Genomic DNA, 60,476 nt, shown 5'->3' on the forward strand with positions numbered 1-60,476 from the left:
TTTCACTATTCACTCAATTAACACACCTATTTCCCTATTCACTAAAAAACAAGCGCCCCCACCTTTTTTTTTTCTTTTCAATCCCCTGCCCTCCCTTGCCCCCTCACTAAATTAACACACCTATTTCACAAAAAAAAAAAAAAAAAAACCCTTATCTCCATCTACTGTTCATTCTCACTCTTTCTCCCAATCATAATCAAACCCAAAAGGTTGGAGTTCTTAGATCCTTATCTTTGGATTTTTTCTTTTCTTTTTTGTTAATGTATTGTAGTTTAGTAAATTTATTTGCTTGTTTATTTCATTTATCTAAATTTTGGGTTTGGTTTAGATATACCTCTTTCATAATATATCATCTAGTATTGTAGGCAAAGTTCTTGATAGTTTGGTAATAGCCCATAGTGTAATGTTTGTGTGTATTGGTGGCCTCAACCGATCTATTTCACTATTCACTAAAAAACACCTATTTCACTATTCACTAAAAAACAAGCGCCCCCACCTTTTTTTTTCTTTTCAATCCCCTGCCCTCCCTTGCCCCCTCACTAAATTAACACACCTATTTCACTAAAAAAAAAAAAAAAAAAAAAAACCCTTATCTCCATCTACTGTTCATTCTCACTCTTTCTCCCAATCATAATCAAACCCAAATGGTTGGTCTTCTTAGATCCTTATCTTTGGATTTTTTTTTTCTTTTTTGTTAATGTATTGTGGTTTAGTAAATTTATTTGCTTGTTTATTTCATTTATCTAAATTTTGGGTTTGGTTTAGATATACCTCTTTCATAATATATCATCTAGTATTGTAGGCAAAGTTCTTGATAGTTTGGTACTAGCTCATAGTGTAATGTTTGTGTGTATTGGTGGCCTCAACCAATCTATTTCACTATTCACTTAAAAACACCTATTTCACTATTCACTAAAAAACAAGCGCCCCCACCTTTTTTTTTTTCTTTTCAATCCCCTGCCCTCCCTTGCCCCCTCACTAAATTAACACACCTATTTCACTTAAAAAAAAAAAAAAAAAAACCTTTATCTCCATCTATTGTTCATTCTCACTCTTTCTCCCAATCATAATCAAACCCAAAAGGTTGGTCTTCTTAGATCCTTATCTTTGGATTTTTCTTTTTCTTTTTTGTTAATGTATTGTGGTTTAGTAAATTTATTTGCTTGTTTATTTCATTTATCTAAATTTTGGGTTTGGTTTAGATATACCTCTTTCATAATATATCATCTAGTATTGTCGGCAAAGTTCTTGATAGTTTGGTACTAGCCCATAGTGTAATGTTTGTGTGTATTGGTGGCCTCAACCAATCTGTTGATTCATGGGAAGCGTTTTTCACTTGATAATAGTGCTTTGTTCAATTTGTGTTTTAACCTTTTAGAGTTTTCCTTGTTTGAGTTTGCCTCTTCTTTGTTAGTAAAGTTCCAAGTAAAGACAAAAGTAGCTTATAGTTATATAATAGGATTGGTGATTATATTATTCTTTTATTATTTATATTCAATATATATTGATAGATCATATTAGACTAAAGAATAAATGTATTTCAAACACACACACGTGTATATATAACAATCTCTAAAGTTATATTATTTTATTTATATTTATATTAAAAATGAAAAATACCAAAGTTCTAAATTTTTTTTTCCAATATTTTCTATAAATTAACTTATGATATGATAAGTGGTTATTGGAGGGAACAATCAGTCAATTGAAAGAGGTGATAGCTTTTATTATAGAAAATGTTTTGAAATCGATGGGCTTTAATTATATGCAAGAAACTACTACACATAAATATTTTCTCAGTATAATCAACATTAAATTTTTTTTGCTATTTTATTTAGGTTGTCGAAATAAGTGATAAATTTGCTCATTATAATTTTCAATTAATTGTTGTTGTTGGTACATATGTGATTTCATGTGACTTGTTGTGGTGATGGATATATTGTTAAGGGTGATGGAGATGTACTATTAATATGGTTATTGGTGGTAGATGTATTCTTTTAAGTTCTCATTAACTAGAACACTACAATGTTCTTATATATTTATTCAGTTTAATTTAAAATATTGCAGACCAATGCCAGAGGAGGAGATCACAATGTAAATAATGACACAAGATGACTATGAGGAGGAAGATGACTCTTAGATGGAGGACTACACTGACTCAGATGATAATTGATCTTCCAATATTTATGCTTTCAAGTTTAGTGAAGGATATAATATAGCCTTCGTGTATTATTGAACAACATGCTATTTTGTGGACCTTTTAATATTTTCATTTTTAATGCACTTATTAGTTTTGAACAATTATGGATTTGTGTTTGTTATTTGAATGGAGAAACTTTTATGAACAATTATGGATTTGTGTTTGTAATTTATATATTAATTATTCCATATACAGAAATATTTGATATTATCAAATAAAATGAAAATATCATAAATTTTTTTTCGACGGAGCTATTTTTTTGCAAATAATGTATGAGTGACGAGATAAATGGTTTTTCATAACGGCTAAAGTTCGTCAAAAAAAAGTAATTGGTTGCATTGATGTTATATTTTCGATGAAAAACTAGGTATTTATGATGACTTTTAGTCGTCGAAAAAATACAATAATGATGGTCATTGTTCATCGCAAAAGGTATTTGGTCAACCAACTTCCTCGTTTGAAGTTCTATTTTTGACGACAAGGCAAGTATTTATAATGACTTTTAGTTGTCGAAAAAAATACATTAACGACAGCCTTAGTTCGTCGCAAACTCTATTTGGTCGTCCAACTTCCTCGTATGAAGTTGAATTTGCGACGGCAATTATTAAGTACTTACGACGGAGTTTTGCTGTCGAAAATAAGTGTTAGCGATGGCCTTGTCGGCAATATAGTATTACCGACAAGGCTTTTGCCGACGGACGTCGACGGCTTTTTGCCGTCAGTAATACGAATTTGCGACGGCTTTTTGTGCTTTTATGATGAACTTTGACCATCGCAAATAAGCTTATTTTTTGTAGTGGGCTTCCATCCCTTTTGTACGTTCATAATGTATGTCCCTATCACTGAAACTTCTTGGAATGTCACCTTGAACATTATGATATACATTTGACTTGTGCTTGGCTTATTCAAGGAGATATTCCTCCTTGGCCGACCTTCGCATTTTAACCTACTCATGAAACTCTGAGCTTAACCCACCCACTACTATTCATTCGTCCTCGGATCACCCAACGTTCTCGGCCAAGGCCCATTATATAATTTGGGCCCTTATCCCTACAGTTAACTATGTTTTTTTTTTTTTTTTTTTAATTTTTTATATTATTTTTTAAATATAATATACTCTTTGCAATTGTTGTGCATCTTATTAATATGTTATTATATTTGCAATTGTTGAAGGGTGTAAAATTTTTTAATTTCTCAAAAATTTTATTTTTCAATTTTCTCTATCAAAATTTCTTTTGTTTTTAGGTAAATGCTAATTATTTTATTTTATATTATTTTATCAGAATGGAAAGACAAAATCAAAGATTTAATCTCTTGGATGAAATCAACATTGAAAAAGACGACTGGAATATTAGAGTTAGAGTCACAAGAATGTGGGAAGTTCTTAATATTAAAACAGCACCACGTGGCTAGTGGCGACGCCACGTACAACTCAGGGTGTTCCCAGGAACACCCTGACCTAAAAAAAAACTTGAATTTTTAATATTTGCTCTGTATTAGGAACACCCTCAATCATAAAATTAGGAACACCCTCAAATTAATATATATATATATATATATATATATTTGTTCTACTTTCAAGCAAAAAAAAAAAAAAAAAAAAAAAAAAAAAAGAAGAGGAAGAACAATGCCTCAGTCCCTAAAGGTCTAAATCAGAAATCACAAAGGCTTTGTCAAAAAAAAAAAAAAAAAAAATCACTAAAGGGCCTAAAGCAAACCTAAAGACAGCAACGCCTCAATCCCTCACTCTTAGAGCAACGCCTTAGTTGTCGGAGATCGGCCCAGTCCCTCACTCTCAGAGCAACGCCTCAGTCTCAGAGCAATGCCTCAACGACGCTAACCCTCATCGGAGGACGCAAATTGGCAGATTGCTCGTCGCCTCGTCACTATCTCAGTGGCCTCAACCTTCAGGCCTCCCTACTCGGCTGCTTCAGTGCTCCCTCCTTCAAGGTATTTCATTTTACTAAGCTAACTTCTCTCTCTCTTTCTCTCTGACTCTCTCACACTCTCTCTCTCTCTATTTGAACTGAAATGAAAATTATGAAATGAGTGAAACTCTCTCTCTCTCTCTCTCCCTCTCTCTCTCTCTCTCTCTCTCTTTATTCTTTAATAAGACTAACTCTCTCTCTTTTGATTTTTGAACTGTAAGTCTGTGATTGGCCGAACTTTAGCTTTATTAATATCTTGTCTGTTTTTGACTTTTTGAATTTGGCTTTATCAGTTTATCTTATCCGTTGGTATTGGTGTTGGTGAGATATTAATTGTCTTTTAGTGTAATGTATGATTGTGAAATTTTCTGATTGGCAAGGGGCATGAGGTGTGCTTGTGCTTGTGACTATTTTTTTTTTTATAATGTAGTGTATTGACTTAGACTTAGACTTATTGACTATTTTTTTGTCTTTTGAAATCTCTCTTTTTCTTTGCTTTGACTTAGACTTAGACTTAGGCTTTCCTCTAGTTCTCTTTTGGCTAAATTGGCCTTTTGTGTAAGTGTATATATATGGAAATATGTAATTGTGTATTTGTGTTGACTGTTGATTGGCTATTGTCTCTTGAGTGGGGGATGGGGGTGGGACTGTGGCATTGGATTAAGGTAGTGGTCCTGGTCCACTTAAAAGCAACACCCAGAACAACACATTATTAAAAGACAAAAATAAAAAAGTAAAAAATAAATTATGTTAGGCATTGGATTGAGTTAGGTGGATGATGTAGTGTATTTATATTCTTTACATTGTGCAAAGCCAACTAAACAGTGAGATGTATGCTAGATTGCTAGTAGTTAGTAAAGAAAAATAATGAAACAATTAAGCAAAAATAATTAATAATTTTATTAATATTTCAAATGAGCTTATAATTTATTGTTTATTCTTTTGCTAGTTATTATTGACAAATATTTGATAAAGGAATCACATACCTAAGATTAATTTTTTGTGTAAGATTCATCTTCATCTTCTAAGCAGATTTGTGTTAACTTTAACTTAGAAAATCTTCGTTCAGATATGAATTTGCGTGTTTTTTGGTTGTTGGGGTCAATATATGAATTTTTTTATTAGGGATAATTACACATAACCCACCTGTGGTTTGGGCGAAAATCACTTTGCCTACTAGTGGTTTGAAAAGTATCACTTAACCCACCTGAGGTGTGTTTCCGTCACTCTCCGTAACCCACCTTAGTCTCTGCCGTTACAAAAACACCTTTTAACCCCAAAACAAAACATAACGCGAATCAAAACCCCCAAAACTCAAACACTTTTCGAGAGAGAGACCCAGGGTGCGATCAGCTTGTTCTTCGTGGTTTGGAGCGTGTGGAGAGGGAGAAAACACTTGTTTTGCATCATCGAACCTAGGCAAGGTATGTGTGACTGCTGTTCATCTGCATTTGGGTCTGTTCCTGATTTAGGGTTTCAGATTTTGTTCAAGTGTGAACTTACTGTGTGAAAGTCTAAATTTGTACTTCCCAGGAATCGTGTTATGTTGAGATGTCTTCATCAAGTGGTAATTTCTCGGGTTCATGTGGACATATGTGCAATGAGCAGACTTGTGTTTTGAGAACAAGTTTGAGTTTGCACAATTTTGGGAGGAGGTTCTTGGGTTGTAGCCGTTATAAGGTTGGTCCTAAGTGTCTGATAACCCAACCTGTCCTCGTGGGAATGAAACTGCACCTTTTGTTCTAGAGAAAATGTCTAGGCTTCAGACTGCTCTCCGACTTGCAAATGAGAGGGAAAGGACAGCTCTGGAAACGGCAGAAGAAGCTAGGCAAATGGCAGAAAAGGCTCTTGAAGAGGAAGCCAAAGCCAAGGAGAGGGAGAGAAAGGCTCGAGCTGTCTGTGCAAAAGCTAAGGAAAAAGCCATTCTTGCTGAAGAGAAGCAAAGAATGTGGAAGTCTGCATGCATTTTGTCATGGATCTTTTTTGTTATTGTTATGTTGTTGTGTTTTGGCTCAATTGAGTTCTCTGGAGTGAAGAGACCTAGATTGTTGCCCCTGAAGTAGTTAATTGGTTAGTAGAGATAGTTATGGCAATGGTGTTAATGAATTTGCATTGTAATAGCACTAGCCTACTGATGTAATGTTTTGATGTGTCAATGAATGAAGAATTGGTCAATTATTGAGTATTTTGTGCATATCATAACAACCATTCAATGGAAGAAGTAATTGTCAATTATCAATTTGGCTGTGCATACTATAACAACCATTCCACAATAAAAACTTCCATACACTATATTAGAAAAATATACTTGGACACAATTTGTAGTAGTAATAAATAAACTTCCATATAATTTGGCTGTGCATACCATAACAACCATTCCACAATAAAAACTTCCATACACTCTATTAGAAAAATATACTTGGACACAATTTGTAGTAGCCATAAATAAACTTCCATATAATTTGGTTGTACATACCATAACAACCATTCCACAATAAAAACAATATACTTGGACACAATTTGTAGTAGTAATAAATAAACTTCCATATAATCTAGTTTGGACAAATATTATTCCATACAAACTATAATATCACAACTTCCATATAACAACCTGGAGTGTATTGTACCTTAATTACAAAAAAGCACATTCCAAGGCCAACAGTGATTGTTTTTTACACTAATTAGTAATTACAAAAAAGCACATTCCAAGGCCAGCAGTGATTGTTTTTTACATTAATTGATAATTACAAAAGGCCAACAGTGGTCTTCACAAAAAAAAAACCAAAAAGGCCCACATGTTCCCACTAGCTTTACTCCCAATGCTGGCATGCGTACCCACTAGTTTCATTCATTTCTTGCCTTTACTCTTTCCTTTTTCCACCCACTGGATTCATTTTTGGTGGCCTTTGTGCAGCAAGCTGTCCTCTAGTCCTCACACCACCAGTGCTCCCACTTGCATTTGAAGACTACAAAATAAAAAATAGATCCACTTGTTAAAAAATATCCCAAGCTACACAACCATCCAGGACTAAGTTACCTGTGAAGAACTTGGTAAGGTATCCCAGGTCTCCCTAGGTGTGTGAAACTCTGGTTGTGAGGAAGAGAACCATCCTGCTCTCTTGTGAGATGGCCTAGGTTGATTTCCTTGCTGTGAGGATGAAGGCTGAGTGGCAGACATCATGTTGTAGGTCTGGGTAGGCTTCTGGGATGGTGGCTGAGGTGCAGGCTGAGGTGCAGATCTAGGTGCAGGCACCCCTTCCCTTACTTGCAACAAAACCCAGTTTCAATATAGTGTCTATTGTAAGTTTAAAAACAAGTTTTTTTTTTTTGCCATTTAAATCCTAATTACTTACAGCTTTTTCTCTTTGAAGTCTCTGTCTCCTCTGCCATGGTGTCTCCCCAGTGATGCCAGCCTTGCACCCTCTTGAGTTATGCCCTTCCTTTTTGCATTTCCCACATCTTACAGGTCTGTTCTGTCTACTTGCTTTGTAAGGGTTCCTAGGCTCATCAGAAGCCCTCTTTCTTTGCTTGGGTGGTCTGCCTGGTGGTTTGTATATGTGAGGTGCCAGGGGAGCAGGCTGTCCAGTCTCAGCCCATTCTGACTGGCCAGGCATGGGAGGAAGTACCTCCTTGTATATCTCCATGTAAGTTTCTTTGAAGTAGTATGGGTGGGTATAGTCTTCTGGTGTCTCAATGTTTGTATAAATGGCTGTTATGACATGTTTGCAGGGAATGCCATTTAAATCCCAAGACCTACAGCTACATGTCTTCTTCACCAAATCAACTACATGCCTCTCATACTGACTGCCTACCTCATAAAGAAAACTACCAGCTGGGGTAGCACTAAATGCCTTACTTTCAACCTTCAATTTCTCCAACCTATCTTGTATGCTTGGACACAACTTTCTAGCATACTTCTGTATCCCTTCCCCTTTTGTGTAAAGCCTAGTCATAAGTCTAACCCTAATCCACTCCAACATTGCCAAGATAGGCTTGTCCCTAGACTTCAATATCATTGCATTAAAAGACTCACTCAAATTATTTACCAAACAATCTGTTAAGGCCCTAGGAGTGAAGCGTGACCTTGTCCACTGTGCAAGTGCAATGTTTACAAGATACTCATATGCCTTTTCATCCAAATCCCTTATGTACTGCATGCATCTCTCAAACTCCCTTACTGTTGTGGCAGCAGCACACCTCCACAATGCATCCTTCAGCTCCAATCCCTTGTGATCAACTTTGAAATTGTTGTAGATGTGTTTCACACAGTATCTATGCTCCACGGTAGGGAATAGTGTCTCTATTGCAGGTATAAGCCCCTGTAAATAAGCAAACAAACAAACAAAACAAGTTAGTTCAGTAAACAAAGTCAACTATTCAAGTGTAACTGAACAAAACAAAACTTGCATACCTTTTGCCTATCAGAAATGAAGACCAACTGAAACTCCTCTGGCCTCCCTATATCATCAGCAAAAATTTCCAAAAACCATATCCAAGACTCCTTGGTTTCTTGTTCCACAACAGCCATGGCTACTGGAAAAATGTTGTCATTTGCATCCTTGGCAGTGGCAGATAAGATTTACCCACAAAATCTGTGCTTTATGTGACAACCATCTAAATCTATAAATGGCCTGCATCCACCTAAAAATCCTACTTTCTGAGCATTGAACCTAACATACATCCTCTTAAATTTTGGCTAGGAAGTCTCCTCAGCCATTTCTGTCTGCAGTATAACCCTACTCCCCTTGTCTACAGTGGTTATCATTTGTGCATAGTCCCTAAGGACACCATATTGCAGTTGCTCATCTCCATTTATCAAATCCTTTGCCTTTCTCTTTGACCTATACACTTGGTTTACACTTAGGTCAACAGATAAATTTTGCATCACATGGTTGTGTACACCACTCACCTCCCAATTTGGATTTTTGCTAAAATCCTCAATGAACCTCTTAGCAACATAAGCTGATGTTGCTTGGCTGTTTTTAAAAGACTTGGGACAAGTACAGTCATCAGTCAAGGTCTTAATTTGAAATGTTAGCTCTCCACTTATTTGAGATGCATAACATCTCCACCCACACCCATTCTTGCAGTGAACTGATATCTTGGTCTTCTCATTAAGCTTGAATTTGATGTCAATAGGTTTTTTGATTGCATACTCCCTCAAAGCAGCTCTGAACACCTTTGCATTAAGGAACTTCATCTCCTTCTTCAGTACAACATTTCTCATGTCACTCTTAGCATTAAACTCTACTTGCTCAGGTACATGCTTATCATCAGACCCATCCATGCTTACCAGGTCATCCTCAAGGGCTGGCTCAGCCCACTCAGGGTCTGTGTGGGGTGCATTGCTTGATTCTGGGGCTGTGTGGGGTGCATTGTTTGATTCTGGGTTTGTATTGGGAGCAGAACCTTGTGGAGCTGAGTTTTGAGCAGTAAATACATCATCACCAAAGCCATCCCCCTCTAGGCCTTCATTTAGCCAATCATCATCATCTCCTTCAACATTCTGTTCTTCATCTCTTGCATCAATGTCAACATCCTCAACATCTTCTTCATCATCACTCTCATCATTATTCTCATCATCATTCTCATCATCTTCATCATCATCACTATCCAATTCTATTTCAACCCTTGCTGCATCACCACTTACATCACCACCTGCATGACCACCTACACCATCTGCCACTCCCCCTGCATCACCACCTACACCACCATCTGCCACTCCCCCTGCATCAGGATACTCAACTGCCAATGGCTCCACATCTATGTCAGTATAGATTATGATTTTTTCAGCATACCATGCCTTAGGAAGGTTAGTTATGTTTACGACATCTGTATCTGTTTCTATGTCTTTTAAATCATGCTATAGATCACCATCAGGAATTAAATACTTATATCTATTGTGTTCCTTAGGAGCACCAACTAGATGGCATAAATCCCGAATTTCAAAGTAACTCAACTTGTCAGGGTCAATCTCTGTCAGTAAATGTACAGATCCACCCACATATTGTATGGTTGGCTCCTCCACAAAACATCCCCCAACATGAATTTCAAGGTCAAATGTGAAGTCAACCATCTGCAATTAAAATAAGTATTTTGTTTACACACACTGACATGCAGAAAGTGACAAGAAGCCAAAAGAGACAAGAAGCCAAAAGAGACAACAAGCCAACAAATTGACAACAACACACGGACAAAGGACCACATAAAGCACATGCAAAACCAGATTCCCAACAAATTCATAGGGACCACACTACCCACACTTCACAAATAAGTGCAATCATTGACAAATAAACTTGATTCCTTCAGGTATATGCATTATAGAAACAACCATAGGAAAATGCATATCCTAAGCGATTTTACACATAAATAGCAAAATGCTAATTTAACATACAAAAAAATTTTATTGTGCAGATGAACAGCAAAACCTAACTACGTGGGTGGGTCACCATAAAAAAATGACATCAAGAACCCAAATGCAGATGAAAAACAATCACACATACCTTGCCTAGGTTCGATGATGCAAAACAAGTGTTTTCTCCCTCTCCACACGCTCCAAACCACGAAGAACAAGCCTAATTGCACCTTGGGTCTCTCTCTCTCGAAAAGTGTTTGAGTTTTGGGGGTTTTGATTCGCGTTATGTTTTGTTTTGGGGTTAAAAGGTATTTTTGTAACGGCAGAGACCGAGGTGGGTTATGGAGAGTGATGGAAACACACCTTAGGTGGGTTAAGTGATACTTTTCAAACCACGGGTAGGCAAAGTGATTTTCTCCCAAACCACAGGTGGGTTATGTGTAATTATCCCTTTTTATTATTAGATTGTGTAAATTATCATTCTTAAAGAACACCCTAGGAGAAATTCCTGAAGTCGCCATTGCACGTGGCTTCACAAAATTGTAGAAATTTTATTAAATTTTTATATTTTTAAAGAACTAAAAAAGAATAGTGTTTGTTTTTAGACTCCTTAAAACACAATTGGATTAACCTAGTTAACAAGCCAAGTTATTACTTAGTCCAAATTCCAGATCTAGGTTAACACAATCATATAATCATATCAATGTAAAGTGCGGAAAATAAAGAATACAAAGATATGATGACCTAGGAAACCAAACCGGTAAAAACTTAGAGAGGATTTAACCTAGTTATCCTCAAGATAAACTTGAATCCATTATGAAAGAATCGAAGTTTAACAATAGCAACTTATACCACTAACATCCTATTGCTACCCACCAGTAGAAAACTTACTGACACGACCACGTGACAGCTCCGAGACCACGGACTCCTTCTTTCTTGGTTTCTCCAACAAGTACAAGCACTCCTACTTGTGTATCTTTAAGTTTTTATTGCAACAACTGAATGATCATCAAGTTCTTGAATCGAATTCTCCTTCTTGATAATCCTAAGCATGTGTGAAGGCAAATACCTCTAGATCTCACAAAAGATTCACACACACAGCAAAAGGAGCAACCTAAAACGTGGCTAGGGTTTACCCTTTTATATTTAGGGCAAAACATAAAACCTTACACGTCATATGGGCTTAGGGCTAAGTTGGAAAATTCTACAGAAAAACGTTCTGCCCGAATTTCGATCGGTCGAGTCTAATTCTCGATCGATCGAGCCAGGCAGAATCATTCTATAACTTCTGCAGCAACTCAATTCCAACTTTACATAAAACGCATACACTTTGAGCAAGTCTAAACAAGACTATAAAACCTGTTTTGATCATGGTTTGCCAACAATACAAATTAGAGTTCTAATACATTAGTTCCTAAGCACTTAGAACCTAACAAATAGTATATTACCAAGACTCTAATTTATTCCTATCATTAAATAAAATTAGATTAACATTATTTTATATTTGTTAGGATATATTTCTTAAATTAAGGGATAATATTTAACATACAAAAATTTAATTTAGATAATATTTATCATCTAATTAACATTATTATTTTTATTTGTTAGGATATATTTCTTAAATTAGGGGATAATATTTAACATACAAAAATTTAATTTAGATAATATTTATCATTTAAATTTTCAAAATTTTAATATTATTAAATTAATATTATTTTATCAGAATATCAAGCTACAAAACTTGATTATTAAGGGATAAGCACAATCCAAATTCTTCAAGAGGTGATTAATATAAATCTATCCCAAGAAACAATATATATCTCCAATAATTTGATAATCTCCATCTATCCCAAAAAACATTATATATCTCCATTAATTTGATAATTTCTGTGTTGATGACATTCAATATATATATATATATATATATATGTATAAAAATTCCTTTTAGCTATAAACCATGTTCTCTTTCTCTTTTTTTTTTTTTTTTTTATAATTTTTTTATATGTTACATTATGTTGAATCAACTCTTTTATTTATTTATTTTATAATCTATTCATATGACCTTTTTTTAATTCCAATTTTTATGGGATAAAAACAAACACATTGATTAGATATCTTTAATTTCAATAAGATTTAAATGAATTATATTTCAAATGGAACTCTACCAATATATATAACCCTATATATCCTTTTTGGAGTGAAGCTTATTTCAATATGTGAATGCCTAAATCCCATGACAATGTAGGTATGCATTCTTTCTTCTTTTATTATTATTTTTTTTATTTTTTTTTTTTTATTATTGGTTTTTTTTTTTTTTTTTTGTCTTCATGTGATTTTAATTTATGAATTCAAAACATTCAAAAACATTGTCAAGTTTCTAAAGGCTCCTTCTTTGTTTTTGTATTTTGTTTTTATTAAATTGATTAGGTTTTGTGTATTGGTTGCCTTTTGTTTAAACTAATTTTCTTAGCTTTGATCTAATTTATATGCTTAGGGTTAGGGTCTTAAAATTAATGATTAAATATGGTTACAATTAATATATTAATTTTAACAATTTTCTTATTTGATTTTTATGTTACATCAAATTATCAAGATATTCTACACGTATATTCTTGAATTACCAACTTTAATTTTAATTTATAATATTATCAAGATTATATCAATTGTTTAGTACGTTTTTATTAAATAATTATCAATTTAAAATTCAATTTGGAATTATCAATTTAATTTAGTTTTAGGAAGAAATCTTACCCCTTATTTTAGTGAGATAATTATTTACACTTGATAATTTTTTCTTTTATCTTTATTGAATCTATTAAAATATGTAATTGTAGGGACACGTTTTCTCAGGCCAGGTCCAAGATGCCCGGAACCTTAGACTAGTGAGCAGAACACAATAAATTTGTAGAGAGTGGGCCAAAGAGCTGGGCTTAGGTGGGTGAATGACGACCACTAAGGTATTACTCATGGGCCGAGTTTAACAGAGAAAATTTGGTTCTCGGCAAGATCCGATGAGCTTTTTCTGGTGCCTCTCGTGTGTTGGGGCGTCCCCCCATTTTGTTTCTCTTTATTCCCCTTTTATAGTCGTTTTCTTCTTCCTAAATGGGATCCCCTGCGTAGGTACTTGTCCCATCCGCCCCTACCTCCAGTTGTTGGGAGTGGTTGTAAGGACAGAATAGTATGACTGTGTCAGGTACAAGACACTGAATACAATAAAGGCTGTCTTCCCTTGCACGCTTTCATTCTATCTGTAGTCTTTCTCTACTTTCGTGCTTTCCCTGCCCTGTGGAACGGTCTGGAGTTTCACCATTGGTCTATTACCTCTTTTGCCCTCGACTATATCCATCCGAGGAGGATTTTTCCCCTGGCTGAGGAGGGTTTTTCCGTAGACTGGGTCCCTGGCCCAGTATAGATATTCAAACGGGCCTATTAGTCTTTTTCTCCCCACAGTAATCATTTATACATTTATTTTATAAGCTTTTTCATAAAACCATGCAACGCACGGGCCTATAACTAGTCTATATATATATATATATATAACCGAAACTTTTGAAGCTCTCACAATTTTCCACGTCAGCATAATATATATAAATAAATAAATAAACCTAATAAAACTTTTTTAAAACCCGACTCTGCCTTTCCCTTTCACGGAGCTATGCCAAAGGCCAAACCAGCTCCCCAAATCCCAGATCTCCACTTTTGACAAACAAAATGCAGACCCTTTCTCTTTCCTCCACCGTTTCCCTTCTCCTTCCTCCAAAACCAAAAAAAAAAAATCCCGACTATTAGCGAACTGAAAACCAGCGTAAGAAACCTCCTTCTCTCCCATTCCGGTCTCTATCTCGAATGATCCAAAAAACCCAATCATTGCTTTCAGGTACGCTTCTTTTCATCTTTTTTTTCATCTTCTTAATTGTTTCTCCCTCAGCCTCAGGCCTTAAATCTCTCTCTCAATTGAAGTTTTCTGTTTTCAACTTTTCCGGTCCTAACTCCACCAAACCCGTTTCCCATTTTTCAACTTTCAAAGCATTTGATAGAAGAAGAAGAGAAAAAGGCAGTGGATCTTGTGGGCAAAAGAAAATAAAAATAAAGAGAAGATGAAAGAGATGACAGAGAGATACGGAGGGCACTGTGAGAGGAAAAAAAAATTGCTTTGGAGTTATGGAATTTTATATTTGTAGCTTTGAGTGATACCAACGATGGCAGAAAGAGATTTCAATCTCAGTTTCTATAACTAGAAGAGAAGTTACAGTGAAGAAAAGAAAGAGGAGAAAAAAGAAGAAGAAAGAGATGAAAAAGAGTTACAGTGAGGGGAGATAATAATAATGTAGGGAGGGGTAGATTTTAGCAAAACTAAAAAAGGAAGCTTCCTAGAAGGTGTGTGATATATAAACTTCCAATTTGCTTTTAAGATATCCTTTTACTGTTTTACGTGCATTAGATTAATAATAATAATAATAATAATAATAATAATATATCATATCATTATTATAGAACTAACTTATGTATATTAGCAATAACCCAAAATAAGTTAGCGCTGAAATATTATATAGAAAATGTTAAGGACACAACTTTTGTGTTGTGACGTTGTGGGATTTTTAGTATCTTTAGCATTGATATTCTATTCTAATAGACAAACTGAAATGGGCATCGAAATTGCATTCATAACATTAAAATGAAACTTTTTAAAAGGTACATATTATATAAATGACTTACTTATTTAAAAAAGAAAAAAAATATATACTAAATGTGTTACATTTAGTATTAATATTATTAATATTTTATCTTTCACATATATTTTCTGTTCCTTTCTAACTATCTGCCATTAGTCTTATTAAAATAATTGGTATGGAACTGACAATAAAGAACAAAAATTAATGCTAAGGCAAATATAAATTTTTGCTAGATTTTGCTAATAAATCATTACTCTCAAAAAATTAAAAATAATAATTCAAAGGTTTATGTATTATGTTTTCTTTTTAAGAAAATATACTATAAAAAATGCAATTATCTATGAATAATTCGAAGGTTTATGTATTATGTTTTCTTTTTAAGAAAATATACTATAAAAAATGCAATTATCTATGAATATATGATTTAATTTGTAAGTCATTTTATTATGTTAAATTTTTTTTTTTTTTTTAGTTATACGGTGTTATTATGATTTGTTTCTTTAAAAAAAATATATGGGTATTGCGACCACAATATAGAGAAAGAGAAGAATATATATATATATATATATATTTTTTTTTTTTTGTTTTTTTTTTTTTTTTTGAGAAGCAAGAGAACAAAATATAAAAGAGCAAGGGAAAGGACAAATAAATAACTTACAGTAATGTTTAGCAAAAAAAAATAACTTACAGTAATCAGACCCCTTTACAAAAATTAGCGGATTAGCCCGACTAGATATTTACAAAAAATAAAAAGATGGGCCAGCCACCCACTTTAATCTATATATATATATATATATATATAACCGAAACTTTTGAAGTTCTCACAATTTTTCACGTCAGAATATTTAAATAAAATTACTACACGATATTTTGCTACTATTAAAACATAAAAACCCTAGAACTCTTCCCATCCTCTAAAAACCTACGCAAGGCATCTATTTCAACCCGGTGGAGAAACCTTCGCAGAATATGCAAGGAACAACTATTCGCCAACAAGACACTTGATGCTAACCAAGCTATAAGGCACAAGAAAGTGCAAGACCCCCTAGCTGATACTCATCAAAGCAGTGAGGCAGTAGATATTGGGAGAGCTACTTTCAAGACCACACTTAATCTATTATCAAACACCATTTTTTCGGTGGATTTGGCTAACCCCAATTCTGACACAGCTATTAATGGACTTTGACGCATGTTTGAAGTACTCACCATCCATTGAATAAAAAATTGTTTATTTGATGGTTCTTCATGTTGTTGTTGTTGTTGTTGTTGTTGTTGTTTTTTTTTTTTTTTTTTTTTTTTTTTTTTTTTGTGGATTTTGTAGGTTTCCTTAGGAACACAACCTAGCAAGTAAGAGAATTAGTATTATTATTATTTTTTATCTAATTTTTCTTTTAGGTGCAATAATGTTTTACGGTATTCCTCACTTAATGTCACATATAATAGAGTACATAATCTCTGTTTTCTAATTCTTTAGTTTGATCTCAAAAGCATGTTCACTTAATGATAAATTTTTATTTGGTATGTTATATATAAATTTGTTGAATTTGGTTTGGTTTTGAAGTAGAATTTGGGGATTCTATAAATTTTGAAGTTTTAAATCTTGGGGTTTTTGGTATTTGCATCTCAGGTTGATCTTGATTTTTCCCCTAAAATGCTTTTTATTTAGGTTCATGTGATTTTTTTTTAGGTAATATAATTTTGATATTGTTCCATGATTTGAATTGTCTATATTGTTATTATTATGTGTGTATATATAATTATTGGAAGTTTTGTTTTATTAATTTAAGAATTTTAAATTACTTTGTAGGTTTTGGTAACTTTGCACTTGCAACTCAATAACATTCAATGTTAGACAACACTTCTAAACTATGGAAAAATATAGAAGTTAAATATTTCTTCCTCTTTTTTTTAAAATACTAACTAGCAAAATGTCTGATTACTAATTGTTGGATTTTTTTTTTTCAAAATCAATAGCTTTTCCGTGCATCGCACTGGTTAGCGACTAGTATATATATAAAACCGAAACCTCTAAAATTTCCACAATTTTTCACGTTAGCACAGTATTTAAATAAAATTATTTTTGTTTAGTTTGAACTTAATAAGGAATGAAACTCTATCTCTATAACAAGTCCAACTTAAACTCAAACTCATCATTATTATTTTATTTAAATAAAATTATTTTTTCCCTGGAACTCTTTCCTACACAAGTCATCTTTGTTTTCCCATTCCCAATTTGCAGGCTAACCTACACAAGCCATCTTTGTTTTCCTATTTGACTTTGAAGACCTTTGCTTTATTCCTCTAATCTTTGTTTTCCTATTTGACTTTGCAAATCTTTGCTTTATTCCCCTGAGCTAAGGATGAGGAGCAAAAGAAGAAGATTAATGCCGAAGCATAACACCCAAATAAATGTACCTATTGCCAAGCAAACTTGATGGGAGACATAGGACAAGTATCTGAAATTCCATCTAAACACAGTGCCAAAGATTGTGTTTTACAACCATTGATCTTTGTACGTCTCTTTTTATTTTTTTAATCTGGGTTTTCTAATTCTTTTGCTTTATAAATATATAACAATTAACAATATATCCTACACCTATGATTGTTTATGATTATTTTTTGTTTATTGTTTAAAGTTTAGACCCATTAAAAAATTTTGTTAATGGTTTTCCATGGATTTTTTCCCTTTCCCTTTTGTTTTTGTAGGGTTGCTAGGAAGCACAAAGTAACCGGTGAGAAAAAAAAAATATATATATATATATATATATTATAGTTTTTCATGTATTTTTTTAAAAAGTGATCTTGGTACGACCTTTTATACAACTATGAATCATCAAACCCAATACCTATAATTATTTATGATTCCATTTTTTTCATTGTTTAAAGTTTAGACCCATTAAAACTTATTTTCTTTTTATGGGAACATGTATTTCTCTTTTGAATAGTCACACACATATATATATATATATATATATATATATATATATTTGAATTGTTTCAATAACTTCTAGGCTCTAAATCTTCTAATTCTTTAATTGTGTGTGTGTGTGGCATTTTAGAAGTTGTAGCCTCTGAATTTTGCTTTAGTTTTTGCAATATTTGAACATGATTGGTAGATTTCGACAATCAATTTTTCTCTTATACTTCTCTATTATGTAGTTATATATATATATATATATATATATATTTAATTATTTCAATAATCTATAAGAAGTGAATCTTATTATTCTTTGGCCTTTCAAAAGTTTTAACATCTGGATTTTTTTAGTTATTTTTTTGCAATATCTAAAATTAGTTGACAAATTTCAATAATTATAGCCTTGAATTATTCTTTTAAGGATAGCACATCTTTTTCTTATATTTTCCTATTGTGTAGTCACATAATACTTTTTTTTTTTTTGGGTCTAGAATTTGTAAGCTCTAAATTTTTTGATTTTTTTATAAAAAATTTATACCTTTTGGAATTTTTTAACATCTATATTTTTCAAATTCATATTTTTGCAATATTTGAAACTATCCGGTAGATTTCAATAGTTATAGTCATGGATTATTTTTTTGAATTGAACCATTCTTTCTCTTATATTTCTTTATCGCGTAATCATATATATTTTGTTTTGTTTAAATAATTTCTAAGATGTTATTTCAGAAGTTTTAATATTTGAATTTTTGAGTTATTTTTTGTAAGTCATTACATGTTCAAGCAATGACTTCCTCATCAAATTATAACACAAATTGAAGTCAGATAAGTCTACCACACAAACAAGTAGGTTTCTGTGCATAACACGGGTTTGCGACTAGTGTATAATATATATTAGAGCATTCCCATTGGCAATTGTAAATGGTATATGTAGGGAAAATTTAGCATAAAGGTACACAAAGAGCCTAACAGCTGGACTTGTAAAATCTTACAATTGCAAATTTTTTTACAATCTATTCTAAATGTAGGATGGCACTGTAGCACTTTAGTAAAATTTATAAAATATTTTAGTTGATAAAGTGGAAGAGAGATGGGAAAGAAGAAAGAGAGAGAGTTGTATGAGAATATATTATATTAGTTTAGTGTGTAATATATATTATTTTAATGAGTAGAATATGAAAATAAAAGTTGGGATGTTGGTTGTGTTGTAAAATAGTATGGTATAATTGATAAAATAACTTTTTGAGATGGTAAAATAGAATAGGATGGAAGTTGCGGATGCGAATGCTCTACCACCACTTGATAATTATGATTTAGCTTTTGATATTCACAGAATTTAGTTTTTTTTTTCTTCTTATGATAATTATGATTAGAAAAAAATAGTAGTTTTAATTAATTAAGTGAATAAACTTAAAAAGTACTTAATTTTTCTCTAACATTGATTCATTAATACACACTCACATACAAATAAATAATAAACTTTTATTTTTAAGATTGCATGTGATGGCCCATTTTGAAGAAAAATAATTAAATCTAAATGAAAAGTATCACTAAATGTTATGTTTTTACATTTTACTATTTTTATTTTCTAAGTATAAGATGTAAAAACTCACATAAATTTTTACCAACATATTATTAGTAATAAACTTATTATATTTTTATTTTTATAATTATAAAATAATTATTTATGATGTCATCGGTCGGACCATTAGTTTGACCCCGATTGAACCAAAAAACCGGTATCCAGTCACTTTTTTGGTTCTTTGACCATACCGGTTTTTAAAATCAAGTACTAGCTCTCCTATTAATCCACGTCTTCAAAATAAACTTATCCAAAATTAAAATAAAATAAAAGACACTAGACCAACAAAAAAAGCCTTATGAGGAATCTGCTAATTCAACACGTGAAATTTGTTGTTGAGATGGTCGTGTGTGTAGCATTACTCCATAATTTCACTAATTGTAGAAAAGGGGACATAAAAATCAAGTACTTTATTTGTCATTTTAAAAAAGATTCAATTTTTCAAATTACTTTTTAGATAGAAATTCTATTCTAGCCTAATATTAGTGTATATGCATGTGAAGCTCTTTATTAAAGACTTGAACCCCATTTCTTGCCTTTCACACCTCACGAGCACTTATATTTGTGGAGTGACCATCGTATCAGGGGTATGTGGTAGTTTTTCCAATTATTGTAAAACATGTAGCACGTCGCAAGTCAATAGCTCAATGAACACTAACAAGGAACTCAATTAAGTTATGTACTTATTGGGACCAAGCTAAATATATAATTTTTTTTTACCAAAAATACAAAAGGAAGGGAGGATTTTTGAAAGTTAGGCCATGACCCTCCTAACCTCTCCCCGTCCTCTGCCCCTGATTGGTGCATTGCAATTTTATGATAATGGATTCAATTTCTCAAAATTGGTGACATATTATGTTCTGTCTAACCGATAACCATGAACACTTCTATACTCAATTTAGTTGTATTGGAGGGCATGGCAATTTTATCATAGTGGATTCTTAAAATTATTACTTTTATGAGAAGCTATGCGGGGCATATAGAAATGTCACTTTTTCACATAACAAAAGCCGATCACCATTAAGGGTTGGATAAGTTTATTTTTATTTCAAAAGAAAATTTACAACTTAAAAAAAAAAAATACATCTGTGCTTTTACATAATAAGCAAAATAAACTGGTAATAATAGGCTTAGTGAAAGGAAAGCTTACTATTTTTACTAAAAACAAAAAAAAGAAAAAGAAAAAAAGAAGACTCACTTTTTGCCAATCTTTATGCAAAGATAATTTACATGACTTATATATATTGGCTAAAACAGTCAACGCAATATCTATCCATAGTAGTCTTGAAAATGTGACAACGACAAGGTCTATGTTCCAGACACAAAAAATTTCATTATTATTATTTTTTTCAAATTTTATGAGGTGACATGCTATAATATGTGCATAATTACTTTACATGCAACTATTATTAACATTATGTTCATTGTAAATTAATCACAACTTATCACTTTAGTAATTATGAAATTTGTTATGTTTTAGACTTATTGTTACGAGAACATTAATATCTATGAACATGCATAATGCTTTGTGTCATACTATATCAATCCATTTAACTATCTTCCACACTCAACTCTGAAATCAATCCTTCTAATAAATAGATTAAAAAAAAAAAAAAACTCTGAAATTACTGCCAAATATTTAAATGATTTATTCTTAAGTAGTAAAGTATAATAAAAATTAGCAATTATTAGTTAATATATATTATTTACTTTACTGTTGTAAGGTTTTAAATCAAAATAATGTTTCCACATGTATATATATATTAACATCTCGGACATATTATTGACAAATATTACTATTGTAAGGACTTAATTTGTAACGATCCCCAAGGAGTATTGGATTCGAACGTTAAAGGCACAAACAATAAAATTTGTAGAGATTGGGCTAAAAGGCTAGGTCTTGGTGAACGGACAGTCGTTAGTCATGGTGATTAAGATGATCGCACAGAGGTGAACTGTGCTTACCCAAGAAGACTTTCTCCTCGGCACAACCTGGATGGATCTGGTCCTTGGCCCTCCTTTTGAACTGCTTCCTCTTCCTTTTATACTAGTTTTTCCCCTCTCTTGAACGTCCACGTGTAGGTTCAGATTTATGGAGTTGATACTTGTCCCATCAGCCCATACCCAAAGTGGTTAGGGGTGGTTGTAAAAGCCGAAAAGCATGGCTCAGTCTGGCGCTGAGTACTTAATTGCAGTAAGGGCTGCCTTTCCCTGGCTCTTTTGTCGCCACACTGTTTAGGGGTCCTTTCCCCATTAAAGCTGCCAGGACGTTTGTTGGCGCATTCAATGCGAAGGTGACAGCTTTTCCTTGAACCGCTCCTACACTGTACCCCCGTGCGTGTCCTACTGTACTCGCCCTTTCTTCTAGGAGCGCTTTGAGATGCCGAGGACAAGATCGTCCTCGGCTATATCTCTAGGCCATTTGGACTTTCGTTGCATGTTCTCGGCAAAGTCTCTCCTCTGCGCGGGTCTTGGACCCTAATGTAAAGTGGGTCGGGACCACAAATTCTTTGGCCCCACAACTATAAAATTAATTTGTTTTCTATTTTCATTTAAGAGAGTAAGACGAGTAAAACAATAATTGATTCTAAAAAAAAATGCAAAGCAATGCTCTCTCTCTCTCTCTCTCTCTCTCTCTCTCTCTCTCTCTCTCTCTCTCTCTCTCTCTCTCTCTCTCTCTCTCTCTCTCTCTCTCTCTCTCTCTCTCTCTCTCTCTCTCTCTCTCTCTCTCTGTGACAAACTTGCCAGAGGCAAAGATCCTTTTAAAAAAAAAATTATTTTAAGGGTAGAAGAAAAATAAAAAATCATTAACCCAGCTTTTCTAAATACACTCCTTTGTCATATCATATTACTCTTCCGGATATAGGATATGTTATGTTCTAAATATCATATAAACTTAAAAAAGTTGTCTTACTTCAAGTGATTATCTTTATCAATAAGAAATAGACAAATTCTATCTGCGTTAATTAAAATTTTGAATAAATGGTTTCAATTAACCATTAATTTTAAAATTCCCAGTTAAAACTTAAAAGCATGAACTTATAATGTTTTTTTCAATTTTTTTGAGAACAAAATTTTCAATTTGTGCATTGCCTGTTTAGTAAGAGTATTTAAACATAGTTTTTTGTTTTGTAATCCAAAAAATGGTGAGTCCCACACTTGAATTTATTGTTTGGGTAATATTTTGTAAATACAGTTTTCAAAAAACTGTATTCTATTTTCTTGATTTAGAATAGGATTTTGAAAACAGCCAATGGGGTGTTTTCAGAATACAGAAAATGTTTTTAATGACATAGTTGTAAATAAATTGAAAACAATGGACCTCACATATTTATCCACAGTCTTTTATCTCTTAAATTAAGGGGTTTATCTTTATCACAAAAATAATTCTCACCCTTCAAATTTGAAACTTATCATTTTTTTTAAAAAGTCTATGATGAGCTCTATTCCCTTATCATTATTCACAAAAAAGTAATCTATAGATTCTATACGTTACTTTTTGTAATTTTTTTTAAAATCTCAAAAATAGAAATGGTCTCTCAAACAATTATTTTTGTTTTAGGAATTTGAAAATTGTTCTTAACAGTGAGAGCCAAACACGTAAAATATAAAAAATATTATTTGAAAACTAGTTTCAAGTTCAGTTTTTTGAAAATTGTTTTTATATTGTTTTGAAAACAAAAGCAAAAATCCTCCTACCAATTAGACTAAATAAAATTAAATAAACAAGCTTGGTGAAATTTTAATTTTTAGCTCGACTCGACTCTTTTATAAGCTCGTCTATTTGGTATAACTTATAAATTGTTTTATTGTTTAAGTCAACTTATGTACAATATATATATGTAAGGACTAGAAAAGTGGCCCAAGTCCACTTAGAATAGTGGAACCCACTACTTTAAGTCCAACACAATAAATTTGTAAGAGAATAGGTTTTCCAAGTCAATTGCAATGCTAAGTAATTACAAGCTTGAGAATAATAGGACTAACACAGTTAATATGAATGCAAGAGACACAAATTCAGCGTAAATTGTTCCTCAGGCAAGCCTGAGGAGAGGTTGTTCGTTAATAGTCAAAACTGATATTTTTACAATAGGGTCTTTATTTCTCTCTCTCTCTCTCTCCTTTCTTTGTAAAATTTTCTCATCCTCTTTTCTAGAGGGGTTCCTTTCCTTATATAGTCCTTTTCATTGCTTGTCTCAGCCCTCCATCTGTATGTCTCAAGAGAATAATTTGGATGCTTGTCCCATCAAGACCCTTCTGGAGGTGGTAGAGAGAGTTGTGAGCTGTGGAGTCACTGTTTAGGTGTCTTTTTCTCATAAATGCGGCCAATTTAGTTGGTGTAGTGCATTAAATGTGGAGGTGATAGCCACCTTCCCAGATATTTCTCCTTTCCATTGCTCGTAGACTCTGGTGTCTTCCATAATGCTTTACTTTCTGGTGCAGGGAGCTACATAAGGTACTCCCGAGGTGCATTTGCTCCTTGGATGATGGACTAGTTGGCCTCCTTTCCTTGGACCTCTTATTCTAAGTTTTAGTCCGGTTTTAAATGGTCTTGATGCTTCCCTCCTCGGTCTTAGCCCACATGTCAGACTTGGGTTAACACATGTATGGGCCTTTGATCATCCTCAGGCTCGGCTTATGGGCCTTTGAATGTTTTCAAATCATTTGCTCCCACAATATATATATATATATATATATATATTGATAAATTATGTACAATATTCTAAATTCTCATTTTCTTTAGGTAGAGTTGCATTTTTTTTTTTGGTTGCAAACTTAATGGTGAGGTAAAATATGAAAGACTAAATTAATTTATTAATTAATTTGGTGGCCCACATGACAAGGGAAAATTATTAGGTACTCTCGGAGTACCATAAATGCGTACTCCCCCCTCTTACATAAATGGTGGATCCCACCATGGATTTAATTAATGTGACCCACCATTCATGTGAGAGGAGGGAGTACGCATTTATGGTACTCCGGAAGTACATAATAATTTCCCCATGACAAGGCACATGTGATAAGTTAGAGATTTAATGGAGATATAAAGGCATATCTATTAGTGTCTTATCTTATTGGTTAATTAGACAAGTAGTTTCCTAAAGTGACTCCAACTTTGATGGTGAAGTAGAGATTAAAGTAAACTAGGAAACCGGTCATCTCTCTATCCATTAAGGTATTCAATTTCCCCATCATAGATTGAATCTGACTGAATTGAATGTATACAGCAAAAAGTGAAGAGAGAGAAACCAATCCTACATATAATTATTATTATTCATTGGATCTCAAAAGAATTGATTCAACAAATCCAGGTAAGTCTCATGACTCTATGATTGTATTTTATAATTCATATCAGTGTGAAATCCATGATAATTCTAAATCCTGAAGTTAAAGTAGTTATTGAATGCTTAACAACATAGAATATTTTAAAGTTTACAAAATAAACCAATAATTAAAAATATGCTATCCCAATTATTCACAAAGTTTTTCCCTATGCTAATTAGACAAACATACATCTATATCAGCATCTACTTGGCCATTTCCTAGATTCAGTAGCTTATTTGCTAAATATGACACAAAAGATCATTTTTTATAGTTTTTATGTTAAATGTGTGATAAAAAGATAAAAACTAACTTAAGATAAAAAATATTAATTTAGTTTTTTTTTTTTTTTAATTTAATGAGCAAGACAAAATGTTTTTGCCAAACACACTCTTTATCATCTAATTTCAAATAATCTTCAGTTTCAACATTCATTTATTTTCTTATTTTCGTCCATCTTCTCTATAATGCATGTAGTGGTGGCATAAAAATCAAGAAGAAAAAGACAAACAAATTTGAACACTTCAATGCTTTTCACAGAGAAAAAGGAGGATGGGAGTGTGAACGGCATTATATATATATATATATATATATATATATGATGAGTAAAACTGTAAAAGTCTCATTCTGTACGTACTTTGAATCGGACTAATTGCCATTAATTCAATCTTATTTCCATTTGCAACTTAAATTCTAGAAAATGTTTTTAACATTTAGATGTATGATTCTCTTTAAATTCTATTAATTATTACTATTATTTGACAAATGATGTCGTCAGGTGATTTTTTTTCCCCTTTTGTGTGTGTGTCTGGATAAACATAAACTCTATTTTTAAGCCATTTTCAAAGGATTAGGGAAACTGTAAATTGGATTGAACCTTCAAGACAAGGCCATAGGCCCATACTATATTTCCCTAGCTTGAATTTTGACCGGCCTATAGAAGTACCTATTCCATTTTTGCACCAAATGATCAATTTCCAGTCATTAATTTGAACTAGGAATATAACAAAGTTTAAATTACAACCAGTAATTTTATAACACTTAGATCCCCAACACTCTTCCTACCCAATGAACTTACTATAATGGCGTAGTTTAACAAAGAAGTGACATGAGTCTCCAGGTTTCTCTTTCCCACTTGTATGTTACACATTGCTTCTTTGCTGAGTTTCTATACCTACATTTCTAGGCCTAGTGTTTTTGCTGAACAGCACCTCCATCTCTTCCAAGGACTTTCCCTTAGTCTCCGGCAAGAAGAAATAAAAGAAACCCCATGCCAACACAGAGATGCCAGCAAACATAAAGAAACTCCCACCAATTGTAATTGCTTTGTAAATTGAAATAAAACTCATAGAAACGACAGCATTCATGACTCTGTTCACGGCTACCCCAATACTGGCTCCTTGTGCCCTTAACTTCAAAGGAAATATCTCAGAGCTATAGACCCATGTAATGGGACCAAGCCCAATAGAAAAGAAAGCCACATATGTATAAGTAGCAACAATGCTGAGGCTCAGTGCCCACACGAGTCTCTCTTCAGAATGCTCCACCATGGTTAAACTAAAGCCTAAAATTGTTAAGGCCAAAACCATACCACTTGTGCTTGTAAGAAGTAAGCGTCTCCTCCCAAATTTGTCGAGAAAAAGTGTTGCTATTAATATGAATGTAGCCTTTGTAAGCCCTACCCCAACTGTGGCAAGCAAGAGCTTGTCCTTGCCAGTGATCCCAGCTGTCTTGAAGATTCTTGGACTATATAACACAACTGCCTCTATTCCTGTTGCATGCTCAAAGAAGTGAATTCCAATGGCCGCCATCAAAATCCAACGCACTGAAGGAGAAGGCCTGAGCAATAGTTCTTTCCAAACCCCTTCACCGCGATTCTTACTAGGAAGTTTGACAATATCCTCTAAGCAATTCTCATCAATTCCAGCAGCTGTTTTTATGTCGCGGAAACGGACTTCGGCTTCTTCTTTAGTATTAGATACTCGCAATAGGATCTTTTTCGCGTCTCCTAGACGCCCTTGCATTACTAACCACCTTGGGGATTCTGGCATTTTTACTATGCCAAAAGCCAAGGCAAGTGAAGGGATTGCTGCAATTCCAAGCATCATTCTCCAGCCAAGTTTCAAGGTCAATTTTCCGAAGAAGTAATTGGATAAATAACCGAGTAAGATTCCAAGACTAATGCAAAGCTCGGGTAGGGAGGTTAGAAATCCTCGGGATGAAGGAGAAGAAATCTCTGCCGAGTAAACTGGAGCTATCATGAGTGCAAAGCCCACACCAATGCCAGCAACACACCTTCCCATCATTAGGATTGCATAAGATGGGCCATAACCCATCAAAACTGCACCAAGCAAGAAAATGATGGAGGCTAAGACAATTGTGTAACGGCGACCAATATAATCAGATGTTCTTCCAGCAGCCAGGGAACCTAATAGAGCACATAGGTTCAGAATTCCAGCCAGAACTTCAACTTGTGTGTCATTTATTTTTAGATCTTCTTTTATGAATATCATTGCTCCACTCATTACACCAGTATCTGCACAAGAAAATTGAAGTTATAATATATAGCTGATGCATTAATTTATGTTTCATACTTTCATTGCTAATATTCTTTTTTTTTTTTTTTTTTTTTTTTTGAGGAAACATTGCTAATATTCTTTTAAGACGTGACAGGAGACACTTTCTATATGACATTATTATATAGCTGAATGATGAATGATGAAATTGTTGCATATGGAGAGTAGAAAAAACAAATATATTGATTTGAAGCGTTAATATTGTATGGTATTTGCCAAAGGACATCATATATATACTTTTGGATTCCTTAAAGTTACAGGGAATAAAGAAGGGATCTATTTTTGTCATTTGTGAAGATAGAAAACTGGTGTGTATAGTTATAAGTTCGTTATCATTATATTTAAGGAAACCAAAACTAGATCCTATAAGGGAAAATCTAAAGTTAATTACCATAAAAGGATTTACAAATTTTTTTGATAATTTGATAATTACAAAGGGAGATAAGAGATTTCAACCATAGATACCTATAAAATATTAAGAAATGTCCCCTCAATTGAGTTACAAGACTTTTGGCATAAACTGACTAAATAACAAATATGAGTTAGTGTCACTTTAACAATATTATAAATAAATATATTCAAATCACATTAATGAAAAATCAATTTGTAAGTTTATGTGCATACTAATTTTGAATATCAATAGCATCACTCATGATTTAGAGAGAGAGAAAGAGAGAGTCTACCGTAACCAAAGATAATGGAGATCATAGAGGCAACCATAGCACAAGCACAGGCATACTTGTTAAACCTTGCCTGATTTTCTCCACAACCATCCTCCATTGAAACCATGTTTTATTGATGGCTCTCCCCTATCTGCAGTCTTCTCTCTGTGCGTGTATGAGGCCTGTTTGTGCGAGTGTGTGTGTCTGTCTGAGTGTGATATTTCACCCTTGTCTCACTCTCACTATTATATAGAAAAAGCTGAGGACATACACTAAGACTCGTACAAGCTCATATAATCTTGTTTGGCATGATACGGAGATATTTTCTCATTTCATTCTAGGCAGCACTTTGAGTTTAAGTGAAACACGTATTAGATCGGATCAGTTAAAGTTAGGTTGGATATATAGCTCGGTAATAAACAAAGAACTGGCCTACTTACCAGGTATTAAATCACTCATTGTCGAAATTATAACGGTCAACCTGCCACATTTATAGTGTTTATTTATTTTGGATAAAAGTGATGTGCAATCTGACCTGTATAACCACAATCCTCCGTTTCATATGCCAATGACCATGCATATTAATTACGACAAAAAAAAAAAAAAAAAAAAAAAAAAAGGTTATAGACTACAATTTCACTTAATATTTTTTTATTGGATGTGAATTTTGACAAATCCAACATTAGATTATATTTTCTTCTTATATTCTTTATGCTTGCAAAATTTCTAAAAGATAAAAAATCAATAACTATGTCATCAATTAACGGTTTAAATTGCAATTTTTTGTAATGTAAAATTATAAATAAAAAATAAGTTTATGAATCATATAGTAAATAACATCTAATTGGTACAAAATTTGATACATATATTAAGAGTGTAAAAAACACGCAACCTAACATTTAGATTTTCAAAATATGTAGCAATTTTAATTTTTTTAAAGTAAGTTGTACCTTTAGGTTATAACCAATTTTGTAAGCAAATTTTATCTTAAAAAAAAAAAAAAGGAAAAAAAAAAGAAAGAGACTAAACACCTTTGTAATTAATAATTGTATTTGGACCTGAATACGCTTAACAGGTCCTTTTCCTCTTTTCAAAGGCACTAGAAGTTACTGAGAAGATCCCATGCAGTCATGCACATTCCAGATTGGTTCCAAAAACCTAAAAAATCAGCAGCCCAACAAAAATGCACCCTATTGTTTATCTTTTAATTTAGAAAAATTTTAGGATCCCAACTAATTTTACACTTATTTTCACAACTATTTGGTGTGGCTAACTGTAAATAGTAGAAAAAATGTGATATGATCTTGTGAAAGCTACATATATGCAACCAATTACAATTTGCCACATATAAGATAGTTTTTTTTTTTTTTTTGGTTGAAAAACACATATAAAATAGTTGTGAAAATTAATGTGTAATTTTTTTTTGAAAAGAGGAACTAATGTGTAACTGATTGTGGTCCTAGATTAACTCTTTCATAAGGTTCTTATTATGTGATGAGTCTTCCGTGGCTCTTACTATATGAGAATTGGGTGCAAAAATAATAAATAACAGTGGAGAAATCATATAAATATATATATATATATATATATATATATATATCATATATCATATATCAAGTGGCTGCACTAAATAACTCTAATTTTTAGGAAAAAAAAATAGTTTATTTGTTCTTGTCAATTTATTTGAATAAAATAACAATAAGTGTTTTAACAAAACATGTAACCTATGTTATACAATTTGAAAAATATATATATATATATAGTTGGTTAGTGCTATACACACAATTGTGTAATTTGTGTATATCTAATTATTATCAACAAAGAAATAAAGTGGGTGTTGTTTTGAGTGTTACTCTTTCCCATTGCTTAAAACCCTACTCTATTACTACAAAAATTAGGCCCTATTATAATGGTACTTTGGGTTAAGTAATGTGTTTGAGCTTGGTAAAAGAGTGAAATTAAAATGTGTGTGTTTAGCAATTAGTTTGTTTCTCAAAAAAAAAAAAATTATCAACAAAGCCTAAAATTAATAGGATAGATTTTTTTTTTAAACGTACCTATGGTTTTGTTTTTTTAGACTAAGTGTCCTTTTTCTTTTTGGTTGTTCTTTCAGCTGCACCAAACTGCAGCAATTTTTAGATAAAAACAACAATTTATTTATTCTTATCAAATTATTTGGATAAAATAACAATAAATATTTTAACAAAACATGCAACTCATGTTTTACAATTTAAAAAAGAGATTAAATTTAGTTGGTTTGGTTGGTGCCAATGTGACATATAACTATTTATGAACTCTGGGATATCAGTGGACTGAAAATGCCGGGCCTTGGTAAACTTGCGACTGAATCCTGAGAAAACAAGTAAAAACTCAGAGGAGACCGGTGGAAGCCGGCCAAGAACCCTCCGATGGTGAAGTTAGTCTCTGACTGAAAAAATGTAAACTCAGTTTCTCAAGAACAGAATGCCTTACTCTTTCATTGGCGTGTGCTTATATAGTATGCGGGAACCGGTTACTTGTTTAGTAACCGCTCCTACAGTTGAGGAATCCAACAGGCTCGGAAGTAACTTCCGTAACTGATGTTGAAGTTTGTATTTCACAACGGTTGGGCTTGACTGGTGACGGTACGTTCTTCCACTCGGCAGAGGCGTAGTAACCTCCCTTGTTCTTTATGGACAAGGAGATGGTAGCAAACTCGTCCGTCCTTTACAGACGGACGAACACTAAAAAGCCCGTCTGTCCTCAAGGACAGACGGACGATAGTGAGCTCGTCTGTCCTTAAGGACAGACGGACGAGTTAGCAAAGACTTACCTCTTGTCTATCCTTTGGACGGCACATATGGACGGGAGACGACTTAGCGAATTTTTGTTGCACATCAGTTGCCCCCTCGTTCATATGGGTCGTCTAAGGAGACGAATAACCAGGCGTTGTACCTAGAAAGCCCATACGTCGAGATGCCACGTGTCACATTCTCATTGGTGATGAGTTTCGTCGATTCATTTTTCAAGATGAATGCCACGTGTCACTTCCTGATTGGTTGTGTCGTTTTGTATGCCCAGGTCAATTTCCTATAAATAGAGGAATTCCTCCGTTGCCCCCTGCATTTCTAAGATTTTCGTTCTTTGACATTTCTCGTCTAGAGCCTCGTCTAGGAATTTCCTCGCGTCCGTAGCCTTCATTCGTCTTAGAGCCAGGTATTCCCTCTTCTCTCGTCTTTTAGGTTTTTTAATCTTTTCTAAAAAAATGTCGTCTAGCGATAGTCTAGAAAAGGCCATAGACAAGTACTAATCCGTGTCCAGTACTAGTTCTAGTGGTTCTGGTAGTAGTGATGGGGGGAACTCTACGGACGAGGAATATGTTTCCGGCGTCCCTGGGTTTCCCTTAGAGGCTATACAACAAGAAATTAGGAAGGCCTCAGGGTCCCAAGCAGGTACCTCGTCCAGGGTTTCCTCGTCCGTCCCTCCGTCTATCCCTTTGGACGAGGAGGAAGTAACTGTATTTAGCTGTGCAATAGACATACCTTCTAAAATAGACGAACAAAGGTTAGATAATATGAGGGCATGGTACCAGATCCCAGACGAGCTTAACCCTAGGTTGCCCGTCCGTGGAGAATGGTGTTGTGATCCTCGTTTTGGGATAGGCGTCTATGAGGCCTATCTTCTGGGGGGTTTGAGATTTCCTTTAAACGCTTTCATTAGGGAATTACTAGTTAGGTTAGGTTTGGGGGTATGTCAGTTTAATCCTAACGCATGGAGATTGGTCATCTCTATGCAAGTCCTATGGAGAGAGGTGTTTGGGGGGGACCGTCCTCTTACAGTGGACGAGTTCCTCTATTGTTATAAACCCTCCGAAATTCATCAATCCCTTGGCTTTTACCAGTTTACTGCCAGGGACAAAGATTGTAGAATGATTAGGTCCCTACCCTCGTCTGACAGAAAGTGGAAGACGGAGTTTTTCTTCGTCTCCGGGAATTGGGCTGGAAACCCTTCAGACGTTGGACGGGACACTTTTTGTCGTTATACTGGGGACCTAGGGAACCTTCGTCCTCAGGGTAAGTTTTTTTTTTTTTTTTTTTTAATTTTTTTTTAAGTTATTATTATCATTTTTTGTATTCTAACTCACTCCTTTACAGCTGTTGGGCGTTCTTCCCTTAGCAAGTTTCACCGTGATCGCGTCCACAGAGCTCGTCTATACGCAGATAGGAGTTTCCACTCCTTAGTGACGCTTAGACGACTTGCCAAGTGGGGACTTGGTCCTAATCCTTCTGACGAAGCACTCGCGCACGAGATAACAGTAAGGAGAAGTAAGCCTCTAACTCTGGACGTCTTTTACCCTTTCTTTTTATGTTAGCTCTAAAACAAAACCCCTTTTTTTTTCTTTTTCTTTTTTTATTTTTTAGGAATGGCAACAATGAAAGGTAACAAGGGAAAAGAGGTTATGGGCGAGGGGGATCATCCTGAGGCTGGGGACGCTCGTCCTGACACTGTACCTCAGACTCGTCCGTCTGCTGGGGACAAAAGGAAGTCCCTACCAAGGAATTTGGACTTAGGGAGCTTTCCTAGCCGTCGTGACAAAAGAGTGAAACAGTCATCATCTAAGGTGGCCAAGCCTATCCTGCCTCAGCCCAGTCTCTCTGTCCAAACAATTGATGTGGACATATCTCCACGTGTGGAGATGACCTCGTCCAAGACCCCTCCTAGGACGACTACATCTATCTCGTCTCAGCCCCCGTCGAGGGTGTCTTCGAACATAGTTGAAAACGAAGATTTGGCTTGGCAACGTTTCCAAGAAGCTGTGAAGGACGAGGACATACATGCTTGTTATGACATGTCTTTAAAAGATTTTGAACATTCTGGTGTTCATGATCTTTTTAAGGTAAATTTCCTTTCGTCTTGCCTTTATTATTTCACTATCTCTTGGGCGTCTTAACCAGGCATTTTTCTTTTGCAGGCCATGTCCAAGTTCATCGCAGCATCTAGGCAAGCCAATGAGTTGGACAAGACGAGGATTTTGCTAGAGACGACCATAAAAAGCGTGAGGGACGAGAGTAAGAAATGGGCTGGGGTTGCTACTGAGGCTAAGGAGAAGGAAGCGGAGCAGCTAAATTTGATCGCTGAGTTGAAGGCCGCTGTGGTGGAGAAAGATTCTCGTCTTGACCACCTTCAAGCGAAGAATGACGAGCTGAGTACTTCCCTCTCCAAGGCTAAGGACGATGCCATTGCGGAGTTCAAAGCGTCCAAGGAATTCACAGACTTACTGGACCGCAACTATGCAGCGGGTTTTGAAGATTTTAGGATGGACGCTATTGAAAACTTCCCTGAGGTGGACTTCAGCTCTATCAAACTTAATTTGAACGCTGCTACTAGCTCTCTTCTTCAAACTAGCTCTGAGGACGTCAATATTGAAGACGATGCCTCCACCCAGCCACCCACTGCCCCCCCTGCTTAAGAACAAGTTTTTTTTTTTTTTTTTTTTTTTTTTTTTTTTTTTTTTTTGGGATCTTTTGATGTAATTCAAGTACACTGAACTCGTCCAAAGTTTTTAGGATGAGGTATTGAAACTAGTTCTTCGCAAGGGTGTTTGGACGTTGGTTGTCCGCCCTTCAAACAGTTGATGGATTTTATTTCTTTTATGTATGGACGAGATTTTTCATTTCGTATGCAGGCATTCATACTTTACTCGTCCATGTTTGGTGTGTTTAAACCATCTATTAAAACTTCAATGGTTATTTCTTGTCCTTAGACTAAAATTTCTTTCATGTACCCTGATCGTCCACAGATTTATGGACCTTGCTTGTCCATGTACGAGGCTGTCTAAAAACCTCGTCTATGGGCCTTACTATTTAGGGCCTGGATGTGCATTATGCCTCGTCCTTTGTCCTAATTGTTTTAAGGCTTGGACGCACATTTTGCCTTGTTCAGATGAGTTTGCCAAGTTGGGTTCTCCCTCGTCCTTTGACCTGGACGAGGGTACCTCATCTTTGCTTTACCCTCATGGACGAATATTCTAGGCTCATAGGCTCTACCTCGTCCTTTGATTAGGATGGGGTGCCTTGATCTTGCTTTTCCTTCAGGAAAGCTTTAGACGTTATATCTCCGCGTCCAGAGAATTTATTCGTCTCATTGTCAGTTAAAATATTTCGTTCCTAGCCACCTTGCAGGTTAGCTTTGAACGAGAGTAGTATGGAGTTCGAATTTCACACAACATTTTGTACATTACACATATCGTTTACAAATAGGGCACATACATGCTTGTGCCTTTTATTTAGTTAACTTCATAGCTTCATCCAGAATCATGATAAAAAACCACAACATAAATAGCAAAGCAATAGTATCAAACATATAATTAAACATAAGTAGAATATAAAGAGTAGCAAGCTCCAAGCTCGTCCACAGTGATACTCGTTCTGGCTCATTCTTACTGGTAGTACTTCCTCAGGTGCTCCACGTTCCAAGGATGTTCTAGCTTTCTCCCGTCCAAGGCCTCCAAATAATAGGATCTTTGCCTTTTAAAGTTGATGACTCTGTAGGGTCCCTCCCAATTGGGGCTTAGTTTCCCATGAGCTGGATTTTTGATTGCCAGGGAGACCTTTCTCAGGACGAGATCTCCTATGTTAAAGCACCTTGGTTTCACCATTGCATCATATTGCCTAGCCATGAGGTTCTTGTACTTCGCTGCTCTGTGCTCTGCTTCTGTCCTCACTTCGTCTATAAGATCGAGGTTCAGACGGAGTTGCTCCTCATTATCCTTGGCGTGATATGATGTCACCCTATGAGTGGCCATGTGCACTTCCGCAGGTATAACTGCTTCGCTCCCATAGGCTAGGTTAAAAGGGGTTTCCCCTGTAGGGGTCCTCACAGTCGTCCTGTATGCCTATAGGACACCAGGTAACTCATCTGGCCATATTCCCTTTACCCCCTCAAGACAAGTCTTGATGATTTTCAACAAGGATCGGTTTGTAACCTCAGCCTGACCGTTTGCTTGTGGATGGGCGGGAGAGGAGTAGTGATTGTGGATTCCGAAGTGTTGACAGAAGTCCCTGAAAAGAGTATTGTCAAATTGCCGCCCATTATCGGATACCAGTACCTTGGGTACTCCAAACCTGCATAGTATATTTTTCCAGACGAAGTTCTTTACATTCTGTTGGGTAATGCTTGCCAATGGTTCTGCTTCTACCCACTTCGTGAAGTAGTCAATCCCTACCACCAAAAATTTCATCTGTCTAGTTCCAAGTGGAAAAGGACCCAGGATGTCTAGGCCCCATTGAGCAAAGGGCCACGGGGCCATCATTGGGGTGAGATACTCTGATGGTTGCCTGGGGATATTGCTGAATCGTTGGCATTTGTCACATGCCTTGACATAAGCTTTTGCATCCGCTTGGACAGTTGGCCAATAGTACCCTGCATAGACGACTTTGTGGATGAGCGTTCTGGCTCCCGAATGGTTTCCACAAGCTCCTTCATGAACTTCCCTCAGCACATAGTTCGCCTCCTCTGGGGCCAGACACCTAAGATAAGGTTGAGAAAAGCCCCTCTTATAAAGAACTTCGTCCATAAGGACGTACCTGGCTGCTTTTATCCTGAGTTTTTTAGCTTCGTCTCTTGCTTCCGGAAGTCTCCCGTCCTTCAGATACGAGACGATTGGGGTCATCCAATTTTCTTCATTCCCTATTTGCTGCACTTCCGGGAGATCTACACTCGAGACGTATTGAATTTCATTATACTCGTCGGTTGTTCCGGTTGCTGAGGCTTCCTTCGCTAAGGTATCTGCTTCTGCATTCTCTTCCCTCGGGATTTGAATGAAGTTAGCTTTCTTGAATTTTTTCACAAGCTGTAATACCCTCTCCAAGTACTTTTTCATTCGCTTTTCTTTCGCCTCATATGTCCCATTTATTTGGCCCATTACCAACGAAGAGTCTCCCAGGACAAGAACTGACTCCGCTTCTACAAACTTAGCCAATTCTAGCCCTTTAAGCAGAGCTTCATACTCCACCTCATTGTTAGTTGGTCGATATTGCAGACGGACTCTATGCTTCAACTTGTCTCCTTCAGGGGATTGCAAAACCACCCCTACTCCTCCTGCATGCTGTGTGGACGAGCCATCTACATGGACCACCCACCAAAATCCTCTTGCACTTCATCATCGCATCTTGGTGTGAACTCCACAATAAAATCTGCCAAGGCTTGAGCCTTAATAGCGTGTCTTGGTTGGTAACAGATATCAAACTCACTGAGTTCGACTGCCCATTGGATCAGACGTCCTGCGGCTTCCAACTTGTTCATAGCTTTCTTAAGTGGGTGATCTGTCATCACATTGATTACATGGGCTTGGAAGTAGTGTCTTAACTTCCTAGAAGCCGTGATGAGCGCGAAGGCCAGCTTTTCTATTAATGGATATCGCCCTTCCGCCCCCCTCAATGCCCTACTGGTGTAGTACACTGGCTTTTGCATTTTTGCTTCCTCTCTTATCAGTGCTGAGCTCACAGCATGTGGGGTCACTGCCAGGTATAAAAATAGTTCCTCTCCTACCACGGACGGACTTAGCAACGGGGGCGTAACAAGATATGTCTTCAAATCTTGGAAGGCTCTTTGGCACTCGTCCGTCCATTCGAATGCTTTCTTTAGAACCTTGAAAAATGGCAAACACTTGTCAGTAGATTTGGAGACAAACCTGTTGAGGGCGGCAACTCGCCCGGTGAGAGATTGAACTTCTTTAATATTCTGCGGAGGCTTCATTTCTAGGATTGCCTTGATCTTTTCCGGGTTTGCCTCGATCCCCCTGTGTGAGACCATGAATCCAAGAAATTTTCCCGATGCTACCCCGAAAGCACATTTGCTGGGGTTCAACTTCATACTGTATCGTCTGAGTGTGTTGAAAGTTTCTTGTAAGTCGTCTAGATGTTTACACTCTTCCAAACTTTTCACTAACATATCATCCACATACACTTCGACATTTCGCCCAATCTACGGATGGAACATGTGATTGACCAGTTGTTGATACGTTACTCCAGCGTTTTTCAAGCCGAAGGGCATTACTTCATAACAGAACAAGCCCTGACTAGTAACAAATGAGGTCTTCTCCTGGTCAACCTCGTCCATCCATATCTGGTTGTATCCTGAGAAAGCGTCCATAAAACTAAGCAGTTTATGGCCTGCGGTTGAGTCCACCAGTTGATCAATGCGTGGTAATGGATAGCTATCTTTTGGGCAAGCCTTGTTCAGATCAGTAAAATCCACACACATCCTCCACTTGCCGTTCGCCTTTTTGACCATCATTACGTTGGCCAACCAATCTGGATAGTACACCTCTCGGATAAATTTCGCTGCCATCAATTTTTGAACCTCGTCTTTAATAGCATTTTCTCTCTCAAGAGCAAACACCCTTTTCTTTTGTCGCATTGGCTTCGAGGATGGACATACATTCAGGCAATGGGTGATGACATTAGGATCTATTCCAGGCATATCCTCATGACTCCAAGCAAACACATCTATATTTTTCCTCAAAAACTGGACAAGGTTTTCTTTAATTCCTCCTTCTAGATCTGCCCCCACCCTGGTACATCTCTCAGGGTTCCTTTCGTCTAAGGGAACATCTTCCAACACTTCAATAGGTTCTACCACGACCCTTTTTTCTTCAATAGTCATGGTCTGCCCTTGCTCGTCTGTGGCCAACATAGCCAAGTAACACTCTCTCGCTGCCAGTTGATCTCCTTGCACTTGTCCTACTCCATAGTCTGTTGGGAACTTGACTGATAGGTGATAGGTGGACGTAACTGCTTTCCAACTATTCAAAGTTGGCCTCCCAATTATGGCATTATAGGAGGACGAACAGTCTACTACTAGGAAACTCACGTCCTTGGTGACTTGCTGTGGATATGCCCCAACTACCACTGGTAATGTAACAGTACCCACGGGCTGCACCTTTATTCCACCAAAACCTACTAATGGAGAATTCACCGGACGAAGACGGTCTCGTCCTAACTTCATCTGCTGAAAAGCTGAAAGATACAAGATATCTGCCAAACTTCCATTATCAACGAGTACCCTTCTGGTTGTGTAGTCAGCGATGAGCAAGGTAATGACAATAGCATCGTCATGAGGATGGTGGATTCTTTCAGCTTCTTCTTCGGTGAATGTGATTGCCTGTTCGTCCGTATCCCTATCTCTAGGTGGTCGTCCAGAGAGCTGGACGCTCTGCACCACCTTCAGGTATGTTTTCCTGGACCTGGACGACTGAACTGTAGAGCTCCCTCCGACAATAACTCTGATTTCTCCGAGAGGTGGCCGTGACGACTCTTCAGCTTTTCTCTTGAGTTTTTCGTCCTTGTGGTCTCGTCCTAGGAAACTTCTTAGCTTCCCCTGCCTTATAAGATTCTCAATCTGCTGCTTTAGATCAAAACATTCGTCCGTATCATGCCCATGGTCTCTATGGAAGCGACAATACTTGTTTCTATTACGCTTATTTGGATCTCCCTTCATTTTTTCTGGCCACTTCAAGGAAGGATTATCCTTGATTTGCATTAGGACTTGATCAAGTGGCATGTTCAACGGCGTATACTGCTGACTTTGTGCTGAAGGGCCTGCCTTCCTGTCACGATCCTTTTTGTCTTCCGTTCGTCCTTTCTTAAGACGAGGACCTTGTTCTGAGTGGTGAGTGGGGTTAGCATCCATTTTCTCAATTCTCTTCCTCTTCTTGGCTATGATAGCATCCTCCGCATTCATAAAATTCTGGGCTGAGTGGACGAGTTCGGCCATGGTCTGAGGCTCTTGCTCATATAGCTTGTGGATGAACAAATCAGAGTGAACCCCATTGTGGAAAGCCACCAGGAGGAGCTTGTCATCCATCTCGTCCACTGCTAGAGCTTCCCTATTGAACCACGTAATGAACGACCGCAAACTTTCATTCTCCCCTTGTTCTATGGTCAGCAAACTAGACGAGGAACGCTTGTGCCTCTGTCCTCCGATGAAGTTGTTGACAAACAACTTGCTTAATTCTTCGAAGGACGTTACCGTGCTCGGAGGTATTTTGTTGAACCACACTCGTGCGGGTCCTTTAAGGGTAGTGGGGAAAGCTCTGCACATTATTTCATCCGGAACCCCTTGAAGATGCATAGTAGTTTTGAAGGTGGCAATGTGGTCAAATGGATCTCGCGTCCCATCATATGAATCTAAGGAAGGCATCTTGAACTTCGGTGGCAAAGGATGAGCATTGATAGGAGGCACAAACGGGGAGTCAGTCCTGTGAACCAAGTCCTCTACGGGGTTGGTCCTCTTCATATTTTCCTTCATCTCATCCATAGTTCTTCTCATTTGGTCCATCTCCCTTTCCAAGTGAGGCACCCTCCTTGAAGGGGTACCCCTTGACTGGCTTTCAAACTCGACATTCCTCTCATCTTGGCTCTGGACCTGTCTTCCAACGTTCTCATCGCGATGCTGCCTCCTCATGTTAAGTTCTCTAACCAACTCCTGGTTCTGGCGGATCAATTCTGCCATAGTAGCAGCCATGGATTGCACGTGTTGGACAGAAGGCGGTTGTACGGTAGGCACCGATTGACAGTCGCCTCTGCTTTCTTGAAGGCCTGGGCTGGTAACCCTTAACCTTGTCCGGACCATTTCAGCCCTTATGTCCAAGAAAGAAATCGCAGAATCCAACAATGGAAATCAAACGTTATTCTTTTCCCACAGACGGCGCCAACTGATGAACTCTGGGATATCAGTGGACTGAAAATGCCGGGCCTTGGTAAACTTGCGACTGAATCCTGAGAAAACAAGTAAAAACTCAGAGGAGACCGGTGGAAGCCGGCCAAGAACCCTCCAATGGTGAAATTAGTCTCTGACTGAAAAAATGTAAACTCAGTTTCTCAAGAACAGAATGCCTTACTCTTTCATTGGCGTGTGCTTATATAGTATGCGGGAAGCGGTTACTTGTTTAGTAACCGCTTCTACAGTTGAGGAATCCAACAGGCTCGGAAGTAACTTCCGTAACTGATGTTGAAGTTTGTATTTCACAACGGTTGGGCTTGACTGGTGATGGTACGTTCTTCCACTCGGCGGAGACGTAGTAACCTCCCTTGTCCTTTATGGACGAGGGGATGGTAGCAAACTCGTCCGTCCTTTACAGACGGACGAACACTAAAAAGCCCGTCTGTCCTCAAGGACAGACGGACGATAGTGAGCTCGTCTGTCCTTAAGGACAGACGGACGAGTTAGCAAAGACTTACCTCTTGTCTATCCTTTGGACGGCACATATGGACGGGAGATGACTTAGCGAATTTTCGTTGCACATCAACTATAACCTACAATTTTGTCTATCTAAATATTATCAAGTTGATAATAGCAACAAAGCCTAAAATTAATAGGATATTTTTTTTTCAAACAAACCTACGGTCTGTTTTTTTAGACTATGTACGGTTTGTTTATTTAGATTACATTTCCTTTTTTTTTTTCGGATAAATATTAAAAAAAATTGTAAATTCATATAAAATGATAGATAACTAATCACAATTTACCACATAAGATATTTGTGAAAAAATGTGTTGTAAGTTACGGTCCTAGAATTACTCCAAGTTTGTAACTCTTCTCACAGGAAAGCGACCAAACTGTGGTGCAGATGCAAGTTTTGCTTTTTGAAAATATATCATGATAGTGAAAAAAAAAAAAAAAAAAAAAAAAAAAAAAAAAAAAAAAGGATTTTGTATTAAAATTACCACGGGAGAAGCTTGCAACTATATGTTTCTCTTGCATAATGTCATTCTCTATCATTGAAAAATGGAAAAGTTAATTTTGATATTATAGTTTCTATTAGGTTTGGATTGATTTTGGCAGTTTTTAAACTAAAAAGAAATAGATAACTTGGTTTTTCGTTGAGTTTCAAGTTAAAATCCTATCGGATTATATCCTGTGATCTAATCTAAAGATGGGGTTTTTGTGGGTACGTATACTTGCACATATGTGTCACTAACAATATTAAAGAAAACAGTACTATAACCTTACAGGTAATACATTATCTTACGTATTACATTATCTTAGGTATTGACTATTAAGTTGAATATTGTTTTATGTTTTTTTTTAAACAAATGTGATATCAAAAAAATTGTTTTTTTAAACAAATGTATAGTATAGAAGGATATATATTCTGCAACAGGAGAGCACGTTGGAGACATAAGTAGAATTTTAGTTAAACTCTAGAATTAAAGGTGGCGTTATCGAAAGATAAAATTAGTCGGAAAAAAATCTTCTAAAAAAAAAGTCAAAAAAAGAAACACACAAAAACATTAATATTACAAGTTCAACCAAATTAAATTATAGATATATAGAACATTAAGTAAAATTTAGGTACAATTTCATAAATATTATGTGTGTGTGCATGTATATATATATATATATATATATATATAATTAGGTTTTTTAAGTGAATTCAATTACATTGTTATATTGACCAATATTACAACAAAAGCAGTGCATTTTTTCTAAAAAAAATTAAATTCAGCTATATAGTTTATTAGTAAATGTAATTACATGGTTGAATATAAAGCATAATACCTAAAAAAATATACTAAATTTTACCCTTCAACGATAATGAAGTAAATTATAAGCATTGAAATCAAAAGAACAAATGTGCTATATTATGAATGGAAGGAAATAGAAATCATAATATATATAATGGTTTCTCTTCCAGTTTCTTGATTAGGTGGCACATGGCCAAACTATTGGAGTAGCCACTGTCACTTGCTGTAAACAATGCGAGAGTCAAGAAATATATGATATGGTATACATAATTAAGAGCATCAGGACTCGGTCTTGCATATGCTATATTTTAGCATCAAAGCACAATAAAAGCCCATTATCCAGTCGTGCAATTGTGATACAGTAAATTGGTATATATAACTAAGAGCATCAGTACCCAATCTTGCATATGCTATATTTTAGCATCAAAGCACACAATAAAAGCCCATTATCCGGTAGAGCAATTGTAAAAAAATTTGTAATTGTGATATAGTACCATCTTAAATTTATAATGGTACTGCAGCTCACTTGCAAAATTAAAATAATATTTTTTATTCATTCACCTCAAAATCATATTCCTCTTTCTCTCTCTCCCTTACTCACCACAAAATTAAACTAAAATTTTCTTTTTTATTGTTTTGGGTTATATATTTTATTGTATAGATATATTATTTTAATGTGTTGTATAGAAATATAAAAGTTGTGATGTTGGGTGTGTTGTAAAATGGTAAGGTATAATAGATAAAATAACTTCTTAGATAGTAAAATGAGATATTTTGTAGAAACCGAATGCTAATGCACGGTAATGTAGTGGTGATTTATATGGTCAACCAAAAAACGAGTTTGAAATTTTATTTTAATACACCAAAAAAAAATAATTTTATCTATTTTAACTGAGCATTTAACATTATATCCTACATCTCATCTCTTATTTTAACACGTTACCTATTAAAATAATCTAAAATAACACTCACCATCTATTAAAAAACACAAAAAGTAATATAAAGAGAGAGGAGACAAGAGAGATATATGAGAGAGAAAAGCGAGAGATAGTAGAGAGGAGAGAGAAATTATGACACATCTAATGAAGATATATTTTTGGTGTTTGGTGTATCAAATGCTAAAATTTTAACATTTGCCATGGCACCCATTTTTCACATGGGACGTTCAAATCTTGGGGCCATGACCATCTTTAATGTGCACATCATATACTTGATATGGACGAAGGTTCTTGGTGGTTACATGCCTGGTAGGTTCAGTAGGAAAAAATGTAGACGCTTTTTTTGACTTACATGTATTTTTATTTTATTTTTTTTTGAAAGTTTTTGACTTACATGTATATGTATAATCTGCCTTTCATTTTACATGATGTCACGTTTCAATCCCCCACTTTGTCTACCTTTTTCAGTCAAAAAAAATTTTTTTGTGCATAATATAAAGTTATCTAAATCGCCACATAAAGATTGACATATCTTGCAAGTAGCTAGCCCTAGAACTTGGTCAAGAGTCTCTATATATTCGGTGTCAAGCTGCAGGAAAAGTAAACAATAGGAAAAGCTTGCGAGGAACTTAGGAGGCATACCCAAATATACACTTTATTCTACTACATGCTTTTTAGTGTCAACTTATAATTGGTGTACTACCTAAATTCACTTTTTTTTTTTTTCTTTTTTTAATACTGAAATTAGGTATGTCGTTAAATAGATTGGAGAGAATAAAAATCCCCAACATAAAAGGATACAATTTTTTTTTTTTTTTTAAATTGTTCACATGAGTAGTTTTGATGTTCACGTGATTTTACCATTGTATTCCAATACTTTTAAAGGAGTTTATTACACACAAATTATTTACATAATTAATAACTTCAAGTCACAATTTTAATTATTTTATTTTATAGGTATAAAACGGTGTAAAACCATTCTTTTAGGTTAACATCAGGCTTTCATTACAAAATAAAGGTGTGCCAATATGTTTCTGTGCGACAAAGGCAGCATCTCTCTGTCATACGGAAAAGGACGACTATCATAATCAGATTAGGTCAATTATTTATTTCTTTTCATATCTAGCTTCTTTTTGTAGATAACTTAAATAACGCTTGAGCCAGTGCATCTTGAAGTATATTCGAGGGGGTTTATATTTGTTTAAAAAGCCTAACTTTGCTAGTACGAACTGGTTGATGCGATATAGATTTTGGCCGACTAATCTTTAAAAAGAAAGAAAGAAATAAATAAATAATTAAGAGAGAAAAGAAAAAAGAACGTTGCCAAAATTTGGCTAGTTTGCTATGCATTCACATGATACAGTCAAAATTTGGTATACCGTATCAACCGAGAAGGTATTTAGTATCAAATGATATCATGTTTGTTAGGAAATTTAAATCCCGGTTGATAGAATTAACAAGTTTTAAACCCAAATTGTTAATTAGATTTATTATGAATAAAACTTGTTAAAACAAACAAACATCAATATCATGTTAAAATCATGCAGTGGAAAAATAAATAAGACAAGATATCATAACCCAGGAAAACTAATGAAACAAACTAGTTTCACAGTAAAAAATCTAGGAAGAAACCTTTCCGAAAAGCAATCCACTATAGTAAAGAGAAGTTTCAAATCTAGTACAAAACTTTTGTCCCTAGACTCTATAATCCCCGTAGATGAACTCACAGCAAAAACCTTCTACCGCTTCAGAACCTCTAAACTCTTCAATATATGAACGCCACCCTTTGATGCACGAATCCTAGTACATGACTAACTCCTTTGCACAAATCCCAGTACGTGACTCACTCACCAACTTGATGAAGAAGAATGTTGACTGCAAAGTTCTTCACTTCATCAACAATGAAGATCAAGAAGCACTTGGTTACAAAACCCTAAGGCGTGAAAATGCAGTAGCTTCTTCCAGAGAAAATAAGGCATCAGTCACCTTTTACATATGTTCTCCTTATATTCTCTTATATGACGGCCTCTAAAATAAGCCTTATATAGGACTAGGGTTGTGAGAAAAGAAACCCTACACAAATACAAAAACTTGGGCCGAAAATCAGATCTGGAAATCTGAATTCCCGTAACCTCGATCGATCGGGAGGTGTCGAGCTTTAAACTTCGACAGATATAGCTATCGAGAAGCTATCGAGGAGTTGTCAAGAAGACAAAAGCTTTCTCGATCGATCCACCAGTTATTGAGAGGTATCGAGATTGTGATAACAATCAACTGAAGAGCTCGATAGATAGCCTAGCTGTCGAGAGGTATCGAGCAGCTGTCAAGCTGTCTGTTCGCAGGTGTCGAGCTATTTGTCCAGCTTTAATGAACAGTCTTTCTTCACTTGTTTCTTGGTCCAATCTTCATGGCTTTAATACTAGACTTGAACAACATGTTTCTTGAAGTATTAAACACGTCCTAGATCTACCCAAATACAAGTAAAGTGCGTTTTGTTAAAAGATTAGCCAATTACACAAATTATGTCCTTAACAATGTTAGCGGTATCAAAATTCAATAAATGTGAGACATGTCAACAAAAAATAACTAATTCACTAACAATTGAAAGACGTGTGTTAGTAGGTAATTATTTTTGCATGCATATCTCTCATTTATTAAATTTTGATACGGATGATGTAATATCATTCGATATAAAATACCTTTTCGTACCAACCTGGTCATACTGGCAAAGTTGGGTTTATTAAAAACATTGCCCGATGTCTACTAAGAGGAACCACACTTGTAAAGTGATAATATAGGTTTAGCAAAAATTATGGGCCATCTAGTCTTATGATGTCCATTGACGATTAGAATGGAAGCGGATAATCAAATCAATGGATATTTTGCTAATGCATTGTTAAGGCCTTGCAGCCTAAGATACAAATACTTTTTCTTTCGAGTCTTTTTTTTTCCTCCATTCTTTTCTCATTTAAATTCTTATTCTTTAAAAATTGCAAATTTATTCATAATGATTTTTATTCTCTCCTTCAAGAATTGTATTACTTTGGTAATATATATATAAATATATATATATATATATATATATTTATATAATGTGTTTTAAAAAATATTTTAATTGAAAATGAGTCTTAATTTTGTATCGTATTAATCATGAAATTTAGAAGTATTGTTACTTGAATAGTGAATGCTTTGTACGCTTTAAAGTAATTAAAAAAAAGAATATTTTAATAGTAGATTTTGGATATTTACATTATTCAATCAAAATGTTGGTATTAATCACTTATTTTATGTTATTGGAAAAAACTATCCTCATTACACCTGTGTTGCGCATACTCGGAGGCTTTTTTTTTTTTTTTTAAATATAAATATTAATACTTTTCATTGATCCCAATTAGGGATTGATGTTTTTTCCAATCACCAAAATCTCTAAGAGTGTGATGAGATTTATGTATATGTGTGTGTGATGATGGGATGTTATATAAAAAAATTAACGCATAAATCTCATCACACTTTTATGAATTTTGGTGATTGGAAAAAACATCAACCCCGAATTGGGATCCATGAAAGGTATTAATATATATTTTTTAAATAGAAAAGTGGCGTGGCTAGTATCTGATGAAGCGCGAGTTCGTCAGCCAAAGTGGGCAGATGGAACTCCTTGTCGATGCGAATGTATCCTCTATAAGGGTCACCGGTGTGGTGCCTGCCACAACGCCTCCGATGCCAAAGTCAGAATAATGAAAGCACCTTATGAAATGAAAAATGGAAGAACAAGATAAAAAACCAGAGTGCTCTCTCAAAGTGTGAATGTATATCCGTACCTTCTGTTGACAATGTAAGGGCTTTATATATGTGGCTTTGGGTGCTAGCTGTTGTGGTTGTTAATGCTTTCCTTGGTAACGCCTCTTGTCCAATAATGGGGCTTTTAAGAGGCTCCCAACGGTCTGCCTGGTTGATTTGGTAACTGCCCAGGTCATTGATTTACTGCATTGAATGACTCCCCTGCCTTCGTCGGTGATGACTAGTTTCTTCGTTATTCAGGACGCCTTCGTCATGGGTGCTTTCTTCGTCATTAGCGTTAGCTTCGTCTGTAGGATGTAACCTCGTCATTCCCATTAGTATCCAATGCATCAATGAACTAAACATGTTAGAATGCATTCTAAGACTCGATACAGTCGAGTAAGGTGATTTTTTGGGAGGATACGATCATACCCGACCCATGAACAACCTTAAAAAAAAAATTAAAAAAAAAAAAAAACACCATCCAAAATAGGATCCTTTGTAACACTTGGAAGAATCCTTTTTTTTTTTTTATGCTTGGTCTAAAATTTAGTTTGGTATTGCTTGGTCTATGAGAAGAATGTAGCATGGTTCACTAAATATCATCACATTAGCATATTGTGGGGTCCAATAATTGACGGGCCAGGCCCATTTGCTGATGAAGGGTCCAAAGGCCTAAGTTGAAAAAGGTCATGGCCAGAGCTCAAGAATAGTATGGCCCAATTGGCCCAGAGAAGCGGCCGAGGACAGTGCAGTCCTCGGCTGACCCAAGAACAAGGGCAGAAAGGTAAAGGGACGTACTTGAAGGGAAATCTAAAATATCTAAGAAAGGCTTCCTTTGCCACCCTCCCCATGCATATCTCTGCGCCTAACAGAGCCTTATCCGTTAACTTTATCAATAACTCTCAACGACTTAGGTCTGGGACTGATGGGACAAGTATCAGTCTTGGAAAGGTTGACCCTACACGTGGACGAAGGAAATTGAACGCATGCTAGTATAAAAGAAAAATATGTAACCTAAAGAAAGGGGGGTTTCCAGAAGTGGAGACACCTGAACCATTTATGAGCTCCTTAACAAAACCACAGTCGGGTAAACATGACTTAGCCTTTCGATCCCACTCTCTACAAATGATATTGTATGGGCCCATTTACGTGCGAACCCAACTCAACTGCGGTTTAACGCAAATCGTGTCCCTACAATTGGCGCCGCCTGTGGGGAGGCTTGCGTGTTAGCTCGAGCGGTGGCGAAGTTGAGCTTCTGTCGAACAAGGGACTACGAGGATGCCTGTATCACCGGCGACACATTGTTGCTATTCCAACATAGGCTCCCACTAGGGGCTACGTTCCACGGTGTCAACGACATGGGCAAGCCTAGGGGCTTCAAACATCAGGCCAGCTTCCCCCACCTTATTCGAGGAGCTAAACCTTCGGAAGATAAGCAAATAAGGAAGAATACAAGTTTTGGACAGAACCAAGGCCTTGTATGGTCCTCGGACCCAAGCCTCTGGGGAAACCAACTACTTAAAAAGAGAATACAAGTTTTGGACAGAACCAAGGCCTTGTATGGTCCTCGAACCCAAGCCTCTGGGGAAACCAACTACTTAAAAAGAGAATACAAGTTTTGGACAGAACCAAGGCCTTGTATGGTCCTCGGACCCAAGCCTCTGGGGAAACCAACTACTTAAAAAGAGAATACAAGTTTTGGACAGAACCAAGGCCTTGTATGGTCCTAGGACCCAAGCCTCTGGGGAAACCAACTACTTAAAAAGAGAATACAAGTTTTGGACAGAACCAAGGCCTTGTATGGTCCTCGGACCCAAGCCTTTGGGGAAACCAACTACTTAAAAAGAGAATACAAGTTTTGGACAGAACCAAGGCCTTGTATGGTCCTCGGACCCAAGCCTCTGGGGAAACCAACTACTTAAAAGGAAGAATACAAGTTTTGGACAGAACCAAGGCCCTGTATGGTCCTCGGACCCAAGCCTCTGGGGAAACCAACTACTTAAAAAGAGAATACAAGTTTTGGACAGAACCAAGGCCTTGTATGGTCCTCGGACCCAAGCCTCTGGGGAAACCAACTACTTAAAAAGAGAATACAAGTTTTGGACAGAACCAAGGCCTTGTATGGTCCTAGGACCCAAGCCTCTGGGGAAACCAACTACTTAAAAAGAGAATACAAGTTTTGGACAGAACCAAGGCCTTGTATGGTCCTCGGACCCAAGCCTCTGGGGAAACCAACTACTTAAAAAGAGAATACAAGTTTTGGACAGAACCAAGGCCTTGTATGGTCCTCGGACCCAAGCCTCTGGGGAAACCAACTACTTAAAAAGAGAATACAAGTTTTGGACAGAACCAAGGCCTTGTATGGTCCTCGGACCCAAGCCTCTGGGGAAACCAACTACTTAAAAAGAGAATACAAGTTTTGGACAGAACCAAGGCCTTGTATGGTCCTCGGACCCAAGCCTTTGGGGAAACCAACTACTTAAAAAGAGAATACAAGTTTTGGGCAGAACCAAGGTCTTGTATGGTCCTCGGACCCAAGCCTCTGGGGAAACCAACTACTTAAAAGGAAAAGCTGTGTTACATGGACGCTCCAGTTTGCCCTCGAATCCTCAACACTAGAGGGACCAGTATGGAATGGAGTAACGTGTTTCCAAAAGCATAACTGAAGTCATGCAATGCTCGGTCACTCCCTCGGATGAATTATTTAGAATTTGTCGTCCTCATACAATATTCTCGTGCTTACTACGGAATGTTCAACCGTTATCTCGGTTAGTTTCCTAAGTTTAACTTACTATGAGTTATTATTATTCTGCCTGATAGTGTCGATAGATTAGAATTAGTTGGATCATGTTTCAAGAGTTCTTGCTCTAAATACTGCCGAGGAGAAACACACACATGGAGCACACTAACTCACAAAGTAGTTTTATCAAAGGAACAGCATTCAAAACAAGTAAAGAAATCGCCATTTTTTACTAAAGCAATAAGATAGTACAGTGTACAACGAAAAGCTAGAATCAGTTTGTATCAAAGCTCACTACATAACCAAAAAGAAAGGAAGATACAAGAGAATAAAGTAAAAACCGAGGAAGTAGATCAGAGGAGAGGTTGGCTACAGCTCCAATACGTTGTTCTTCCTCAATGCTTTCACTTGCCCACAACTCAAACAGCAAAAGAGACCCAACTTGAGCCTGACACCGCTGAAGGAAAGGTGCAGGGAGTTGGAAGCTGAGGGGCTTTCTCTAAATATTCGCCCGCCACAAGGCAGAGGCGCTGATGGCGGAGAATCTTTCTTCTGACACACCAAAGTTCTGGCATGAACAGAACCTACTTCGGATTTTGACTAAAAGAGGGAGAGACATCCTTTCCCCTCGATTGAAATGGAGCACTCTCTTGAACTTATGCTTCCTGTGCCCATACCTCACCATTTTTAGTCTCATAAGGGCGCGGCGCTTCTGTGACGGAGGGAGTTCTTTCTTCCCAACTCTCGCCTCAAACATGTTATGCTAAGGGAGGACAGCACTGAGTATAGGAGCTGTGATTTGGGAGAAAACTAAGGAATTGGTGCGAGGGTGAAGTGACTTTCTCTTCTATTTATTTATTTAAAGAAATAAGGTGGTGGCATTTAATGCACGCAGTGCCCCCAGGAACACTACGGACAAGATGGCTTAGGCTCAATCTCCAATGCCACCTGTAACCAGGGGATTAAAGGAGTTTCTGGAAGGTGCACCTCGAGCATTGGGACGCCAGAAAGCACCACGTAACCATAAACTACGTAAATACCCTTAAAGTTATGGGCCAAGTAAATTCGCGGTCCAGGCCTGTTCTGCATGGGGGCCCAGGGACAATGGCTCCCACCGAGGAATAACTGTTGCCGAGGACAACTTGCTGCTCAGCACCTCGTGAAATACCTGAGGAATAGGAGAAACTAAACTCAAAGAATCTTGGACAGAACCTAGGCCTTGTGCGGTCCTCGGACCCAAGCTTATGGGGAAACCAAATACTGAAAAAATCTAAGTTTAAGGCAGAACCTAGGCGCTACGAAGTCCTCGGACTCAAGCCTTTTGGGAAATCAACTGCTCGGATGGAGAAGTTTCTCTGCTCAAATACTGGAAAAGGTTAAGGCCAGTATGCTCAGGAGATGACGAAATGGCCTGATGATCGTTAGCCTAAGGAAACTACTCATTGGGAAGGTGACATATCCTCGGACAGTTACTTTTTACACCTTATCTAGCACTTAGCCCCCATCTCGGCTAATTTAAGGTAAGCCTCGTTTCTCACTGGTCGGATTGTTATGTCGAATATTAATAACTTTATTAAAGTTGTGGTGGCGTCTTTTTATTAACAAATATTTCAGCCTTAGTTACCATTAATTCAAATGCTATATTATTGTGCCGAGCAGCGTGTGTAAACTCATAAAACATGAAAATAGAACATGTAAAATAAATGAATAGCAACTTTTATTAATATGGAAAATTGTTACAACGTACAAAGAAGGGCTTAAACAAGCCTATACAAAAAATGAACTGTCAAAATAACACTAGCATCCGCAGTACAAATAAGTAAATAATCAGCTGCCTTTTAAACTCGCCTTCAAAGCTTTTCCAATCTCTGCCTCAGTGCTACTCATATCAGGAGACGAACCTTTTTAGAAAAAAAATAAAGGACAAGGAAGAAGAATTGGAACACATGGAAGCACTTCAGCAAGCTCTTGTCACCGAAGAGTGCCGAGGAAGAAGAGGATGGAGGAGATGAATGAGGAAGATGGAGGACATGAGCAAGAGAAGGAGGAGAAGAAGAGGGAAGCAATGAAAAGAAAGTAAAAAGAGCAAAAGAGGGAGAAGGAAAAGCCCCAGGATGGAGCTGGTGGTGGAAAGAAGAAGAAAGAAAAGTAGAAGGTGGCACCAGTGAACAAAGAGAGGAAAAAGCAGGGACATTTAGTCCCTGCCCCAGTCCTGACTCCTAGCACACCGGAACCACATTAGATATGCTCATGAGAGAGCGGGTGGTGATGATGCTGTGTGTTCTCGGCTCAGTCACGTCGAAGATGCGACGTGACGAGTTCCTGCTTCGGATTTTGGTTGAAAGGTAGGTGAGACAAATCTTGAGTCTCCGCCACCCTTGCCCCGATCGAGCCATCTCGAGCTTAGCCAGAACAAGGTATTTTAGGGACGGAGAAGGTTTCTTCATCACCTATGACTGTGGTGAACGTATTATGAGTCAAGGTATAATCGGAGGGTAAATGTGAATTCTGGGAGGAATCTAAGGATTTCAGTTTTCTGGGGGATTAAATGATTCACATATGAAAGAAACAACTCATGTCCACCCTCTTTATATAAGGGACAAAGAGGATGGCATTAAACATGTTCTGATCTTTAAGGAGATCTGCCAGCAAGAAGGCGACTGTTCTGCACCCCCACGTTATCAGTAGCCATTGAATTCGAGAGGTCTCGTGAAGGAAAAACATTAAAGGCCTACTTCGGGTAGCCAAACGGACAGAACGGATAGAGGCTAAATCAAAAAAGGATATCTCGTAGATAGGAGCGTTTCCTGAGCATTCGGATAACTGCCAACGCCAGGGAAGGGTCGAATTAAATGAGCCGTAATAAAGGCTCGGAGTTACCAAAACCCCCCTCTCCAGCCAAGAGGCCGGACAGCAGGGTTTTGAGGGGCTATTGTAGGGTCCAATAATTGACGGGCCAGGCCCATTTGCTAATGAAGGGTCCAAAGGCCTAAGCTGAAAAAGGTCATGGCCAGAGCTCAAGAATAGTATGGCCCAATTGGCCCAGAGAAGCGGCCGAGGACAGTGCAGTCCTCGGCTGACCCAAGAACAAGGGCAGAAAGGTAAAGGGACATGCTTGAAGGGAAATCTAAAATATCTAAGAAAGGCTTCCTTTGCCACCCTCCCCATGCATATCTCTGCGCCTAACAGAGCCTTATCCGTTAACTTTATCAATAACTCTCAACGACTTAGGTCTGGGACTGATGGGACAAGTATCAGTCTTGGAAAGGTTGACCCTACACATGGACGAAGGAAATTGAACGCATGCTAGTATAAAAGAAAAATATGTAACCTAAAGAAAGGGGGGTTTCCAGAAGTGGAGACACCTGAACCATTTATGAGCTCCTTAACAAAACCACAGCCGGGTAAACATGACTTAGCCTTTCGATCCCACTCTCTACAAATGATATTGTATGGGCCCATTTACGTGCGAACCCAACTCAACTGCGGTTTAACGCAAATCGTGTCCCTACACACATATATATATATATAAATAATTTGTTGTAGAAAATCATAGCCAAGGTTTCAGCAAAGAAATTGAAAATCATACTCTCCGAAGTATTTCAGAAAGCCAATGTGCTTTTGTTTTGGATAGACAAGTGACAAATGTGTTACTTGCCTTTGAGACCCTAAACTATATGAAAAATAAATGAAAACAGAACATACGACATGTATAGTCTTATTGCTTTATTTAATTTTATATTCTAACACCAAGATCCAACTTTAACACCAATATAACTCTTTGAATCACTTAAGGCTTGTTTGGTTAAAAAAAATGATCACTCATCACTCATCACTCAATTTTTGTCACTTATCACTCATCACTTAAAATACCCCAACTCTCTACACCCCACCCGTTTGGCACCATCACTCACTTGTCATCACTTAATATTTTCCAACTGTTTGTGGACCCCATACCTATCACTTGGTGCAGCTTTTACATTTTTTTTTCCCCTTCAACCCCCAATACCCAAACTCACCGAACCCATTGGAAAAAAAAAAAAAAAAAAAAAAAAAAAAAAAAAAAAAAATCACCAAACCCAGTGAGAAAAAAAAAAAGAGTCAAAAGTTGCAGTTGACTTGACTAGTGGGCCCCTCAATGTATGTTTAATTACGGAAATGCCATTGAAAATAGAGTTATGGAAACTAAAAACACTTAAAATGTGTTTTCAATTTCCATAAGTCATCACTCAAAAATCAGATAATTGAATGATGGAAACAATGATCCAAAACTCATCCAAACAAGTGCTCTTCCGTGAGACCCACATGATTTGGATGATGAAAACAGAAAACTAAGTGATATCACTCAAAACTCACTACATCCAAACAAGCTCTTATTCTTCATTGCACCCCTTGCCATTATGTGTCTTCTGTCCTAGCCTTGCTGTTGAAGAGCGATCTCCATCTCTTCCAAGGACCTTCCCTTTGTCTCTGGCAAGAATATATAGATGAATGCCCAAGCCACCATATATACCAGCAAGCATAAAGAAGGTCCTACCAATCGTAATTGCTTTGTAAATTGAAATAAAACTCATGGAAATTGTTGCATTCATGCCTCTATTTATAGCCACCCCAATACTGGCCCCTTGTGAAGTTGTGCCCTCAACTTCAAAGGAAATATCTCAGAGCTATAGACCCATGTCACAGGCCCAAGCCCTAAAGAATGCAATCCCACAAATGTGAAAGTAGCAGCAATACTTAGGCTCATTGCCAATGAATGCTTTTCTTTGTAGTGGTTCATCATGGTCAAGCCAACATCCTAATCCTACAAGGGCTAAAACCATACCCCCAGTGCTTATTAGCAAGAGAGGTCTCCTCCCAACTTTATCTAGTAAACATGTGGCTATTAACATAAATAGAGTCTTTGTAAGTCCTATCCCAATTGTGGCAAGTAAGAGCTTGTTCTTGTCAATAATTCCAGCTGCCTTGAAGATTCTTAGACTATATAACAGCACTGCATCGATACCAACTGAATGCTGGAAGAAATGAAGTCCTACTGCTGCAAATAAAATTCAACGAACAGAACGGGAAGGCCTAAACAACAGTTCATTGCAAAACCCTTTGCCGCAAGCCTTGCTAGGAAGCTTTATAACATCCTCAGTGCAGTTTACATCTATTCCAGCCGCAGCTTTCATGTCATGGAAACGGATTTCAGCTTCTTCCTTAGTATTAGATATTTGCAATAAGATCTTTTTTGGTTCTCCTAAACGACCTTGAATTACTAACCACCTTGGCGACTCCGGCATTTTTAGGATGCCTAAAGCCAAAGCAAGAGAAGGAACTGCTGCAATTCCAAGCATTATCCTCCATCCAAGTTTCAAACTCAATTTGGAAAAAAAAAATAGTTTGATATATAGCCAAGTAAGATTCCAAAGCTAAGGCTAAGGTCAGGAAGGGAGCTTATGAAAACTCGGGTTGAAGGAGAAGAAATTTCAGTAGTGTAAACTGGTGCAATCAGAAGTGCAAAGCCTGCACCAATGCCAGTGGTGCACCTTCCGATCATAATGATTGTAAAGGATGGGCTATAGCCCATTAGAATTGCACCTAGCATGAACAAAATAGAGGCTAGGAAAATTGTGCAACGGCGACCTATGTAATCGGAGATTCTTCCAGCAACAATAGATCCTACAAGAGCACAAAGGTTTAAGATTCCAGCAATGGTTTCCAGTTTGGTGTCATTGATTTTGAGATCTTCCTTTATGTACATCATTGCTCCACTCATTACACCATTATCTGTATAAGATATAGAAGATGAAATTTTAGATCAGTTTAATGCAATGATGTTAGAGACCATCCTTTTCCCAATATATATATATATATATATATATATATATGCGTGTGTGTAAAAATATAACACATTAATTTTCTAATACAAAAGTAAGTCATAATAAATATGTATAATACTATATATAAAATTATCAACCTTGAAATTATATATATACACCCTTACTTCAAATCATTTTTTAAGAGAACTTATAATTTTTTAAAACTTTATTGAGTGTACAAAGTGTTGAGGACAAATTTTTCATGCCATATAACTTTATTTCATTGGCAACCTACACCACATCAATATTATCATGGATTTTGGGATAATCTCTTTTAAAACCAAAAAAAAACTCATATTTACACAAAAATGCGTCAAAGCCCATGGTTTAAGCTCATAGCACATCATCTCATTTTTTGCTCATGATCCAAACTCATGAGTCTCATCAGAAGAATTTTGGGAGTCGCGGTTTGGAGGGTTAAAAAGTATGTTCAGTAAAACTTTAGTGGTTCAAAGTTGATAAAGGAAAACATGTTGCTTGGCATGTCTTTTCCAATTCCTTGAACTTTGACGAATCAGTGTGTAATAGGTAACATTTGGTAAGCCTCTCATATCACATAACACTTAAAATGATAAAACTCCTCATGCTCTTTCCATAAAAATTAATGCTCATCATATAATATAAGTTTAAAAATGTAATTATATTATTTCATGTATATTATATTATTATTTTTATTTAAATCAATCTCAAACACATGGCTAAATCTATATTAATATCTCATATCTAGCAATAAATACTCTCCTTGCTCTCCAAAATTTGGTTAAAACACCAAGAGATCATAATTACATCTTTAAAATTTCATCAAATATCAACCATCTAGTCTATTACTTTCCAAAATTATATATGGACTAAACATATTATTTTCCAAAAAAGAAACTTACCCAAAAATACCAATAATAGTTCCAGCAGAAGCTGTAACAGCTCCAGCAAAAGCTACCACAGCTCCAGCAGAAACAACAACAACTCTAGCAGCAACTGCAATAGCTCTAGCAACAGCTTAGGCAACTCACACATGTCCAAAAGTAACATCATCAACTCATTAATGCCCAAACCCAACAACTTGCTACCATACCCAAAGAAGCAAATGTCCTATAAAAGAACTCATACCATTTTAAACTAAGATCCTTAGCTTCTAGCTGTAATACCAGATATAGAAGGATCCTATAAAGGTTACCATACCATTTTCAGCCAAACCATGAATTTAATGTTAAATATTTTCCTCCAGCAAAGGATGTCATTTAGATGACATCATCCAGCAGCTATTGATGTAGAGCTGATAGTTGTAACAATAGCTCCAGCAACATTAAAGGCTCATAATTTCTTCTTTTAGCTAAATAAATAAATAAAAACCAATTAAGGAAATCACTTATTTTGCCAAAAACCTTTCCTTATTTGCTGAATTTCCCTTCAACTAATTCAAACTTAATTACATACTTGGCTCTATATAAAGAGGACCAAGCAACACACAACAGGCACCATTATACACCACTATCCATCTCTCTCTCACTCTCTTGTTCTGAAACTTCATTCACTTTGCTACCTATATCTCTAAACATTTCCATACTTCTCCATCTCTCTTACAAAATCTCTCTTCTTAGATAAAAACACAACACACCTATTACAACACTACTATCCATTTCTTCCACACTCTATTATTCTGAAATATCATCATTTTGCTACCCATAAACACATCTCCATCTCTTTCTCTATTTCTCTTATAAAATCTTTCTTCCTAGAAAGCAACATAACCCATGACATAACACAAAAAACCACTCCAGTAGCAACTATAAACTCATGTATTTACTATATTTAACTTTCATATTATCTATCTCACACTTCCATATATTTAACAAACACATTCCTCACAAAATATCCATACATACTTCTCATATATCTTTAAACTCCATATCTTACAAAGTATACATATACAAGATCCATATTCAACAAAGTATCTACATATAATTCTTATACATATTACAAACATCATATCTCATAAAACATATATATTTCTTACCATATCCATACATCTTAAAACATATTAAACACTCTTCCAAGAACATTTTATCAAAAGTCCTTCTCATAGTCATAGAAGGCATATAATTATAATGCTAAAGGCCCTTCATATAAAAGGTACAAACTTATAATATTAAAAGCCCTTCTCATGGAAGGCAATATCACTTATATATTACTAAAAACCAAAAGAGTATCATCACGAGGAATTTCATTTATGTGCATGATAATGGAGACAAACTTAACCAACCTATGCACACGGCTGGAAATATTATTTCTCCCTCCAGTTGCACCCATTTTTCCCTTTCAATCAGGAAGTCACCATGGACTCATAATACCATACTATACTGCTGGACTCATTTCATCATGCTGTTGAAATGTTATAAGTCCATTGATGTTATACGGCTGGAGCCACAAACTATGAAGATAAGTCATTATATTTTTATCTCCAAAATTATACTATTAAGTATATTTTATTTTATTATCATTGTACCACTATACTCATATTATTATGCCCTTGGAATGTTATCAACTTACTAATGCTATATGGCTAAAGCCACAAACTATAAACTAATGCTATACGACTGGAGCCACAAATTATGAAGTAATGCTATATGGCTGGAGCCACAAATCACATAAAGAATAAAGTGATGCTATACAGCTGGAGTCAGAAACATAAAAGATAAGTCAATGTTTTCTCCATCTTTGAAATTACATTATTAAGTATATGTTAACTTATTATTATTGTACTGCTGGATGCAAGTTACTTTATTATCATCTCATTATTTAATAAAACATGATCTCACTAATACTTCATTAATGAACATATATATTAATGAATTGATCTACCACCGCTAGATAAATTATTCGGACATGAACCACCATTGGACATATATTATTCGAACATAAATCACCGCTAGACATATATTATTTGGATATGAACCACGACTAGATATAAACCATTTGAAATACATTATTTGATGCATGAAATATTAATTCGTCTTATCTTTCCATAAAATCACAAGAGAATCTGATTCACTCCTTCCTGACCTCTTATATACCTTTTTAATGTTATTATTTCTTAAAAAAATTTACACTATAACTCACTTTTCAATAGCACGAAAGGACATTGATCCCTTTTCTTCTTCTTCTTCTTCTTCTTCTTTTTTTTTTTTAAAAAAAAAATCCTCAACGTACGTAACATCTTCTTTTGTTTTTAATTTTTAAACAATTTCTCCAATTCATTCCCTGTGTTTCTACTTTCTACCATTTCATTCTCTCTTAAAGCTCACTTATCTTCTAATAAAATCTTTTTTCGAATAAATATTAATGTATATCCCTCTCAAAATTCTACTCTTTAACATTACGAGGTGACCTTTTATCTATCAAAGAATCATTCTTCAATGTCAAAGAAAAGGAAATGTTGATGGTTGTTCTCTAATTTAATTATGTGGGTAATTATAAAATATCTCAAAAATACAATATTTGCTTTTAATAATTCTATTCTCTCACATAAACATAATAGTAAATCTCATTAATTTTTTTTTTTTTTTAATTTTTTTTTTGATAGTTTCAACTTATGGGGTCTGCTCTTGATAATAGCTCTTTATTATTAAACCAAGACACCTATCAGTTTTTTGTGTAGACGGAGATTGAATCCCAAATCTTTTATTCAACCAGCATTAATTAAATTCATGGTAGTATACGAAATTCATATGAGAAGAAAGAGTACACAATTATTATACTCTATAAGTATCCTATAATTTTCCTTGTACATATAATGAGTATTATATTTATTACTTTTCAAAATCTGACTAGTTTTATTTTTCAATTTCGTGCTCACTTTTATGAAAACTCCAAATGATATAAAAAGTTGAGAGAGAGAGAGAGCGAGAGAGTTTTTCCTTCTAATATCCACCTTTCTGTTATAAAATAGCTTATAATTCCTGCATTGCATCAATGCATTGAATAACAGTTATCATTTATCAATTTATATTTTTCCTATAAAGTCAACTAGACAAACATTTGTAGATACTATAAATAAATTATTATAGTTTTTTTTTTAAAGGCATAATTATATTCATTTTGAATGAAGGGTTTCAAATTTGGTTTATTAAAAAAAATAATTAATGAGATAAACAATTTAAGTATTTGAAATCATTAAATTTCATTGTTCATAGAGTATGCAAATTGATTGTCCTCATAGAAAAATAAGGTGGATAATTGACATTTTTATATACTTAGTTTTTATATCTTAACGTACTTGTGCTATTACATTAAAATGAATCTTATTAGGACAAAGTTTAACTACAAAATTAGTTGTAGTCTTAGCCTACAACCTTAATATCTTTTCATTAGAGATGAATTTTGACAAATCCACCATTGGATTACATTTTTTTCTTATATCCTCCATACTTACAAAATTTTTAAAAAATTAAAGATGAATAGCTCTATCATCAATAAATTATTTAAATTGCAAGTTTTTGTAGTTTAAAGTTATGTATAAAATATAAGATTGTAGATTATATAGTAAATAATATCTTATTGATACAAAATTTGACATGTATATTGAGAGCATAAAAAACATGCAATTTAATGGTTAGATTTTCAAAATATGTAATAGTATTTATTTTATTGTGTAAAGTTGAAGTCTTAGGCTACAATCAATTTTGTAGCTAAACTTTGTCTATCTTATTAATATGTATTACATTTTTTAATGAAATTTTTAAAATTCAATCTGAAGGAAAATTTATTGCAAAAAATACAGCTAGTTTTTAATTATTTGAAACACATGATAGTGAGAATAAAATTTTGCAAATATATATATATATATATACACACACATACTTAAGTTAACAATGAGTGCCTTCTCAAAAAAAAAAAAGTTAACAATGAGTTTTGGGAATTACTGTTATTTATGACAGAATTTGATTTGGTTTAAAACGGGTTGAAAATAGTTCATGCATCTCAAATTGGAGGGAAAATTGTCAAAAAAAATTTGATTGCATTTGAAATCTAATGTTGGAGCTTTTGATAGAAATTAATATGAACTACTTGTATTGAGTTGTCACTTTTTTTTTAGGAAAAAAAAAAATTAACGTCGATATAGACATCATTTTCTTACAGCGGGAATCTAGATAGCACATGGCTTCTGTGACACAAGTGCACTCTTGGCATTACTGTTCATAAATACTAAATTTGCTTATTACACCAACCAAGCTTGATGATGGGCCATATCCAAAAAAAAAAAAAAGGTTGATGATGGGCCCTTATTTAATGTTCGTTCACTGTCCTGGGCATAGGCATAGCCCTTGCACACTTGCTTTATCTACCTCATCCTAATTTTGGGACTATTTTCCATTAAACAAAAAAACAAAAACAAAAAAAAAAAAATGTTGCGAATTAGGATTTCTTTTCC

General features: G+C 35.7%; 2 protein-coding genes, 1 long non-coding RNA gene and 1 pseudogene across 3 annotated transcripts; 1 reads left to right on the forward strand and 3 right to left on the reverse strand.

Moving 5' to 3' along the window:
• The first annotated feature begins 5,252 nt into the window (after positions 1 to 5,252).
• LOC126732561 (uncharacterized) lies at positions 5,253 to 6,310 on the forward strand. Its single transcript, XR_007659500.1, has 2 exons — positions 5,253 to 5,552; positions 5,662 to 6,310. It is a non-coding gene; the product is annotated as an uncharacterized LOC126732561 (long non-coding RNA).
• Positions 6,311 to 8,091: 1,781 nt separating this feature from the next.
• LOC126689809 (uncharacterized) lies at positions 8,092 to 8,688 on the reverse strand. Its single transcript, XM_050384989.1, has 3 exons — positions 8,540 to 8,688; positions 8,175 to 8,447; positions 8,092 to 8,127 (listed from the first exon to the last, which is right to left on the reverse strand). Exons 1-3 carry the CDS (start codon positions 8,654 to 8,656, stop codon positions 8,092 to 8,094), a joined length of 426 nt encoding a protein of 141 aa, XP_050240946.1. The 5' UTR covers positions 8,657 to 8,688.
• Positions 8,689 to 25,836: 17,148 nt separating this feature from the next.
• On the reverse strand, positions 25,837 to 28,413 carry LOC126732556 (probable polyol transporter 6). The gene is made up of 2 exons (XM_050435482.1): positions 28,237 to 28,413; positions 25,837 to 27,513 (listed from the first exon to the last, which is right to left on the reverse strand). Exons 1-2 carry the CDS (start codon positions 28,340 to 28,342, stop codon positions 26,120 to 26,122), a joined length of 1,500 nt encoding a protein of 499 aa, XP_050291439.1. The 5' UTR covers positions 28,343 to 28,413; the 3' UTR covers positions 25,837 to 26,119.
• Positions 28,414 to 53,582: 25,169 nt separating this feature from the next.
• On the reverse strand, positions 53,583 to 57,355 carry LOC126689810 (probable polyol transporter 6; annotated as a pseudogene).
• Between the last annotated feature and the right edge of the window lie 3,121 nt (positions 57,356 to 60,476).

The sequence above is a fragment of the Quercus robur genome, chromosome 6 (genome assembly GCF_932294415.1).
Source record: "Quercus robur chromosome 6, dhQueRobu3.1, whole genome shotgun sequence".
Classification (NCBI taxonomy): Eukaryota; Viridiplantae; Streptophyta; class Magnoliopsida; order Fagales; family Fagaceae; genus Quercus; species Quercus robur.

What these genes read in the sequence shown, in the direction of transcription:
- LOC126732556 (XM_050435482.1), bottom strand. Translation starts at nt 28,342, where the DNA reads ATGGTTTCAATGGAGGATGGTTGTGGAGAAAATCAGGCAAGGTTTAAC. An exon ending in CTCCATTATCTTTGGTTACG is followed by an intron (nt 27,514 to 28,236) that starts GTAGACTCTCTC and finishes TTTCTTGTGCAG; the next exon opens with ATACTGGTGTAATGAGTGGA.
- LOC126689809 (XM_050384989.1), bottom strand. Translation starts at nt 8,656, where the DNA reads ATGGCTGTTGTGGAACAAGAAACCAAGGAGTCTTGGATATGGTTTTTG. An exon ending in TCATTTCTGATAGGCAAAAG is followed by an intron (nt 8,448 to 8,539) that starts GTATGCAAGTTT and finishes GCTTATTTACAG; the next exon opens with GGGCTTATACCTGCAATAGA. An exon ending in GGGCCTTAACAGATTGTTTG is followed by an intron (nt 8,128 to 8,174) that starts GTAAATAATTTG and finishes ATTGAAGTCTAG; the next exon opens with GGACAAGCCTATCTTGGCAA.